General features: G+C 59.6%; 1 protein-coding gene across 2 annotated transcripts; it reads right to left on the bottom strand.

The window, feature by feature from the left end:
- Positions 1-27,126: 27,126 nt before the first annotated feature.
- Positions 27,127-56,600, bottom strand: IGFN1 (immunoglobulin like and fibronectin type III domain containing 1). Of its 2 annotated transcripts, none has more exons than XM_042229450.1 (24): positions 55,711-56,600; positions 54,425-54,461; positions 53,906-54,028; positions 52,730-52,869; positions 51,713-51,812; positions 50,116-50,160; positions 49,798-49,843; positions 49,161-49,338; positions 48,343-48,456; positions 46,439-46,607; positions 45,199-45,471; positions 38,406-44,495; positions 37,831-37,955; positions 37,118-37,259; positions 36,529-36,828; positions 35,730-36,029; positions 35,135-35,308; positions 34,287-34,415; positions 32,782-33,084; positions 31,838-31,926; positions 30,327-30,522; positions 29,231-29,539; positions 28,412-28,738; positions 27,127-27,666 (listed from the first exon to the last, which is right to left on the bottom strand). In XM_042229450.1, the coding sequence occupies exons 2-24, from the start codon at positions 54,429-54,431 to the stop codon at positions 27,413-27,415; spliced, it is 9,933 nt and encodes a 3,310-aa protein (XP_042085384.1). In that variant the 5' UTR covers positions 54,432-54,461; positions 55,711-56,600; the 3' UTR covers positions 27,127-27,412. The 2 variants fall into 2 exon arrangements, with proteins under 2 accessions (XP_042085384.1, XP_042085383.1); XM_042229449.1 differs by having other exon boundaries at positions 56,520-56,600.
- Between the last annotated feature and the right edge of the window lie 7,205 nt (positions 56,601-63,805).

Raw genomic sequence — 63,805 nt, 5'->3', positions numbered from 1 at the left:
CAGAGCCCCTAGACCATGAGACGGGACCCTGTGGTGTGAAGACATCGGATGGGTGCCAACCTGTGCGGCTGCCCACCTGTGAGGCTGCCCTGGGAAACAGACTCAAACCCCGAACGCCCTTGGTCACCTGGCCTGAGCTGTTGGCCTCCTGGCCAGCCCCAGGGGAGCCTGACGCGGTGAGGGTGTGAGACCCAAGGCTGGGGGACAGCGTGGCGTAAGACCTCGACCAGGGGAGGGGGCCCCGGCATGGTGCGGCCCCGTGGCCTGGCACCCCACACAGGCCCGCTGCTCCTGCCCAGCACCTGCCCACCGCCTGCCTCTCTCCCCTCTGCCAGCCGGCTTTGGTTTCACTCGTCCCCAGAAAAGAATGTGCTCCAAGGGCTCTGGGAAAATTAGCCAGGGAGTCACCTCCCCGGGAGGAATTTACGAGGCCAGCTACACCTCTGCGGGAAGTCAGTCTCCACACCCCGCCCCTGCCGCCCCCTCCCCAGGCCTGTGGCTTCATGCACCCCACTTAATGGGATGTCTTCAAGCAGCGAGGGGATGCGGCCGCAATTAAGCCCAACAGGGAAACACAATGGGGCCCTGTCTCCGAGGGGGCGGTCACCCCGAGAGCTTACACAGCCTCACGTGCCCTGGGAGGCATGATGCCTTCTTTTATGCGGGTAAACTGAGGCGTGTGTCTCGGAGGGGAACCAGAGCAGGGCTCCGGTTCAGTCACTGGTTCATGACACCGGCCAAGTCCTTGGTCCCGAAGGTCCATCCTCACGGTGGGATGGTCTACCAGCCTTCAACAGGAAGCGCAGTCCTTCTTTTTTCAGAAATCCCTACACAATTTGCTGGAACTGCTCAGAGATGTCAGATTGGGCTCGACCAGCTTAGTTTAATAAGCAATGGGACGTGGTGGGAGAAAGGAGGATGGGTTTCCAGGGGGAAAGAGCCCTGGCCTGGGGGTCCTTGCCCCCCAGCTGCCTGGCCAGGCCCCCGTGTGACTGTGGACAAGTCACTGCGTCTCTGGGCTTCAGTTTCCTGGCCTGTGGAATGAAGGAGCCTGGTGGGCTACAGTCCATGGGTAGCAGAGAATCGGACACAGCTGAGCCACTAACACTTTTGCACTTTCTGAGTCACTGGAGAAATACCACAAAGGTCTGAGTTTTTCTTCTTCTAGTCCCCTACCTGGATTATGCAAGTTTTCATCATTTAAATTTTCCCCTTCAGCTAAAAGAAACAGACATAACTTAGATTTGAGAATAATGGAGAAAGTGATATGGGTTGCAATAGACATATCTGTATATCGGTATAATCATTTCTACTTTGGAAACTGTTTACCATATAAGCTCTGCCCTAAGTCGGAGCTTCTCAAATCTGAACGTGCGCCGAACGCCCTGGGAGTCTCCTTATGACGCAGGTCTGGGGCACACCCGGGGCTCTGCATTTCTGACGGTGCGGGTGCTTAGACTGACGGCTCTCAGGACAGGCCGCCTGACGGGCTGCGGCCAACACTGTGGTCCCCTGGTCACCGCCCTCCCGGGGCGCTGCTTGAAGAAGAGACAGGTTCCTGGTGTGAGTGCTTGTTGGCTGCAACGTCCAGGGCACATGTGTGTGTCTTTAGAAGCCCGCGGCAGTGTGATCAGGACTCCTCCGTGTGGGAGACGAAGGCTTCCCTCAGCAGGGCCCTGTGGGTAACCCTGTGAAGTGGGGGCCACAGCATCCCCTGGTGGGCTTGTTATGAGGATTAAGCAGAGCAAGATGGCTCTGGGCAGGGCCACGGAGCAGGGGCCTGGCCGCCAGCCCCTCTCGAGCCCAGTCCCCTTTGTGGAGGGCACAGCCGGGGAGCTGCCGCAGCCGAAATCTCATCCTGGAGTCCAGTTGCCAGGTGATGGCCCCCGGGGTGCCCCGAAGTCCCAGCAGCTCCGCTATCCCTGGTGTCCTGGAGGCAGGGCCCCCTGAGTGCATCAAACCTCTTGGAAGCAATTGGGGAGCCTGCGAGGGGCCTGGGGAGGCGGGGGTGGGAGGGAGAGCGTTTCCCTTGGGAGACAGCCCTCTGCCTGGAGGTGCTCGGAGTTCACGATCAGTCTCCGTGGCAAAGCAGCCCCCGTGAGTGTGGGGGGCAAGCTCAGAGACCCCCAGCGGGGCGCCCCATTTCCCCACCCCGCCTTGCATCACCCTGCCCCCTCCGCGGGCCTGGAGTGGCCGCCGTGGTGGCCCTGTGGCCTCCTCCCCAGGCTGCCCGTGAAGATGCCCTCACCCGTGCGGTGAGATCTGCGAACTCTCTCAACAGAACGATTACCCTAATTGCTGTTTGTGCTGATTCTTGCTTCTCCCATCAGCTTGGGTCTGACAGTGGGACAGGCATTACTCACCCCACCGGCCGTGCAGAGCAGAGCCGGCTGCGGGCCAGAGACGGGCCCCTGCGGAGGGGCTCGGCACGGCCCGCCCGCCCAACCCGCCCAAATGCCCGCCCCGCGCTCGGGAGGGGCTCTCTGACCACACTCGGGTGTCTGTTTCTGGGTGCGGAGCTTTAGGTTTGCAGATGTGCGGTGTTTACATAATACAGCTAAATATGCAAAAAAAAAAAAAAAAAAAAGGTAAGCTGCCTTGTTGTCCAGACCCGACCCCAGGAAGGCATGAGCCCCTTTCTGATTCTGATGACGGTGCAGAACCTAAGCAGGAAATGAGCGCCCCACCACGGGAGGTCGAGGGAGGCCGGTTCTCAACAATCCCTCCTTGTCCCTCAGTCTCTGGTGAGTGATGAACTCAGCATCGAAACTCCGCGTCACGGCTGCTCCTGCCGCCCCAGGATCGCCCGAGGGCACCTTCCTGGTGGTGGGTAGTGGGGTCTGCCCTTGCCCTGGGTTTGCAGGCCCCACGCCGCATCAAGGCGAGGCCCTGGGGCTGCTCCTGGGGGCACAGCGCCGTCTCCCACCCCAGCCCTCCTGGCCCTGAAGAGGCCCAGCCCTGGTCGTGACACACACTCCGTCCCAACCTGGGTGTGCCCCCGCAGCCTCCTCGGACCTGCCAGTCAGCACTCTCAGCCCCGCCTGCAGCTTGGGGAGGAGGGGCAGGGGAGGCCCTGGAGGCATGGGGGGAGGGGGGATGGGGAAGGGGTGGAGGGATGGGGGAGGGGAGGAGGGGGAGGGGGTGGTTGGGGGAGGCAGGTGCCCAGGACCGCCTCCTCTCCAGACTCCCCATCTACTGCCCTGTCCCGGGTGGACGGGGCCCCAAGGGGACCGCTGGGCTTTCCTAAGGGGCCTGTACAGGATGCGGGGAAGGGAAGGAGGCTCCTGCATGGGGACTGCCACCAGTCCCTGGGCATCCCCACCCTTAATGGAAGGCTTCTTCCCTCCTCCAGCCTAGAGCCGGCTAGCGGGAGAGGAAGGCAGGCCCCTCACGCCTCTGGCGGACCCCAGGTCTCGGGAGGGCCGTCCTCTTCCTCCTGTTGGTCAGGAGCATCTCTGCATCATCCTCCTCTACGTGGGCAGGAAGCCTCCTGCGTCCGTCCAATCACAGGGGACCTGAAGGGAGAAGGAGAGACAGCCAGAGCCCGGGAGGGGAGGAGGGGGGACCCGCCGCCGCCTCCCACAGAACCCGGGGGGCAGGAGGGGGCCTGGCGCCCAGAGGACTGCTGGTGTCTGGGCTGCTCTGCCCCGCGCTGCCTTCTCTGGGCAGGAGAGCTTGGCACAGACACGGACTGGGGGGCGTTTGGAGATGGCGGCGGGGCAGCAGAGCCTGGGGCCCCCCTGGGTCGCACGTGGGTTGGGGCTCTTGGAGCGTCCTGCTCCTGCTTGTGGGACGATGACCCCCTCCTCAATCCCCAGGGGTCCCAGAGCCTGTTCACTGGTGGTGGGCTGGTCCAAGCAGAGGAAGCCTGAAAGTGGGGCATGGGTGCTCTGGGTGCTGGGGACCCACCTGTCAACCTCACTGCCTGGCAGGCAGAGAACCGGGGTGCAGGGACCAAGGGTGAGGCAGGCCCAGGGGAGAGAGGGGAGGAGGGAAGGGATCCCCAGCCCCTGATTCCGGGGCGTGGCCTGGCCCTCCTGTTTGAGCCCTGTGATAACTGAGAACGGGCTGTTCTGTCAGGGGAGGGGCTGGATCCACGGGGAACAACACAGCTGTGACAGAGCCCCTGCAAACGGGTGACCCCACTTGATCCGGCTCACCCGACCACAGCCCTCCGGCTGCCAGCTGGTGCCCACTTGCTCCCAGATAGCTCCTGTAGACGCTTCTCCGTGGATGAAACTGTGGACAGTGAGTCACGCTGGACCCAGGGGTGGGTGGTCACAGTGCCAGGGGGTCTGTAGTGATGGGGAGGAACCAGATGCCTGCTGGGCCCTCCCCTCTCGAGAGCCTCTGTCCTAAGGGAACAGCCCTGGCGGGGGTGCCAAGGGGTGGAGGAGCATTAGTCTCCCTGCCCTGGGGCTCCCTGGAGCTGCTGACCCCAGGCTTCTCCCAGAGGTCCCTGGCTGCCCACAAGGAGGTCTTGCACCAGAGGGAAGAGTGAATCTCCTGGGCACGGCCCTGGCCTTGGGAAGACGGGTTCCACACACTCCTCGAGCTGGTGACATCTCGCCCACCAGGCCTCTGTTCTGGCCCGTGATCTTATTTTTTTAATATAACAATCTAACTTTATTTTATTTATTGTTTTATTTTTTGGCTGCACTGTGCAGCATGCAAGATCTTAGTTCCTCAAACAGGGATCGAACACAGGCCCCCTGCATTGGAGACTCGGAGCCCTAAGCCCTGGACCACCAGGGAAGTCCTGGCCAGTGGTCTTTAAACTAGAGAGCATGGGAACCATCTGAGTGCCCCTTTTAAAAGGCACACTTTAGGAAGCCACCCAAGTCTGGGGTGAGGCTGAGGAAACTGAGTTTTTAAAGAACATTTAAAGATCCAGCTAATTTAAAAACTGCGATTAAATAACATGAGATTGAGTGATTCACGTGCTCAGTTCAGCGGCATTAAGGGCGTCACACTGTCCGACCACCACCGCCATCCATCTCCAGCACTGTCTCATCTTCCCAAACAGAAGCGCTGCACCTCCACCTCTTAAAAACAACTCCCCACCCCACACGCCCAACCCCCGGCACCGCTCTTCTGCTTCGTCTATGAGCTTGACTATTCCAGGTCGTGTAAGTGGAATAACACAACATTCTCCTGCTCAGCTCAGCTCAGTTCAGTCGCTCAGTCATGTCCGACTCTGACCCCATGGAGTGCAGCACGCCGGGCCTCCCTGTTCATCACCAACTCCTGGGGCTTGCTCAAGCTCATGTCCATCGAGTCGGTGATGCCATCCAACCATCTCATCCTCTGTCGTCCCCTTCTCCTCCTGCTCCCAATGCCTCCCAGCATCAGAGTCTTTTCCAATGAGTCAGTTCTTCCCATCAGGTGGCCAAAGTATAGGAGTTTCAGCTTTAGCATCAGTCCTTCCAATGAACATCCAGGACTGATCTCCTTTAGAATGGACTGGTTGGATCTCCTTGTAGTTCAACGGACTCTCAAGAGTCTTCTCTAAAACCACAGTTCAAAAGCATCAGTTCTTCAATGCTCAGCTTTCTTTATGGTCCAGCTCTCACATCCATACATGACCACAGGAAAACCATAGCCTTGACGAGATGGACCTTTGTCGACAAAGTGTTGCTTCTGCTTTTTAATATGCTGTCTAGGTTGGTCATAGCTTTTCTTCCAAGGAGCAAGTGTCTTTTAATTTCATGGCTGCAGTCACCATCTGCAGTGATTTTGGAGCCCCCCCAAAATAAAGTTTCTCACTTTTTCCATTGTTTCCACATCTATTTGCCATGAAGTGATGGGACTGAATGCCATGTTAGTTTTTTGAATGTTAACTTTTCAGCCAGCTTTTTCACTCTCCTCTTTCACTTTCATCAAGAGGCTCTTTAGTTCTTCTTTGCTTTCTGCCATAAGGGTGGTGTCATCTGCATATCTGAGGTTATTGATATTTCTCCCAGCGATCTTGATTTCAGTTTTTACTTCATCCAGCCCGGCATTTCCCATGATATACTCTGCATATAAGTTAAATAAGCAGGGTGACAATATACAGGAACTAGTCTGTTCCATGTCCGGTTCTAACTGTTGCTTCCTGACCTGCATACAGGTTTCTCAGGAGGCAGGTCAGGTGGTCTGGTATTCTCATCTCTTGAAGAATTTTCCACAGTTTGTTGTGATTCACACAGTCAAAGGCTTTGGCATAGTCAATAAAGCAGAAGTAGATGTCTTTCCGGAACTCTCTTGCTTTTCCGATGATCCAGCGGATGTAGGCAGTTTGATCTCTGGTTCCTCTGCCTTTTCTAAATCCAGCCTGAGCGTCTGGAGGCTCGTGGTCCACGTGCTGCTCTGTCTGGCTTGTCTCACTGAGCCTAATGCCTTCCAGGTTCACCCGTGTGTAGCAGGTGTCAGAATCCCCTTCCTTTTCAGAGCCGAGTAACGCTCTCTGTGCCGTGGGCTGCGCTGCACTATGCTGCTGGTCCGCCGGTGCACGCTCGTCTGGCTCGTGTGGGCCACGCTGCTGTGAATGTGTGCGCACATGCCTGCTCAAGCCCCTGCTTTCGGTTCTTTCAGGGACAGACCCACACTGTCGCTTCTGTCTCTGACTCTTCACCCTTTCTCTCCATGACTTAGGACACCTTCTTGACTTCTGTCTTCCCAGCTCCATCCTATTTCCCGTGCCTTTTCTAGCTCTACCCACCCTTCCCAGAGGCCAGCTTGGGAGGCAGTGGTGAGAGGCAGGCTTTGGGGGCACAGGGTGGTTCGTGTTCCTGTCTGGGAAGGGCACTTGTCTATGTCCTTGGACTAGTCACCTAACTTCTTTGAACTTGTGTTCTCGTCTCTGAAAAGAAGCCATCCAACAACGTGCAGGATAGCTTGAGAGGGTTCAGTGGGAAGGTAAACACAGCGCCGGCACAGAGTAGGGATGTAATAAACGACGGTGGTGCTGGAGCTGTTCAAGAAAAAACTACCCAGCAGGGTGGATGTGAGGTGTGGGAGCTTCTCGAGCACACTCTGCACCCAGAGAAGGTGGGAAAACAAAACCTCCTCCCCAGAAGATATAAACTCAGGGTTTTGGGTTTTTTTTTTTCCGCTCCTGTGAAATTAGCATCAGGCAGATTCTTGGAATTGAGCAAGTTATGTTTTTGGAGTAACCTCAACTTCTCTTGTGTAATTTAAGCACATTTTCTCATTTTTATCTTTCCTAAGCTCCCAGAACTGCTGTGGAGAGTCCCCTGTGACTACAGAGATGTCTCTTGGGGCTTGAGAACCTGGTGCGGCCCCCACCCGGCTCGCGGGAGCCCGAGCTCAGCAGCGTCCTCTGCGGCCCGGCCCTCAGGGAGCAGAGCCCAGGGATCACGGCTCTTGTCTGGGGCGCCCAAGGCAGGAGGGCGAGATTTACATGGATGAGGCAATCCGGGGAACAATACAAGACAGGTGTGATTCATCCGCTTTATATCACAGCTAATAGAGGGTGCGGACGGGGCCGCCGTGTCAGCAGAAGCAACGTGGAAAAGAAATAGCACAGCAACTCTGCAAATCTGCCGTGGTGGAGGGAGGGGGAGGGAGCGCGGGGCGGGGGGGGGGGGGGGGGGGGGGCGAGGGAGGGAGCGCGGGCATGGGGGGAGCGGAGCGGGGCGGGGCGGGGCGGGGCGGGGCCAGGGAGGAGCCTGCCAGAGACCCCAAGAGTCGGCTTGGAAGAAAACCTAAGCCAGCCGGAGCAGCAGCAGACTCCTCCCCCGCGCTTCCTCTCTCAGAGAAGGCGCCACCGCCGTGTTCCAAGACTGGATGATCAGACTGAAAAAGATGGCAAGAGATCGCAGGGTTAGGAAGACAGACTGAGAGGCAGTTACAAACCCGATACATGATTTGGGAAGCACCACAAACAAACCTGGGAATAGAACGGCTCGAAGGAGAGGCTTGAAACGATCCCAATCAATGCAAAGAAAAGCAGTCTTCAGAGAGACAAAAATAAATGCAGATCAGTTAATGCAAGAGTAATATCCCTAAAGTGGACAATCACACAAACGAAATAGAAAACATATTTGAGGGCACTGTACAGAAAAGTTTACCTTAAAGGAAAGCTGATTTACCAGCAGAAAGGGCACCAGGAAAAACCCCAGGGAGAGATAGACAATGGCTGACAGAGGGGTAACCTGCTTAGGTTCCTTTCACTTCAGTTCAGTTCAGTCGCTCAGGCGTGTCCGACTCCTTGTGACCCTATGAATCACAGCATGCCAGGCCTCGCGGTCCATCACCAACTCCTGGAGTCCACCCAAACCCATGTCCATTGAGTCGCTGATGCCATCCAGCCATCTGATCCTCTGTCGTCCCCTTCTCCTCCTGCCCCCAATCCCTCCCAGCATCAGAGTCTTTTCCAATGAGTCAACCCTTCGCATGAGGTAGCCAAAGTACTGGAGTTTCAGCTTTAGCATCAGTCCTTCCAATGAACACTCAGGACTGATTTTCTTTAAGATGGACTGGTTGGATCTCCTTGCAGTCCAAGGGACTCTCAAGAGTCTTCTCCAACACCATAGTTCAAAAGCATCAATTCTTCGGCACTCAGCTTTCTTCATAGTCCAACTCTCACATCCATACATGACCACAGGGAAAACCATAGCCTTGACTAGACGGACCTTTGTCCGGCAAAGTAATGTCTCTGCTTTTCAACATGCTGTCTAGGTTGGTCATGACTTTCCTTCCAAGGAGAAAGCGTCTTTTAATTTCATGGCTGCAGTCACCATCTGCAGTGATTTTGGAGCCTCCAAAAATAAAGTCTGACACTATTTCCACTATTTTCCCATCTATTTCCCATGGAATGATGAGACCAGACGCCATGATCTTAGTTTTCTGAATGTTGAGCTTTAAGCCAACTTTTTCACTCTCTTCTTTCACTTTCATCAAGAGGCTTTTTAGTTCCTCTTCACTTTCTGCCATAAGGGTGGTGTCATCTGCATATCTAAGGTGATTGATATTTCTCCTGGCAATCTTGAGTCCAGCTTGTGCTTCTTCCAGCCCAGCGTTTCTCATGATGTACTCTGCATATAAGTTAAATAAGCAGAGTGACAATATACAGTCTTGATGTACTCCTTTTCCTATTTGGAACCAGTCTGTTTTTCCATGTCCAGTTCTAACTGCTGCTTCCTGACCTGCATATAGGTTTCTCAAGAGGCAGGTCAGGTGGTCTGGTATTCCCATCCCTTTCAGAATTTTTCAGTTTATTGTCATCCACACAATCAAAGGCTTTGGCATAGTCAATAAAGCAGAAATAGATGTTTTTCTGGAACTTTCTTGGTTTTTCCATGATCCAGCAGATGTTGGCAATTGGATCTCTGGTTCCTCTGCCTTTTCTAAAACCAGCCTGAACATCTGGAAGTTCACAGTTCACATATTGCTGAAGCCTGGCTTGGAGAATTTTGAGCATTACTTTACTAGCATGTGAGATGAGTGCAATTGTGCAGTAGTTTGAGCATTCTTTGGCATTGCCTTTCTTTGGGATTGGAATAAGAACTGACCTTTTCCAGTCCTGTGGCCACTGCTGAGTTTTCCAAATTTACTGGCATATTGAGTGCAGCACTTTCACAGCATCATCTTTCAGGATTTGAAACAGCTCAACTGGAATTCCATCACCTCCACTAGCTTTGTTCATAGTGATGCTTTCTAAGGCCCACTTGACTTCACATTCCAGGATGTCTGGCTCTAGATGAGTGATCACACCATGGTGATTATCTGGGTCTTGAAGATCTTTTCTGTATAGTTCTTCTGTGTATTCTTGCCACCTCTTCTTAATGTCTTCTGCTTCTGTTAGGTCCAGACCATTTCTGTCCTTTATCGAGCCCATCTTTGCATGAAATGTTCCCTTGGTATCTCTAATTTTCTTGAAGAGATCTCTAGCCTTTCCCATTCTGTTCTTTTCCTCTATTTCTTTGCATTGATAGCTAAAGAAGGCTTTCTTATCTCTTCTTGCTATTCTCTGGAACTCTGCATTCAGATGCTTAAATCTTTCCTTTTCTCCTTTGCTTTTCGCTTCTCTTCTTTTCACAGCTATTTGTAAGGCCTCCCCAGACAGCCATTTTGCTTTTTTGCATTTCTTTTCCATGGGGATTGTCCTGATCCCTGTCTCCTGTACAATGTCACGAACCTCATTCCATAGTTCATCAGGCATTCTTATCTATCTGATCTAGTCCCTTAAATCTATTTCTCACTTCCACTATATAATCATAAGGGATTTGATTTAGGTCATACCTGAATGATCTAGTGGTTTTCCCTACTTTCTTCAATTTAAGTTTGAATTTGGCAATAAGGAGTTCATGATCTGAGCCACAGTCAGCTTCTGGTCTTGTTTTTGCTGACTGTATAGAGCTTCTCCATCTTTGGCTGCAAAGAATATAATCAGTCTGATTTCAGTGTTGACCATCTGGTGATGACCATGTGTAGAGTCTTCTCTTGTGTTGTTGGAAGAGGGTGTTTGCTATGACCAGCGTGTTCTCTTGGCAAAACTCTATTAGCCTTTGCCCTGCTTCATTCCGTATTCCAAAGCCAAATTTGCCTGTTACTCCAGGTGTTTCTTGACTTCCTACTTTTGCATTCCAGTCCCCTAAATGAAAAGGACATCTTTTTTGGGTGTTAGTTCTAAAAGGTCTTGTAGGTGTTCATAGAGCCATTCGACTTCAGCTTCTTCAGCATTAGTGGTCGGGGCATAGACTTGGATTACTGTGATATTGAGTGGTTTGCCTTGGAAACAAACAGAGATCATTCTGTCATTTTGAGATTGCATCCAAGTACTGCATTTCGGACTCTTTTGTTGACCATGACGGCTACTCCATTTCTTCTGAGGGATTCCTGCCCGCAGTAGTAGATATAATGGTCATCTGAGTTGAATTCACCCATTCCATCCCATCTTAGTTCACTGATTCCTAGAATGTCGACGTTCACTCTTGCCATCTCCTGTTTGACCACTTCCAATTTGCCTTGATTCCTGGACCTGACATTCCAGGTTCCTATGCAATATTGCTCTTTACAGCATCGGACCTTGCTTCTATCACCAGTCACATCCACAGCTGGGTATTGTTTTTGCTTTGGCTCCATCCCTTCATTCTTTCTGGAGTTATTTCTCCACTGATCTCCAGTAGCATATTGGGCACCTAATGACCTGGGGAGTTCCTCTTTCAGTATCCTATCATTTTGCCTTTTCCTACTGTTCATGGGGTTCTCAAGGTAAGAATACTGAAGTGGTTTGCCATTCCCTTCTCCAGTGGACCACATTCTGTCAGACCTCTCCACCATGACCCGCCCGTCTTGGGTGGCCCCACAGGACATGGCTTAGTTTCATTGAGTTAGACAAGGCTGTGGTCCATGTGATCAGACTGACTAGTTTTCTGTGAGTATGGTTTCAGTGTGTCTGCCCTCTGATGCCCTCTTGCAACACCTACCCTCTTACTTGGGTTTCTCTTACCTTGGGTGTGGGGTATCTCTTCACGGCTGCTCCAGCAAAGCACAGCTGCTGCTCCTTACCTTGGACGAGGGGCATCTCCTCACGGCCAGCCCTCCTGACCTTGAACATGGAGTAGCTCCTCTCAGCCCTCCTGCGCCCGCGCAGCTGCTGCTCCTTGGATGTGTGGTAACTCCTCTCGGCCGCCGCCCCTGCTTAGGTTACCAAACTTCAAATCATGAAGAAGTTTTCAGGTGCCCAGGCAGAAAAATACCAAATCAATACAAGAGGGAAAGTTGGGGTAGCATCAGACTTCTCCATGTTCAACAGCAGGAGACCACGAAGAAATGCCCTCAGCACTCGGAGGGAAAAAAAGTGTGGTCAAAGTCTAAAGGCAGCAGACGGGCCTTCAGATGTGTGAGCCTGTCTTGAAAATACTATCCGAAGAGGAAAGGCAGAAAACTGGGAGTAATTCAAGCTAAGGAACCCAGACAAGAAGACCTGGTGGCGAGCAGTGCGTCCATTCACGCTCAGAGCAGAATAGGAGCGTGTGGAACTCCCAGCAAAATGAGAGCCCTGCAAAAGAGCAGAGGTGGGGTGTGCGAGAAGCGGAGGGACGGGGTGCAGGGGGTTGGCATGCTGTCTATAGTGACATGGCTGGATGGTTGGATGGCTTCAGCAGCTCAGTGGACATGAGTCTGAGCAAGCTCTGGGAGTTGGTGATGGACAGGGAGGCCTGGCATGCTGCAGTCCATGGGGTCCCAAAGAGTCGGACACGACTGAGTGACTGAACTGACTGACTGACTCCAATGAAAGCTTAATGCAGAAACACCAACAGCTATATAGCCTTTTGAGATGGTTTCAAAAAATAATTTACTTCCTTGTCTATAGAGGGATCCTACAGGTACAGATATCTCTTGTGGTTCTGAAGCATTTATCGAAGGTCAAATAACGCCTCCAGCTTCCTTTTTCTATCATATCTAAGCGCAAAATAAACAGCCTTCTCATATTTTCCAAGTGTGTAACACGACTCCATTCTTACCCTGTTATTTCTGTTTGCCAATCACCTGCCTACCATTTCAGTTGTATTTAGGGTTAGAGATCTGTCAACACTGACATTCAGCAAATGTTTATGCTGGTTATTTGGGGGCGGTGGCATCTAGGGTGGTTTGCGACTTTCTCCTTTGGGGACTTATGTGCCGTTTGGATTTTTATGATAAGCATGTACCATGTTAACCAAAAAGATCAAAATCACTACTCAGAAACACTGAAGAGAATGTTATAGTGAGTGTAGCCAACACCAACCAGCCTGGAGCACGGGGGCTCCGTGGCCTGTCCTGGGCTCAGCCCACCTCCAATCACGGGCCAGTGGACACGGGAGGAGGCTTCTGGGGGCAGATGAGTCTCGCTGGACCTTGGCGGGCAGGCTTGGAGCCTCTGTCTTGCCAGGCGTTCCAAGGATCTAACCTTCCTGGGTCTGCGAGGTAGATAGGTAGATGGTGTCACCCCATCTTATGGGTGGGGAAACTGAGGCCAGAAAGAGAGAGAGCAGGGGCAGGGCATGGCAGAGCCCAGACCACGGGCGCACAGCACAGGCTGGACAGGAGCCTGGTGCAGAAAGCTGACAACAGAGCTCAGAGCGGGGGTCCGGACAGCAGTTGAGCGGGACCCCGAGGGCGGGTGTCCCGGGCGGGGGGAGGGAGGTCGCTCACAGAGGCGCTGAGGGCGGACCTGGGGGCACAGTGGGGACGTCCTCTGACTAGAGAAAGAGGCTGCATGAGGAGGGGGCGGCGGTGAGGGCCGACCCACCCCCTGCAGACCTGGGCTGCCTGCAGCAGTGGGCAGTGAGGGGCTAGGCGGCACGACCCAGTGGGGACCCCCAGGCCCAGAGAGGAGGGGCCAGGGAGACTGAAGCCCCAGTGCAGCAAAGTCTCTGTGTGACCGCGGCCACACCCAGCTCTCAACCTTGCCACCCTCCAGGAGGCCAGGAGGGCTCCGTCGCCTCCAGAGTCATCAGTTACGCAGCGAGTGGCAGGACTGGCTGCTGCTTCCTCGTCCTCCCCAGCCCAGGGCCTGGGACCTGCAGCTCAGGACTGGGCTTTGGACCCCCTGTCTGGCCACGTCTGACCGTCTGGGAGGTGGTCACCACCTAGATAGCAGAGGGGCCACCTCCCAGAGGTCTGGCCCCCGAGTCCAGCCTGCCGCTGGGTGGCCTTGGCCCAGCGGGTCAGCCTTCTCACCATCCAGGCCCAGACCCGCGCAGGGCCCAGGACACCTACCAAGAACATCAGTCCTGCCCCTCCTCATGTGGACCTCTGAAACTCCCCCCTCCCTCCCCGCAGATGGAATTCCCAAACCCCACTCCACCCTCCAGGACTCAGAAACCACCCCACAGGACAAGCTGGGAGTAAACAGTGCAGGCTTTGAAGTCCCATAAACTTTATCTGAATCACAGCTCTGCCACTCACCACCTTTGACCCAGGCTGAGTGCACTAACCTCTCAGAGCCCTGGGCTCCTCAGACGTAAGATGGAGATGATATTATCCACATGTGTCTCTGTCACAGGTAAGGGGCCTGCACACAGCAGAGGCCCCTCCTGCCGGCCCCGCCTCCGAGCCACAGCCACAGCTTCCTTCCCACCTGATCCCACTCAGCTAACGGCCTTGGGCAGGCTGGGCCTTGTCTCCAGCAGCAGGCAGCCGAGGACAATGGTCGACCCTCTCGGGCCTGGGGGAGGGCAGGGCAGGCTGTGGGCTGGACACCCGGTGATCACGGCTGCCCAGTGTGATGATACCCCACATGCAATTTAAGTCTTTGAGCAGCTGCACTTAAAGAAGTGAAAAGAAGCAAGTGAAATTAATTTTAATAATATTTTTATTTAACACAATATACCCAAAATATTAGGGCTTCCCTGGTGGCTCAGCTGGTAAAGAATCCGTCTGCAATGTAGGAGACCCTGGTTTGATTCCTGGGTCGGGAAGATCTGCTGGAGAAGGGATAGGCTACCCACTCCAGTATTCTTGGGCTTCCCTTGTGGCTCAGCTGGTAAAGAATCCGCCTGTAATGTCGGAGACCTGGGTTCGATTCCTGGGTTGGGAAGAGCCCCTGGAGAAGGGAAAGGCTACCCACTCCAGTATTCTGGCCAGGAGAATTCCATGGACCGTATAGTCCATGGGGTCGCAAAGAGTCGGACACGACTGAATGACTCTCACTTTCGTCCAAAATATTATCACTTCAGTATGTAATCAATACAAAAATTGTTCTAATATTTTTACATTCTTTTTCTCCTATGAAGTATTTCTTCAGACTGGCCCCAAGGTTTCTCCCCACTTCACCCCACACATCAGTGACAGCCTGGGAGGGGTGTGAGTCCCAGGGTGGACCCACTCTCCCAGCTCCACCTCAGAGGGGAGCAGACACCCGGGCCCAGGCTTGGCGCTTCCCTGGAAGGAGCCAGAACCCCTGCCCCTGGGGAGGCCTGAGAGGCCCTGGCCTCCTGCCTGGTCTTGCCCACCGGGCGGCCGGTCGGGCTTGGGATCCTGGGGGGGTGGGGCATAACCACACCTCATGGTGACACCCCCTCACTTCAGCCAGCACGCATTGCCCACCTCAATCCTGGCACGTCTGTGGGTGGTTGTTGGGTGATGGGAACTCCCAGCCCAGCAGAGACACCCACTGGGCGCACTCTCCCTTGTGCCCACTCCTCACCTCGACCTGGCCCCCTCCCCGGGGCAGCTGTGGGTCCTGGCAGGGCCCCCTCTTCATCTGTACAACTGGCAGGGACAGCCCTTATAGGGCATGAGAAACATACAAGGTGGCCGGTAAAGACCCAGGGCACACAGACGTCCTTGCTGAGTGCCTGGTCACTTCCTCCGGCCCCTCCTTCTAGGATACTGCCCCATGAGGGCCTCCTACCAGCCCCCTTCACAGTGAAGGGGTGTCCCCAGTGACCTGACCGCACCCTTCTCTGGACCAGGCCCGGTGCCAGGCCCTCAAAGTGGGTCTCTCAGAGCCCACAGAGCCCCCGGGTCCCTGGACCTGGGCGCAGAGCAGGGCTGCTCCTGGTGGCTCCCACTCTGTATCTCCTTTTGGTATTAAGGTTTCAAATACTGTTATTTGAATATCCATTTGCTCATCTGGCTGTGCCGGGTCTCGGCTGCAGCACGGGGGATATTTCATTGCAGTGTCTGGAATCTCTAGCTGTGGCTGTGGGTTCTAGTTCCCTGACCAGGGATCAAACCTGGGGCCCCTGCACTGGGAGTGTGGAGTCTTAGCCACTGGACCACCTGGGGGGGGGGGTCCCCAAGTACTGATATTTGGAAGGAGACTTCTGGGGCCCCTAAATGTGTAAGTCTCACATTTACAGCCTCTCGCCTGATGGACTGGGACACGGAGGCGCCATCACACATAGCGAGATGCCAGCTGGGCGCTGAGGCTGAGGCTCTCATGACTATGGTGGGGGGGGGCGGGATGGGGGGGGGCAGGTCTGCAGCAGGGGGCTGCCAACACCTGCAGGCCCCACTGCCCTTCCCCAGGCCAGGGTGGGGGCCGGCCTCCCCGGCAGCTCAGACTCACCCTCGTCTGTCAACACCCAAGGGGCAGAGCGCCAGCCTCAAGCGCCCAGCTTCCTGGGGCCCCAGCGGGCACCACACTTGGGCAAGCGGAGAGCTCAGAGGCACGAGTGGACTCAGCCTGGACCCTGCTAGCTCAGCGAAGTCACCAAATCGGGCTGGGGGCACCCAGGGGCCCTCCACTGAGGACACTCTGAGGGGCCCTGTGTCCAGGAGGGCAAGGCCGTCGAGTAAAGGCTTTGCACACACAAACTGGCACCTGGAGCAGCGGGGGGAGGGGGAGACAGGCCAGCGCGGGCAGTGGGGATGTAGGGGCCGGGGCCACGGGAGGGTCCCCGCCCGACGCTGCTGAGTGACTGCCCATCAGGCCCCGCCCCGCACGGCTGCGCTGCGTTAGGAGCTTCCAGGCCTCACCCGCCCCGGCGCAGGCCGCAAGTTCTTGCCTCCTTCCGGTCCTCAGCTCCTCTGCGGGGCGGGCAGGGTCCTGCTGAGTCCCAGGAGGCTCTGCCAGCCCGCGGCCTCATCTCCCTGCGTCTCCTGCCCGCCGCCCTCCTCCCTCGGCCAGGGCCGGTACACCGACGGCCGGGAGGCGGGGGGGGGGGGGGGGCCGTCGCGGTCCTCGCGGAGAAGGGCTGGGAGCGCGCAGATCACAGGGCGTGAGCTGCCGGCGGCTTGGGGCGGCAGGCTGGGAGCCGCGTCTCAGCGCTTGGGAAGCGGGGTGCAAGCTCGGGCAGCTCCCCTGACGCAGGCGGGGAGGGGGGCAGGAGCCGCGCCGGGCCCGGGGCGGGGAGGCCCTCCGGCCGGCGTCCTGCGCACTCAGTGCACGTTTCCTGGGAGTCCGGAGCCCACACCCTGGGCCTGGCCTCCTGGTGGGGCCGGGCGGCCTTGCCTACATCTGGAAGAGGAGGCTCCCGGGTGGCAGCTCCCTGGGCGAGGCCGGGCCTCGGGGCCGGGCGGGTCCACTAGCCGCAGTGCCCAGGGATCGACAGAGCCGCACCCCCGCCGCCTGGAACAGTGGGAGCGCCTCATCCCCCCTCCCGGGACCAAACCCACTCCCGCCTCCCCGCCATGATATGGTCCGACCGGCCCTGGCCCTATGGAAGCAGGAGCAAGCCTGGCTTCCACAACTGCGGGGGGAGACCAGCCGCGTCCTGCCGGAGAAAGAAGAGGAGTTCCGCAGGCGCCCGCCCAGGGGCTGACAGGGAGCTTGGCGGTGCCTGAGATGCTGTCGGGATGCGCCAACACGGACCAACTCCCTAATCATTTAAACACAAAAGACACCTCTCAGGAAGTTTGAAAACGGAAAGCTCGGCAGCACGGGGAAAACCCAGGAACGGTGGGAGGAGCTCGCCTGCCCCCATCCCTCCTGCCCTGCGGCCCTAACCCCCGCCCCCGGCCCCGCGGGTCACAAGCACACACGGTCATTCCAGCCCGCTGTCCTGGGACAGCTGCAGCAGTGGGACAGGACAACGGACGGCGGTGGCTCTCAGCGCCGGCTACAGGCTCCCTGAGTCCACGGCCCTGTGGGCGCCTGCCTGAGCTGTGAGCGGGGCTCAGCCTCAGGGGCGGCGCGGGCTGGGCTCCCATCCAACAGGGACTCCCACGTCCCCCAGCAGCTGGCCCTGAGCTAGGAGGGCATCCCGGCTCCCCCAGGAGGAGGGTGTGAGGGGCAGACAACACAGAGGAGAGCCCCGCAGAGGATGGCCAGGGGTGGGGTGCAGGCTGGCCCGGCTCCACCCTGGCCGTAGGTCTGGGGCTTTGCTAGGCAGGGCGGTCACCCCCAAGGAAGGTTGGTGCTGGCCGGCCACAGACCCAGGTGGGTGAGAAGGTCGCTGCCGTGGGAGATACTGAAAAGAAGAGCTCGCCTGCCCAGGGGTCACCCTCCCGGGGCCTGTGCCCAGCCTGCCCCCACATCACGGTCATCATGTCCCAGGAGACAGCAAAGCAGGCCGTCCTCGGCCACGCCCTCCTCCGGCCACGCCCTCCTCGGCCACGCCCTCCTCCGGCCACGCCCTCCTCCGGGCACGCCCTCCTCGGCCACGCCCTCCTCCGGCCACGCCCTCCTCCGGGCACGCCCTCCTCCGGGCACGCCCTCCTCCGGGCACCCACCCGCCTGCTCCTGGCTGGACAGGAGGGGCCCCCACCGCCAGGTAGGGTGTCCCGTGTGAGCTTCTGCCCATGCCTGCCGTGGTGTCCTCTGCCAGCGCCCTGTCCACTCTCCTTGGCCAAGGCCATGCTCTGTCCTCGACGGGCCAGTCTGCAGTCCTGCCTGGGCCGCTGAGCCAGGCCCTGGGGGCTCCACGCTCGCAAGGCCCCTGGCAGCACTCCCTGACCCTCAGAGGGACCCCGGCTCGCGGCCCGGGGAAAAGGGACGGGTCTGCCTGTCTTCCTGAGTCCCGGGGGGAAGGTGCTGAGGACATCTAAGCGGGTCCGGGCGGCAGTGCCAGAGAGAAGGTGGCATCTGGCTGGGTCCTGCTGGCCCTGCCCACCGCCCACCCCCACAGGCCGTGAAGGACACCCAGACCTCAGGGGCCTGCCTCCCGACCACCCCTGGGAAGCCCCTCCTGGTGACACCCGGTGCCCGAGCCCCGACACTGAAGACCCCAGGCTAAGGATGGCGGAGGGTGGGGGGTGGGGGCTGGGGGAGACACCCCTCCGCCACGCTGGGGACAGAGCTCCTGGTGCAGCATGAAGGTCTCCCAGAGGACCCCGAGGAGGGAGAGGGAGGACCTGCTGGAGCCCACCCTGTGGTTCCGGCTCCAGACGCCTGCTCCGCCCCACGCAGCCCCCTTCACTGAAGGGACGGTTTGCTGGGCCCGCTGCAAAGCCTGTGGCGCCACCTGGTGGTTACCTCTGCGATGGCAGGCCGCCAGGCCCGGGACTCGGGAGGGTGCTAGTGTTCTTGCCTGGAGAATCCCAGGGACAGGGGAGCCTGGTGTGCTGCCGTCTATGGGGTTGCACAGAGTCGGACACGACTGAAGTGACTTAGCTTAGGGTTAGGTATGGACCTAACAGAAGCAGAAGATATTAAGAAGAGGTGGCAAGAATACACAGAAAAACTATATAAAAAAGATCTTCATGATCCAGATAACCACGATTGTGTGATCACTCACTTATAGCCAGACATCCTGGAATGAAAAGTCAAGTGGGCCTTAGGAAGCATCACTACGAACAAAGCTAGTGGAGGTGATGGAATTCCAGTTGAGCTATTTCAAATCCTAAAAGATAATGCTGTGAAAGTGCTGCACTCAATATGCCAGCAAATTTGGAAAACTCAGCAGTGACCACAGGACTGGAAAAGTCAGTTCTTATTCCAATCCCAAAGAAAGGCAAGGCCAAAGAATGCTCAGACTACCACACAACTGCACTCATCTCACACGCTAGTAAAGTAATACTCAAAATGCTCCAAGCCAAGCTTCAATAGTATGTGAACCGTGAGCTTCCAGATGTTCAAGCTGGATTTAGAAAAGGCAGAGGAACCAGAGATCAAATTGCCAACATTCGCTGGATCATCGAAAAAGCAAGAGAATATTACAGAAACATCTATTTCTGCTTTATTGACTATGCCAAAGCCTTTGACTATGTGATTCACAACAAACTGGAAAATTCTTCAAGAGATGGGAATACCAGACCACCTGACTTGCCTCCTGAGAAATCTATGTGCAGATCAGGAAGCAACAGTTAGAACTGGACATGGAACAACAGACTGGTTCCAAATTGGGAAAGGAGTATGTCAAGGCTGTATATTGTCACCCTGCTTATTTAACTTACATGCAGAGTACATCACGAGAAACGCTGGGCTGGAAGAAGCGCAAGCTGGAATCAAGATTGCCAGGAGAAATATCAATAACCTCAGATAAGCAGGTGACACCACCTTTCTGACAGAAAGCGAAGAAGAACTTTCATTAAAAAAAAAAAAAAAGCCTCTTGATGAAAGTGAAAGAGAGTGAAAAAGTTGGCTTAAAACTCAAGATTCAGAAAACGAAGCTCATGGCATCCGGTCCCATCAGTTCAATGGCAACTAGATGGGGAAACAGTGGAAACAGTGACAGACTTTATTTTGGGGCTCCAAAATCACTGCAGATAGTGACTGCAGCCATGAAATTAAAAGATGCTTGTTCCTTTGAAGAAAAGCTATGACCAGCCTAGACAGCATATTAAAAAGCTGAGATGTTACTTTGCCGACAAAGGTCCATCCAGTCAAAGCTATGGTTTTTCCAGTAGTCATGAATAGATGTGAGAGTTGGACCATAAAGAAAGCTGAGCACCAAAGAATTGATGCTTTCGAACTATGGTGCTGGAGAAGACTCTTGAGAGTCCCTTGGACTGCTAGGAGATCCAACCAGTCCATCCTAAAGGACATCAGTCCTGAATATTCATTGGAAGGACTGATGCTGAAGCTGAAACTCCAATCCTTTGGCCACCTGATGCAAAGAAGTGACTCATTGGAAAAGATCCTGATGCTAGGAAAGATTGAAGGTGGGAGAAGAGGATGACAGAGGATGAGATGGTTGTATGACATCACTGACTCGATGGACATGAGTTTTAGTAAACTCCAGGAGTTAGTGATGGACAGAGAGGCCTGGCGTGCTGCAGTCCATGGGGTCCCAAAGAGTCGGACATGACTGAGCAACTGAACTGAACTGAGGGGTTCCCCAGTGCCCCACCAGCCCCTCCCCCTCCAAGCCCTGCCCTGCCCACACCCTCCCCACTCCTGGCCCCCACGCTGCCAGACCCCACTGCCCACTTGCTTCTTCCTCCTCCTCCTCCAGCCGCTCCTGGCTCACAGCCTGGCCCCCTGGTGTGAGCACAGGGTGGGAGGTCTGGGGGGGGTCTGGGGGAGGGTCTGTGATCACCTCCACCGTGCCAATCAAAGCCTGGGCTGAAGGACAGTGAGTAACTTGCTCAAGGCCACATTTCCGGTAAACGACAGTGCTGGGATGGGAGGACACGCGCAGGACGCCCAGAGCTCCCTGGTGGGGTGGGGGGGCGCGGCGTAGGGGCCCAGCGGAGCCCCAGGAGCCTGCAGCCTGGGACAGGCCCTCCCCGGGCGGTTGGGAGGACAGTGAAGAGAACACTAAACTGGGAGTTAGAATTTAAGCTAGCCCTGCCCTAACTGGCTGTGGGGCTCTGAGCAAGGCCGTCTCCCTCTCTGGGCCTTGCTGGTCCTACAGGAAGTCCCGCCAGATGATTTCCATGGGCTGGGGTCCCGGCCTTAGCTTCTTGGGTGCCCGAGTGCATTCATCCAATGTCTGGAATGGGCCTCAGGCTGCAGGTGAGGGTGGTAACCCCTCCCCCTTCCACTGCAGGGAGCAGGGGAGCCAGGCCTCTGGTCCCCTCTGTCCCAGCAGCTGGGGTGAAGGAGGCCGGTCCAGGAGCCGGGGATGACACCATCGAGTTCCGGCAGGGCTCAGAGTGCATTCCCGCTCAGGACCCCGGAGGCAGGCAGGACCACCGTGCCAGCCAGTCTGGGGGAAGTCCGAAACTCAGGTGGCTGGGTGAGCTGCCCAAGGTCCCCTGGTGGGCAGCCAGATGTCCTCTGCCTGCCACGCCCCGGGACCACTGCTTGGGGATGTCACTCTCTCCTTCACCCCACCTCCCCGGGGTCCTGTCACTGCAGCTGCGGAGCCTGGGAGAGCTGCCGCCCTGGCCTCTCTGCCTCTGAGGTTCATGGACCACGATGCCCAGGCTCGGCTCCAACCTCCTGGGCCTCCCACAGCCCTTTCCCCTGGGGCTGGAGTATCTCCCAGAGGCTGGTGGCCAGGGACTGGACAGGACACTCCAGGCGGGAGCCTGATGCCTGGGCCTGGTCTAGCCCTGGGCCAAGCAGCCCGTTATGGGCCTGGAGAAGCTGCACCAGGTCTCAGGAGAGACCACAACCAGTACGTTGGTCACCCTGTGGCCAGAGCTGTGTCCCCTGAAGCTCGGTCAGCTCCTACTCCAGGAGGGCCAGGCCACACACGGCCCTCTAACCCAAGACAGTGGGTCTCTTTCCTGTTGAGAAATGCCAAACTCCTGCCATTTATTATCACAGCCAACATCACAACATTATTACTATCAGTGCTAATATTAGTGGTGGGCCCTCAGAGTAATTTTGACATGTATTGAAGTTTGGGAACTACCCTCACCGGGGAATGGGACATAATGTACGAGCCCCAGCGAACTGAAAATGTGAAGCCTCTTGTTTAAAAATGATTATGAATTTCAAGATAGCAACAGCAGAACCTTAAGCCAAGTGAGAGCCCGTGCAAGTGTGGGCTCTCCCAGCCACAACCGGAGCTGTCCCTAAACTCATTCTAAGACCCAGGAGTCCCATCTTCCACCCCCACACCACCCCGTGGGCTCACCACTGTTCTCAGCAGGAGGTTCCAAGGACTCCAGAAAGGCGGAAGTGAGAGTTGCTCGGTCGTGTCCCACTCTGCGACCCCGTGGGCCATACAGTTCATGGAACTCTCCAGGCCAGAATACTGGGTGGGTAGCCTCTCCTGTCTCCAGGGGATCTTCCCAACCCAGGGATGGAACCAAGGTCTCCTGCATTGCGTGTGGATTATTTACCAGCCAAGCCGCAGAGGAAGCCCAAGAATACTGGAGTGGGTATCCTACCCCTTCTCCAGGGGATCTTCCCGACCCAGGGATGGAACCCAGATGGTAGCCCCAAGTCACATTTCATTGTCATTGGTTGGCTGCTGCCACGTTTTCGCAGCCAATGAGAGAGGGAGGCGTGGGCGTGTCCGGGAGGAGGGGCGGGGCTAAGGGGCACTGGGAGCTGGCGAGGCTAGCGCCTGGGCTGCGAGGGCAGGTGTCGCCGCAGGTGGGCTCACAGGAAGAAAGTTACCATTGTTTGGTTCTCTTTTTCATTTCCTCTCACCACTGCAGACGTCCCCCAGCAATCCTATCTTATCTTCTATGACTCAATGCAGATGTGCTTTGGAAATTATGTACAAATAAAAGGCAGTATCATGTAGCTTAAGAGACGGACATGGGAAACATCTCCCCCGCTTTAAAATTTGGAACCGAAGACACGAAACTCAGTTGAATAAATCTGCAATGTTTGTGACCTGAATTCGTGCATTCAATACCACTCTTTTGAGTAAGATATTTTACATTTAAAAACTTCTTAAAATGAATTGGGAGAGGAAGGGGAGAAATGAGAGGGGTTTTTGTGTATGTGTGTTCAGAGAAAGAGAGGAATTCTATTCAAGTGTTTTATGCAACAGTTACACACGAGTGTAAAAAAAGTATTTTTTTCTGTTTTAAAGAATGACTAACAGAAAATTTCACGATACTTGCACAAATGAAAGAAAAAGATCTTGGTAGGTTCCCTAAAGGCCTCCCCTTGGCCAAGCTGCAATTGTTTCCTTTTCCTCTAGCTCTGCACCCCCACCCCGAGGGTAACCACTGGCTGACACCTGTGTGGATTAATCACCTATATCTCTTTATAGCTGTGCCACGTGTGTGCACATCTTTAAACAGCAGCCTGTTTAGTGTGCCTGGCATTGACCCAGACATAAATGGATGGACACAAGTGTGTATGCATGCATCATTCGTTTCTTGCTATCAAGTTGCTTTTGAGGTAAATCCATGTTGATTAGTAAAAGTTTTTCCAGTGACCGGATGGAAAAGTTGGACCATGAAGAAGGCCGAACACTCAAGAACTGATGCTTTTGAACTGTGGTGCTGCAGAAGACTCTTGAGAGTCCCTTGGACTGCAAGGAGATCAAACCAGTCCATCCTAAAGAACATCAACCCTGAATATTCATCGGAAGGACTGATGCTGAAGCTGAAGCTCCAATACTTTGGCACCTGATGCGAAGACCAACTCAATGGAAAAGACCCTGATGCTGGGGAAGATTGAAGGCAGGAGGAGAAGGGGGCGACAGAGGATGAGTGGCTGGATGACATCACCGACTCGATGGACGTGAGTTTGAGCACTCTGGAAGATAGTGAAGGACAGGGAAGCCCTTCATGCTGCAGTCCATGGAGGTGAAAAGAACTGGACCACAGCTTAGAGGCTGAACAACAGCGTCCTGTTTCTCTTCCCGTCCATACTCTACCGATGTGGATACTGGGTTGTTTCCAGCCTGTGGCTCTTGTAACAGTCACAGTGCCGCCATGAAATCTTTTCCGGGAGGCATGCATATGGAACATTTCTGGTCTAGACTATACACCTGGGGGTGGAACTGCTGGGTCAGGAGGTATCCTTCCTGGGATGGTCAGTTTTATGTGTGAGTTGGCTGGGATCAGGGAGGCCCTGATGGCTGGTGAAACATGGCTTCTGGTGTGTCTGTGAGGTTGTTTCCAGAAGACATCGCCATTGAAATCTGCAAACACTGCAGACAGTTCTCATCGGGGAGGTCTGAACAGAACAGGGAGGTGGAGGTGGGTGAGTCAGCTCTGTGTCCGAGCTGGGCCTCCACCTTCTGCTCTCAGTCATCCAGGGTGCAGGCTCCTGGGCTTTTGCAGTCACACCAGGATGTACACTGTTGACTCCCGGGGTCCAGCTCCTGGGAATTCCAGTCTGGGCTGGAACTCACCCGGCTCCCCTGGGCCTCCACAATGAGCCTCCCCAATCCCGCAGGGTAAGCCTCTTTCTGTCCATCCATATGTAACCTCCTGGTTCTGTTTCTCTGGAGACCCTCACCCATGTGATTGCCACGCTTCACCCGCTCAGGTAACGGTGGACTTTCTCTACCAGCTGTGGGCCAGAGTCCAACAGTCACCAGAACTGGGGCAGGCCATTCATTTTAGCCAGTCGGATAAAGGTGATGTGTTATACAACTGTGATTTAAATATTACAAATTAGGGTTTAGAGTTTAGGGTTTCACATGAGGTTGAACATTTTTCCATGTATTTCTGAGCCTATAATTGTGTTACCTCTTCTTGGGAAGGTCTGTTTGTGTCTTCTGTTCATTTTCCTCTTGAAATGTTTATCTTTTTCGCATTGATTTGAAGGAGTCTTTTAAAAAATAATTATATTTATTCATTTTCAGCTTGGCTGGGTCTCCATTGCTATACGGGCTCCTCGGGGGCTTTTCTCTAGTTGCTCACTGTGGGGCTTCTCACTGTGGTTGGTTCTCTTGTTGCTGAGCACGGGCTCTCGGGTGCGAGGGTTTCCGTAATTGTGGCTTCTGCGCTCTAGAGTGCAGGCTCAGGAGCTGCGATGCACAAGCTTTGTTGCTCCACAGGTGTTTCCCAGCCCAGGGATTGAACCCACGTCTCCTGCATTGGCAGGCGGGTTCTTTACCACTGAGTCACCTGGGAAGCCCCTGAAGGGGTCTTTATAGCCACGAATCACGGACAGTCTCTCTGATGTGACTGGGCAGCAGATCTCTAGTCCATTCTGTGGCTTATTCTTTCATGTTCTTTGTTCACTTTTGATAAAATGTGTTTAATTTTCATACATACAAATTATTTTTTTTCTTTTATGGCTTTGCTTTTGGAATCTTAACAAAAACCTTCCCTACCTCGAAGTAATATTTGCCTATTCTAGCATTTCCTAAGATTTAGCTTTGCTGCTTACACATACATTTTTCATACACCTGGAATTCATTTCCATGTTTAGACTAAGGCAGGGACTCAGTCTCAGTTGGTAGACCAGTTGTCCGGGAACAGACAGTAAACACCTCATCCCTTCCTGCTGATCTGTAACACCCACTGTGTCATGAATCAAGTTACCAAACAGGACTGGATTTATTCTTCCTGATCTTCCGTGTAATTTGTGTGAAATGTCCTGTTGGAATTTTTATTGAAATGCATTGAATCTATAAATGCATTTGGGGACAGCTGATCGATGTCTTTGTGATATTACCTTCCTGGCCAGTGATGTAGTCTGTCCATTTACTCATGCCATTTAAAATTTCCTTCAGGAGAGCTTTATAGTTTCTTCACTGTGCACATTAGACCTGCTCCTAGGTATTCTACTTGCTGCTGTTCTGAATGATGGCTTCCCTGGGGGCTCAGTGGAAAAGAATCTGCCTGCCAGCACAGGAGACACAGGAGACCCGGGTTTGATCCCTGGGTCGAGAAGATCCCCTGCAGAAGGAGATGGCAAACCACTCCAATATTCTTGCCTGAGAAATCCCATGAACAAAGGAGCCTGGCAGGCTATAGTCCATGGGTGAGAGAGTTGGATGTGACTTAGCAACTGAACCACAAGAACTGTCCTTGTGGTTCTGGCATCAGATTAGACTAATCTTATTTAATAAGGTGAAAAAACCCTTCTTTTTCTAGTCTCTGGGGAAGATTGTTAAGATTGAAAATGTTCCTGAAACATTCCCACCTATCAGACTTCTGGGCTCTTCTTTGCGGGAAAATGCTTAGCAACCAACTGAATTTCTTCAACGGTATAGGACTACTCAGGCTTTCTGTCTCTCCTTGAGTCTATTTTAGTCAATGGTTTTATCTAGGAATTCACACGTTGTTGAAATTTTCAAATGTCTAAACGTCATGTTAAAAAGCACCTTTTGTCTCCACTGAACCCGTGATGTGCTCTCGTCTTCATTCCTAATGTTTACATTTGCTATTGCTTGTTTCACTTGATTAAATCATAACAGAAGTTTGTCAGTATTTAACCATTTCAAAAAGACAGTCTTTGAATTTGATTTTCCTGTTGAAAAACGTGTGCTTTAATTCACTGGTTCCTTCTAAGTTATTCAAAGCTTAAAAAAAAATTGCTCTATTTTTCAAAAAGTTGTTTCATTTATTAGGGAATTCCCTGGCTGTCCGGTGGTTAGGACCCTCGCTCTCACTGCCAAGAGGCCCGAATTCCATCCCTGGTTGGGGAACTAGGATCCCCAGGATTTGCACAGGATTTGGTCAGACAGAGGTGGGCCGGAGACACAGGCTGGGGCTCAGGGAGGTCTCTCCACCACACAGACCCTGAGGACAGGCTCAGCTTTCACAGCCTTGGAACTAACTGCAGAAGAGCCCAGTTCCAATCAAACTCTTCCCTCCAGCCAGAAACCCGCCCTCCCCCCACTCATCACACCCCCATCACCCACCACCCCCCACCCCCCAAACCCCCCACTGCCCCCACCCCCTATCACCCTGGAGGCTGGTACAGAGACTCCGCACAGGAAATCAATCTCTCCCCAGTATGCAGACCCCAAATTCATTTGCAGAGGGTTTGTCTGTGTTAGCCAGCGTTTTAATGAAGAAACAGCATACAGAAAGCGTCTCCCCCTAGGGTGCATGCATACACACACACACACACACACACATGCCATCCAGCCCCGGCCCCGCCCAGGTCCTCTGACCCCTCGCTTTCCCCTCACCATGGGCACACGGACCCAGCTCTTCCCGCCCTCCCTCTAACAGCCCAGCCCAGGTATGGACTTAGGCTCCATCCTGCAGACAGACCCCTGCCTTCTGATCCCCAAGCGGGAGCCTTGTGGCCGTGCTGTCCAGCGACTCAGCTCAAGGCTGGGAGTCTGAACGCCTGCTTCTTCTGTGTCTTCCCCGAAGCCTCCACACCCCCCTGAAGGAGCTTCCCCCTCGCTCGCCTCCCCCTGAGGCTCTGGGCATGGCCAGCATCCTCCACCCCCTTGGATGGGCTCCCCAGGCGGGTGTGGTGTGAGGAGTGGAGCTTCAGGGATCCGCGGTCATCCGGAGGCTGAGGGGCCGGGCAGGGCCATTCCAGGGTGCGGCGGGGCTCATCGCTGGGCTCTGCAAAACACAGAGGACCAGGGTGCCGGGCTTGTCCCAAGGTGAACACAACCCCACAGGGGGCCAGGCCTGGGGGCTCTGCTATGGGGTCACAGCCACCAGATGCTCTCTGAGTTTGGGCCAGGTTCTTCTTCCCCGGCCCCTAGGGTCCCCAGACACTAGCGTGCACATGAGCCAGGAACTTCAAAATGTTCCTCCCCAGGGTTGAAAGGGTCATCACTGCACAAAAGTCAACTCTGAATAATTCAGAATGTTAGGAGTTACTTTTCCTTCTTGCTTTTCAAAATATAAGATGTTATCAGGGCAAAATGTTTTCTATTAACACATATTATTTGTCTTACTGAAAAGGAGACTATTGACAAGAGAGCCTCGTGGCCTGGGGGCACTACGTGTCCGTCGCTGGGCATGTTCACAAAGGCGGGTAGCAGCTTTCTCTCATTCAAAACAGGGGCAAGGGCAAGGCTGTTCTGGGACACTTAGGTGGGTGGCATGCAGCCCTCAAACCAAGAGCTGCTCACCTGTGATCTTGCCCACTGCATCTTACAGGTGAGCAAACCAGGGCCCCAGGAAGACCAGAGGCAGACGTTAAGTAAGGGAGTTCACAGAGAACCAGGCTGCGAACCTGCCCTCCTGGCCCCAGCCCACCCTCCCAGGGGACTCCCTGAAGACAGCTGGGGCTGCCCCCTGGCTCTCCCCTGGCCCCTCCTCCCCACAGCCAGCGCAAGCCCCAGCCGGGCAGCCTCACCCACGACGATGAGCGTGGCGGTGCTGACCGCCTGGCCCAGCGTGTTCTCGGCCACCGCCTTGTACTGGCCGCCGTCCGTGGCAGAGACGCTGGGGATGACTAGGGAGCACACACCCATCACGTCGGTGGTGTACGCGGCAGGGTGGTTGGCCAGGCTCTGGTCGTTCTTGAACCAGGAGACGTGCGGGCGTGGCTGGCCCTGCACGGCGCAGGTCATGCAGCACTCGCTGCCCAGGGGCAGCAGGTGGGGGCGCAGGCCCACCAGGAAGCGCGGCTTCTGGCTCAGGTCAGGCTCCCGGTAGCTCGGGGCCCTCGCCGCGACCTTGTCTGTGGCGGAAAGCGAAGGTCAGAGAGCCGGAAGGGTGGTGGGGAGCCGGGGGTGAGAAGCTCCTGGTGGATTTTTTCCCCCTGTACTACAAGCTAACACACGTACTGTGGGCAAATTGGAACATACACGAAATCAAAAGAAGAAATGAAAACTGAGCAGGACCTAAACCTACGGATGACCACAGCTAGCATCTGATGTGGAACCTTCAGACGCTTTTCCATTTTAGAAAATCGTGAAAAGGTACATCTGATTTTAGCGCCTGATTTTTCGGGCGACTACTTTGAAGTTTCGAATCTATCTATCTGGCCGCAAAGGACTATTCTCAGAGAAGCACTGACCTCTGTCTACTGCATCGCCCGCCTCTGACTTGAGAAGCCCCAGGGCCCCGCAGGCACCGGGCCCTCGCGGTCTCCCCGCAGAGGCGGAGCCTGAGGACAGGGACGGGGACCCGCCTCCAACCCCGCCCCTGGCGCCCTGGACGCCGAGCTCACCAGGCGGCTGGCGCGGGACGACCCAGGGCTGGCGCGTGTCCGAGGGCTCGCTGGCGCCCAGCTCGTTCTTGGCCACCACGCGGAAGTGGTACTCGTGGCCCGGGAGGACGCCCACCAGGGTGAAGCGGCAGTTGTGCAGGCGCTCGGCCGCCGGACGCCAGGGCGCGTGGGCCGAGGTGCGCATCAGCACCGCGTAATGCAGCGGCGCGGCGCCCGCCTCCGCCTCGTCCGGGGAGGGCTCCCACTCGATGGCCACGGAGCCCAGCGTGCCCTCCCGCAGCACGATGGGCCCTGGCGCCCGCGGGCGCGCTGTGGGGACAGAGCGCGAAGGCTGGGGCTCGCGTGCGCCTGACTGGGCCGGGGGCCCGTGGCGAGCCCTGCCCGGGGCTCCAGTCCTGCCCAGGTTCCCATATCCTGCCAGGGCCTAAGTCCTGGCCCAAGTCCCCGAGTCCTGCCCGACCTGAGTCCCTGAGAACTGCCCCGCCTCCCCGTGTCCCGCCCCAGGGCCTGAGTCCTGCCTAAGTCCCCAAGTTCTACCCTGGGTCCCCGAATCCTGCCTGGGTTCCCAAGTCCTTCCCAGGGCCCCTCTTCTTCCAAGGCCCTGGAAGACACCGTCTCCCCAGGCAGGGGAACCGGAGAGAACTGGGCCAGCCCCGCAGTTACTGCTGGAGGGCTGAACGCCTCTGAAGAGGCTCATTTGGATCCACCTCGTCAGTGACACAGCACGCGGGAACAGAGTGGGGCTTCCTAAGGCCAAGTTACAGAGCCCCCACTGTCGGCTGGTGGCTAGTTCTGGGTTTGAGAAAACCCCTCGGGGCCGGGCCGGGGGACCACCTTCATCCCAGGTGAGGACCACAGACAGTTCTTCCCAGCGCTCCTTGGGCCGATGGGATGGCAGTGACTGTCCCTGCTCACTGACCCAGAGGAAGGACAGCCGGGTCCTGAAGACTGTGCTCAACTGTCCCCAGGCACCCGGAGCAGGAGGACGGTGAAGCCCCGCTCCCTCGGCCCCTCCTGCTCTCTCCCTCTGGGTGGGCGCGCAGCGAGGGTCTGAGAGTGGCCCGTCTGAGTCCAGCCCAGGGCAGGCCAGCCTCACCTGTCACCCTGAGGCGGAAGCTGTAGGTGGCCTCCTCCCCGCGCAGGCTCCTCAGCACCACAGTGTAGACGCCACTGTCGTCGAGGCTGGCCGACGGGACCAGGAGCTGGGTGAGGCCGTCCTTGACGGTGACCACACTCCGCTTAGGCAAGGGCAAGCCATCCTTCAGCCAGGTCACCTCCGGGATGGGCGCGGCCTGGACACGGAGGAGAGGGGGCGAGAGGGGAGTTTGGTGGGAGGGACGGCTTTGCGCTGGGCTGGTGTGTGGGTTCGAGGAGAGGCCCTGGGGCGGAGCTGGCCCGGGAGAGGCTGGTGGACAGGTGGGCACAGTGGGGTTGAGGGGAAATGAGCGGGTGAGGGAGAGGCAGAGTGGCCGAGGGGGTAAGGGCCTTGCACGCCTCACACGTGCAGACACCTGGGCTTCGTTTTATGAGCCATGAGCTGCTGTTGTGAGGTTTGACCAGGAAAGCGTGATTGGCTCTGGGTTCACTGGACGAGGGGGCGCAAGGGCAGGGGGGAGTGGGGAGCACTCGTGGGAGGGGAGGACTCATGGGAGGAGTGTGCTGACCAGCTGGTGCTCAGGCCCAAAAGGCCAGTGGCTCGGGGGTCCCTGCAGGGGTCCAGCAGGGAGAGGATGGAGGCCTGACCCTGCCTGATGGCCGGGCCCCCTCTCTCAGCACTGGGCGTGAGTCACCTGGGGACACGAACAGTGACCGACCTCACGGGCTTGTCTGAGAACCCGAGAAATGACTGATAGACGGGAAGCTCAGAGCAGACACCCAGTGCGTCTTCCACGTTTTGACATCATTACCACTGTGATCATCGTGGTCTTAGTTAAGAACACGTGATTTAGAGATAGGCTGGGGTTTGAATCTGGCTCTGCCACCTGTGAGCTTCCTACACAGATGATGATGGTTTTAACAACAGCAATAGCAACAGTAATAATGATAGGTGATTCATCCTGGGTACTTGCCACTTGCCCAGCACTGTTTATGTGCTTTCAATTACGGATTCCTTGAATCCTCAGAACAACTCTTTGAGATGTTACTACTGTTAAACACGTTTGACAGAGGATGTGGGCACAGACGTTGAGATATGTGTCCAAAGTCGGTCAGTGCAGGCTGGGGTCAGAATTTGAATCCAGGCCACCCGGGCTTCTAACCACTCTGGCTGCTCAACCACGTGCCCACAGACAGGTGCTGCTGCTGGAGGTCGTCCTGAGTCAGAGGCAGGCTGCGTGCTCACACAACACTTTCTGAAGTCAAGGACCCCCTTCCCAGACCAAGGTGATGTGGGGTGGGCTTAGAGACGCAGTCCCGGGAGCCACCACCAGAGGGGCTTGCAGATGGGGGCGGAGCGAGAGCCGGGGCTCAGCACAGGGCTGTCTGCGGGACCCCCACACTCCTCTCCGCCACCGGACTTCCAGCACGAGCCCAGGTCCCCAACGAGCAGGGAAGAGAGGAGACCCTCAGGGCTGACACTGTCCCCCGAAGCTCAATACGTGTGCTCACCTCAAAGTAGATGGGCACACGGACCGTGTCCCCAGCTCTGACCGTCAGCAAGTCCTTCATGCCGGCATCTGTGCGGAACTTGGGGCGGACTGGAACACACGGGGTGGCCTGTCAGCTCCCTCTGCACTTGGGCCCCAGCCCTGGTCACGGCCGGGCGGGGCTGCAGGGGGACGCTGGGCTGCCCTGGGACGCCGAGACCCTGTGGGACATGGGATGGGGGCCCCTGCAGGACCTGGAGAGGGGGCTGGAGGGGATTCCTGCAGGGGAGCTGTGCTGGGCAGCCTCGGGGTCAGGCCTGCATGGAAACACTCCTGTGTCTTGTGATGAGACAACGACCCACTTGAGGCAGGAAGTGGCGGGAGAGCCCTGGAGTGGGGGCAGGGCCAGGACAAGGCTCTGGGCTCTGGACACAGACTCGGGGAGCTCTTCTCTGTGCGTCCCCCTTATCGTCACATGGACACCTGGGCTCCACTGGGACAGCCCAGTTTCAGCTTGGGCCAAAGACAGGCCAGCTGCTCCAGCAATGAAAGCCCCCCTGGGAAGAGACGGTCCTGCTTCCAAGGAACAGGGCCTGGGGGCCCTCTGCTCTGATGGGAGCCGGGCAGGAGCTGAGCGGCACTGGACCCTCTTGAGCCACACTCGGGAAGCAGCAAAGAGTGCTGGAGCGAGCCTGGGCCTTGGGGTCGGTCACCCAGGCTCTGCTGAGCGCCAGCAGCCAGGCCCAGGGCAGCGCACCCCTGACCCCTGACCTTGGTGTCCTCATCCGAAATCTGGGGAGAGTGCTGAGCTGGTAGGACTTGGCATGAGCCGTGATGAAAATGCATTTCCGCAAGGCCTCCCTCGCCCAGCGCCCTGCCCCTGCTAGGCGCCCAGGATGTGGCCCTTTTCTGAACTGGGGAGAGGCCCCGGGAAGGGCCTGGCCTGGAGGAGGGAAGGGGCCTCACCCGAGGCGGGCGCGGCTTCCACCGCCGAGCCCAGGGCAGTGGGCTGGCCAGGGCCCCCGTCGTTCACGGCCGTCACCCGCAGCAGGTAGCTCTCCCGGGGCCGCAGCCCCTTGGCCGTGTAGGTGGTGCCCTGCACCGTGCCCGCGTGGCACGGGCTCCACTTCAGGCTGGTCGAGGCTCGCAGCTCCACCATGTAGCCCTGCGGTTCGTCCCCGTCCTGGGTGTCGGGCTGAGCCCAGCTCAGGGTGATGCTGGTGTGTGACGTGTCCGTGACCTGGAGATCCCTCACGGGCCCCGGGGGTCCTGGGCGGGTACCACGGGGCGTCAGGAGTGGCATCACCGCTCCTGAGGGAAGCCCCCCTCAGTGGACCCTCCCTGGGTGGGCAGCCGGGGGTTCCTTTCTCTTAAGCTCTTTGCTGAAGCTCCTGCCTGGGCCCAAACCCTGACTGTCCTGGGCTCTTCCTGCATCTGCACCGCCGCCGCCGACCCCAGCTCTCCTCCTCCAGGAAGCCTCCCCCGACTCCTTCCACCCACTCCCCAGCCTGCCAACCCCCTTCCCCTAACTCCACCCGTCATTCCCAAAGCTGCTGTGTTCTTTGATGCGTCCTTGGGTCCCAGGATCCCTAAAGGCTAGAATTCTGCGTCTTTCTGTTCTGAGCTTTGAGCTCCTGGTCGAGACTGCCTCGGTGCCTGGTCCACACTCTGTGCTTTTTACCTGTAAAACGGGGCCCATCTGCCCGTGAGCTTTTCATAGCAAAGCTGTGATGTGTATAAAGGGCTTTGTGGGCTGCACAGTGGCCCAGGGCTCTGGCCTCCCAGCCTGGGGCACCACTTGGGGGTAGCCCCCCAGACTCCTTGAGTCTGTCCAAGCCCCATAGCCACCCTGCTCAGGGCCCGGCTGACACGGAAGGACGCCTCCGGCCGATCCATAGCGGCCAGGAGCTTGCTGCATGCCTGGGGCTTGTCAGCAGTGGGCCGTTGAGGTTAACAGCTCAGGGGAGGTGCACAGGGCAGCCATGTGCTGTGGAGAGATGCTTTGATGGGTGTTTTGTGGGAAAGGTATTCTGTGCTCGAATTTGGAAAATGCGGATCAAACAAAGCGGGGCAGCTTTCTCTCCTGGTGTCCCGGCTGCCTGCCGTGGGCACTGGGACCACAGGTAGGGCAGTTCCGCTCTAGACCGGGAGTTTCCCAAGCCCATACGTGCTTCCTGGGACCATGCCAGCGCCCGGTAGGTGATGAGCGAATGGAAAATTGGCGGTGAGCCTCCTCTGAGACCCCCCACCCCCCAGGGATGATGCCTCCTCACGGGAGAGAGTGGGAGCTTGCAGCAGTCGAGCCAGGGAGAGGCTGACCCAGGAACGTTCCGGGTGGGACTCTGCCAACCCCCACCTCTGGCCTGGGTCTGTCTCAGTGACGGCTCCCTAAATCATTCCTCACCCTCAAGGCCTTTCCACCTTCATTCCGCCCCTGACCCCGGCCCCCCGGGGGTCGGTACCCCACTTACTCATGGGGTCGCGGGCGAAGACAGCCTCCGACGGGGGTCCAGGCTCTCCCCGGCCGGAGGGGGCCACGGCCGTGACCCGGAACTCGTACTGCCAGCCTTGCCGCAGGTCCCCCACCGTCCACTTCTTCTCTGTGGGAGGCCCCTGCACATCAGTCCTGCCCAACCGGGCTGGCCTGGCCCTACATCTCTGCACGTCCTGCTGCCCCACCGGGAGGCCCGGTCCCCTCAAAGCGGAGGGCACTGTGCAGGGTCTCAGGGTCCCTGTGCGGTTCTGCCCCTGCCTCGCAGGGCAGCCTGGGGCAGGGGCCTTCAGCACTCAGCACCGCCCCCTCCACCTTGCAGGGCAGCCCAGGGCAGGCACCCCCAGCGCTTGGCGCCCCCGCGCCTTAGACCTGCTGTCCCACCTTGATTAAAGGGAGCCTGTCAGTGGTGGAGCCCAAGGTTCCCTCTTTTCAGAGACACGGAGGCTGAGCCCCAAGGAGCACGGCCTGCCGGGCATTCTGAGCCCCTGTGTCCTTGGGCCCGGGCATGGGCTTTTCTAAGTTCATCTGGGCCCAGAAAGCAGTTTCTCAGAATCGACTCCGTAGGGCAGGCGTGCGAACTGCTGCAGCCGAAGGCCCAGGGCCCCTCCTCCGCAAGGGAAGCTCACAGTGTGATGTGCGTGCACCCAGCCCAGAGAGGGGCCCCTGCTCTCCCGAGCGAGCGAAGCCCAGCCCAGCACGGCCAGGCGAATGGAGAAGAAGCAGTCAAGTCATCTGGCTTGATGCTGCCCCAACAAAAGACCCGGGCCGGGGGTCCAGCGAGGCTCTGGAGGCCAGGACGGTGCCCACCACCCCCAGGCCGCTCACCGGGCACTGGATCCTGGTTCACAGCCACCCAGGTGTTGCTTCCCTTCTTGCGCTTCTCGATCAGGTAGCCGAGGATGTGGGCGCTGCCGGGGCCCCGGGGCGCCGTCCAGGACAGAGTGACGCCCTGGCTGGAGGCCGATAGGATGGACGGCGGGGGCGGGGGCCCAGGCCGAGCTGTGGGGGGAGGAGGTGCTGGTTGGCCATGGCTGGGAGAGGCCCCAACTCCTGGGGGGCGCCTGGAGGAGGAGCGGGCCCTGGGGGAGGCCACTTGCAGCCCCTTCTGGGGGCAGCCAGGGTGGGAGTCAGCCCACAGTGGAGGCAGGAGTGACGGAAATAGGGAGGTACCGTGCCCTGGGGGAAAAGAGCCAGCCCTGAGCCCCTCCACCCCGAGCCCCTGGGAGGTGCCCCAGAAGGAGGAGCCTTGGAGAGCGGCTTTGCCGTCCACCCCGCCCCACAGAGCCACAGCTGGACAAGACCCCTGCGTCCTGCCCACTGATCCAGCCTCCAGGTCCCAGAGAAGCCTGGAGACCTCCCAGCCTCTGGGCACGGTGTGGAGCCCAGCAGTGTCCCTGCCCCGGTCCTCCCGTCCACTCACCCTCAGGTGCCACCAGCACCTCCTCAGACTCCAGGGCCTCCCCGGGCCCCTCCGCAGTCACGGCCCGCACGCGGTAGGCATACTTCTTGCCCTGCTCCGTGTGGGCGTCCGTGAAGGTGGTGCTGTCTGAGCGGGTCTCGCCCACCTTCAGCCACGCGCTCCGGCCGGCCTGCCGCCGCTCCACCTCGTAGTGCTGCAGGGCCCGGCCGCCGTCGTCCTTCGGGGGCCGCCAGCGCAGGTGGACTCCAGCCCCATGGCCGTCCTGCACCTCCAGGGGGCCCTGCGGGGGCTGGGGCTTGTCTGGGGACCCCCAAGAGGAGCAGGAAGAGAGGGGGAGTCAGGGGGGCCGCACTCCCCCCTCAGTGGACGCGCTTGCCTGCAGTGGAAGGCCTAGGCGGGCTTCACCTCGAGGGGCCCTGCTCTCCACCCCTGACACGCACAGCCCTCAGGAATGACACGGAAGGCACCCGCCTGCAGGGGCTCTGGTCACAGGCAGTGCCCCCGGTAGCTGTGGGCTACAGAGCGGAGCCTCCCTGCCTGGGCTCTCCACGTGGACCACGAGGAGCCCAATTGACGTGACTCCAGGCAGGGGCCACCACCCACCCCATGACACCCCCAGGAGATACTTGGCCAGTCTCCCCCGAGGAGCCCCCCTGGTTTGTCTAAGCTGCATCTTCCAATCAGCGTGAGGAAGGCACGTCCAACTTGGGCAGGTTTGGTCATGGGCAGTGCACACACGGGGGTCAGTGTTGTGGGGGGCTAGGCGGGGCCCAGGATGGGGTGAGGGCCAGGCTGGCACCTAGGACTTGCAGGGTGAGCTCGGCCTGCGTGGAGCCGCCCTTGCTCCTCAGGGTGACGCCGTACTGGCCTCGGTCCTGCCTGCTGGCGCTGGGGAGGCACAGCCGCGTGAAGCCGTCCCCCACGGCCACCTGGGCGCCACGGCCACTGCCGCCGGCCACCTCCTCCCCATCCTTCCTCCAGGTGGCCTGGACCGGGAGGCAGCTCTGGAAGGGGACCTTCATGGTCACTGGCTTCCCAGCCTTGACCACCAACGGCTCCCTCAGCTGCGCGGCGACGTCCGGAGTGATGACTGGGGGGTCTGGGGGGCACAGGGCACGAGAGTCAGAGCTGCGGGAGGAGGGGCCCCAGGGGTCTGCATAGCACAGGGCCCGGGAGTCAGGGGTGGGGGTCCCTGCGGGCCAGACCTCCCCGAGGACATGCTCACGAGGAGGGGGAGTGTTCGGGCTGTTCGTTACAACAGCATCAACCTCTCGATGGAGAGCGAGACGGGACGTGGGCCACAGGCCAGGGACACATCCAAACTCTCAGCCCTGGCGTGCATCACTGGCTGAGAGCTGGCTGGCTGGGAGGGCGGGGCCGGGCCTCACCGTGGACGGTCAGCGTGGCCTCGCTCTGCTGGCCGCCGGCTGCAAAGCTGTACCTCCCGGCCCGCGTCCCATCCGCCTGGGTGATGACGAGCCTGTGCGCCAGCCCGTCCTGCTCGAAAGCGACTCCGTCCTGGGCGCTGAGCTGAGAACGGGGCCACAGAAGGTGGGTCACCCACCCCGTGCAGCCCCTCCCGAAGCTGGCCAGGGCCTGTTACTGCAGCTGCGAGAGGGAACGCCCATTCGTGCTAGGCAGGAGCCAGGCCCCCCATTTAGCGTCTCAGCTGTCCAACGACCCATGAAGTGGGCAGCGCTACTGGGCCAGAAATCAGCTGAGGACAAAGCTGAGCTCCAGAGTCCTGGGCCTACCCCCACTGAGGTGTTAGTAGAGGGGTGGGGGCTGCTCAGGGAGTCCAGAGCCCCAAGTACAGACTCCACCAGGTGCTGGGACAAGAAGGCAGGTTGGATGGTAGCAGGAGGGCCAGGGGCCTGTCCAGGGGGCACTGGGTGGAGTACACGTCCACTCAAAGAGTCAGCCCTTTCCAAACACACAAAGTTATTGGCCATGTAAACTTCTCCCAGAGTTGGCGCTGTTACAGCAAAGAGTGAAATCTCCTTCTTGCAAAGCCGCTGCTGTCTGCGCCCCTCTGCTTCGCTCAGCCCTCCCCCGCAGGCTGGTTGGCAAAGCGGGGGTCAGCAGGGCTGGGGGACAGTACCTTGACTCCGTCCTTAAACCAGGCTCCGGGGCCCAGGTTGCGTGTGAGGGTGCAGGAGAGCACGGCGGCCTCCCCACGCTCCACCTCTGTGTCAGCCAGGCCCTGGGAGAAGTGGCCAGCAGGGCCTGGAGGGACACAGCGGGGAGGGGGGCTGGGTGCCCAGGGATCGCCTCGCCCAGCTTCCTGCTGCACCCTGGGGGCCACACATCCACCAGCAAGGCCAGACCACCCCGTGTTCTCCGCAGGGCTCAGGCTGGTACAGGGGGTCTGGGGGCCCAGGGAGATGAAGGGCCCAAGGTCACCCAAGGGGACGTCTGGGTGACCCACCAAGTCCAGTGCCTTGGACGCAGGGGTCAAGACAGACACCAGGAGGGCTCTCAGCCCTGAGAAGCCTGCGCCCCACCCGCTCAGGGAGGAAAAGTAGCTTCCTGATTGGAGAAAAGGTCCCTGGAAGCAGGGCTCACGGACGGCAGCAAAGTCCTGGGCCCAGAGGTGGCCTGGGGGCAGCCCCGCCCCAGTGTCCAGGGAGACCCCTGCCCCCACCCCCAGGGCCAGGACAACGGAGAGGCACCTACCTCGGGCGTCCTCAGAGAAGCCGCCAGTGCCAGGCTTGCGTCTGGATCTGGGGCTCAGGGTGGCGTCCCTCTTCCGGCCGTAGGCATCTGACCCGCCGTCTCTGCCAGCTCTGCCGCTGCCCAGGTGGCTGAGGGGCTCCCCAGGGTACCCCGTGTCCTCTCCGCCAGGCGGCTGCCCCAGGTCTCTGGCCTCGTCCGCCCCCCCTCGCTTTGCTGCTCCAGGATCAACCCTGGACCAGGTCTGAGTCCTGCTCCTGTACGGGCCCAGCCTCCTCTCTGCCACGCCGGCCTCATCCACTGCCTCATACTCTGCCAGGGCCTCTGGGCCGTGGGCCCTGTCATCCTCAGCGTCCAGGGAGCCCCTTCCTCTCCTGTGTTCTGCGCCCAGCGGAGCACCAGGCCCCTGACCCCACGACTCATCGCCAGGCTCTTTTCTGCCATAGCGACCATCCAAGCCATCCCGGGCTCCCTGTCGTCCCGAACCCCCGGGCTTTCGGGAGGAGCCATCCCACCCACCAGCAGAAGTCCCCTTTCTGGGGACACTTGAGTCCCCTGGGCCGCTAGCCCTGCTCCTTCCCAGATCTGAAGCTTTGCTATCCCAGAAGCCTGGGCTTTGCCCTCCACCAGCCTCCTCTCCATCTGGAGCCCCCTCCCAGCCCCAGGAGCCTTCTGGCTTTTCTTGGGTCCCCCTGCGAATGACATCTTCCCCCTGGAGGGAGCTCGAAGCCCAGGGGCCTGGGGGCTGGTCCCAGGCTCCAGAGCTGTCCTGGCCAGACCCCCAGTCTTCCCTGCCTGGGCCCCACACGTGTCTTTCCCCACGCCCACCGGCGGGCCCTGATGTGGATCTGCCCCTTTCTGCGGGCAACTGGCTGCCATCCAGACCCTGGCCTGTGCCCACAGGGGCCCCTCGTCCGGCCCCCGCCCTCTTGCCACCCAGCTGTGCAGCCCCGGCACCCTGAGGGGCCAGTGCTCCCGGGGCAGATGCTGGACCCCTGCCTGCCGCCCCTGGACCTGATTTCCAGGAGTCCTGGTCACGAGTGGATTCCTGAGCAGCTGACTCTGCCCAGGTCTCGCCCTGCAATGCCCCCCGACCATCAGGGACCCCAGAAGCCCCGCCCTCCCCACTGGGAGCCCCTCTTTCCCCGGGGTACCCCGGGAGCCCAGAGCCATCTCGCTGCCCTGTGATACCTGACTTCCCTTCAGAACTCACAGCCCCCCATGCCTCAGGGGTGCCTGTGCGTCCAGAGCCCCTCAAACCACTCTCGGAACCCCACCCATCTGAAAGCATCGATGGGCCTCCCGGAACCCCCAGCATCCCTGGGCCCCTGGGGCCGTCCCCATGAGCTACACCATCCACGGTACCCGGACGTCCGGCTATGCCAGAGCCCAGCCCTGCACCTGTGCCTCCCACCAGCCCCGTCCCTCTGCCCCCCTCTGGACCATCCTTGGGGCTCGTGCCACTGTAAGGCCCCTCTGAGGCCGCCCAGTATCCCGAGCCATGCCCCATGATCTCCTGGCCTCTGCGTCCACCGTCCTCTCCCACCCCAGCCAGTGAGCCTACTCCTCGAAATCCCCCTGAACCATCCCTGAAGCCCACCTCATCCTCTGGCCCCATTGCCACAGGTCCTTTTGAGTCTCCCCTGTAACCTCCCTTACTCCCTGACACCATTCCCCTAGCCCCTGCCCCCATTCCTCCAGAACCCCCTAAACCATCCCGATAACCAGCCTTAGCCCCTGAATCAACACCCCCAGAACCCCCAAAACCATCCCCATAACCAACCTTAGCCCCTGAGTCAACTCCCCCAGAACCCCCTAAACCAGCCTTAGCCTCTGACCCCATTCCTCCAGAACCCCCTAAACCATCCCTATAACCAGCCTTAGCCCCTGAATCAACTCCCCCAGAACCCCCTAAACCATCCTGATAACCAGCCTTAGCCCCTGAGTCAACTCCCTCAAAACCCCCAAAACCATCCTCTGCCCCCATTCCCCCAGAACCCCCTAAACCATCCCCATAACCAGCCTTAGCGCCTGCCCCCATTCCCCCAGAACCCCCTAAACCATCCCCATAACCAGCCTTACCTCCTGAATCAACACCCCTGGAACCCCCTAAACCATCCCCATAACCAGCCTTAGCGCCTGCCCCCATTCCTCCAGAACCCCCTAAACCATCCCCATAACCAGCCTTAGCCTCTGAATCAACTCCCCCAGAACCCCCTAAGCCATCCTGATAACCAGCCTTAGCCCCTGAATCAACTCCCCCAGAACCCCCTAAACCATCCCCATAACCAGCCTTAGTTCCTGAATCAACAGCCCCAGAACCCCCTAAACCATCCCTATAACCAGCCTTAGCCCCTGCCCCCATTCCTCCAGAACCCCCTAAACCATCCCCATAACCAGCCTTACCTCCTGAATCAACACCCCTGGAACCCCCTAAACCATCCCCATAACCAGCCTTAGCGCCTGCCCCCATTCCTCCAGAACCCCCTAAACCATCCCCATAACCAGCCTTAGCCTCTGAATCAACTCCCCCAGAACGCCCTAAACCATCCCGATAACTAGCCTTAGTGCCTGAATCAACAGCCCCAGAACCCCCTAAACCATCCCTATAACCAGCCTTACCTCCTGAATCAACACCCCTGGAACCCCCTAAACCATCCCCATAACCAGCCTTAGCGCCTGCCCCCATTCCTCCAGAACCCCCTAAACCATCCCCATAACCAGCCTTAGCCCCTGAATCAACTCTCCCAGAACCCCCTAAACCATCCCCATAACCAGCCGTAGCGCCTGCCCCCATTCCTCCAGAACCCCCTAAACCATCCCCATAACCAGCCTTAGCCCCTGAGTCAACTCCCCCAGAACCCCCTAAACCATCCCTATAACCAGCCTTAGCGCCTGCCCCCATTCCTCCAGAACCCCCTAAACCATCCCCATAACCAGCCTTAGCTCCTGAATCTACTCCCCCAGAACCCCCTAAACCATCCCCATAACCAGCCTTAGCCTCTGAGTCAACTCCCCCAGAACCCCCTAAACCATCCCCATAACCAGCCTTAGTCCCTGAGTCAACTCCCCCAGAACCCCCTAAACCATCCCTATAACCAGCCTTAGCTCCTGAATCTACTCCCCCAGAACCCCCTAAACCATCCCCATAACCAGCCTTAGCTCCTGAATCAACACCCCCAGAACCCCCTAAACCATCCCTATAACCAGCTTTAGCGCCTGCCCCCATTCCTCCAGAACCCCCTAAACCACCCCTATAACCAGCCTTAGCTCCTGAATCTACTCCCCCAGAACCCCCTAAACCATCCCCATAACCAGCCTTAGCCTCTGAGTCAACTCCCCCAGAACCCCCTAAACCATCCCTATAACCAGCTTTAGTGCCCGCCCCCATTCCTCCAGAACCCCCTAAACCACCCCTATAACCAGCCTTAGCCCCTGCCCCCATTCCTCCAGAACCCCCTAAACCATCCCTATAACCAGCCTTAGCTCCTGAATCTACTCCCCCAGAACCCCCTAAACCATCCCCATAACCAGCCTTAGTCCCTGAGTCAACTCCCCCAGAACCCCCTAAACCATCCCTATAACCAGCCTTAGCCCCTGAATCAAAGCCCCCAGAACCCCCTAAACCGTCTCCATAACCAGCCTTAGCCCCTGCCCCCATTCCTCCAGAACCCCCTAAACCTTCTCTATAGCCTGCCTCACCCCATGACCCTGACTCCCCAGAACCCCCCAAACCACCCCTGTGACCTGCCTTAGCCCCTGCCCCTATTCCTCCAGGGCCCCCCACACCATCTCTGAAGGCCGCCTCCCCGACTAGCTCTACCCCACCAGGCCCAAGACCCCTGGACCCTCCTCCATAAGCTGACCCGCCTCCTATCGACTGAGGCCCTAGAGCGCCTGACCCATTCCCACAGCCCAGCGGTTCACCGGACACATCAGCCCACCGGCCCTCAACGGCCACCCCAGCGTGAGATGCTACCACCTGGGGGCCCCCGTGAGTGCCCCCGGGACCAGCCCCAGCTCCAGAGACCCCCACACCGAGGCCTCTGGCTCCACCCCTGTCATGCACTTGGCCTGCCCCTCGCAGAGACCTGGACACCCCAGAGCCGTCTTCACCCGCTCCTTCTCCAGAAGCCCCCAGGCCCCCCAGGGCTCTGCAGCTCCCATCATCTCCAGTCTGACCCCAAGGCCCCACTCCCCGCCAGTCCCCCGGCTCTGCCCCTGCGCGTCCCTCCCCAACAGTCTCTGCTGCAGCTGAGGCCCCCAGGCCACCTCTCCCCACTGACCCCGCTGTCCCAGGCTGGCCCAGGCCGCCAGGAAGATGCTTGCCCCCAGGGCCGCTGTCTCCCCAGCCTCTGGAGGTGCCCCCAGCCTCTGCACACACCCCGCTCCCGCCCATGGGGCCCCCGTCTGGGCTGCCCGAGCCATCCTTGAGGCTTGCAGGTCCCTCAGACGCCCTTCCTGCAGGACCACGACCATCTCTGCCTCCAGACCACATGCCCCCGGGCACCTCTGAGCCCCAGCTGCCAGCAGCCCTGTCCCAAGACTCCGCTCCTCCCGGGCCCCTAGCATGGCTGAATCCTGCGGCTCCTGGCCCACCTAAGCCATCACTGAAACCAGCTCTATAGGCCGGGCCTGCTCCCCCGGGGTACCCGGAGCCCTCACCCAGCCCAGACTCCATCCCCCCTGGGCCTCCGAGGCCACCCACGTGGCCCACCCCACCTCTGGGTGCTTTCTCTCTGGAGCTCTGGGACCCATCCCAGAGACCTGGCTCAGACCCCATGGCCCCTGAGCCTCTCAACCCGTCTGTGTCTTCCACGGTCCCACCAGGGCCTGAAGACTCACTGAGCCTGTGGCTTCTGGCATCAGACCCGGTCAGCCCCGCCGCCTGGGGGCCACCCTCACCCCCTTGCTCCCCACCGGACACTAGCACTCCAGGCCTGCCGTGGGACCCGGTTTTGCTGGGGTCAGACCCAGTCTCATCCCAAGGGCCTGGGCCCACAGCCTTGCCTGGAGCCCTCCGACCGGCGGTCCAGGCCCGGGGATCCCGGGCCCCACTGGAGCTGCGGCCCACCTCACCCAAGGACCCCACTGACTCTGGGCCCTCCCCTGCCCTGAGCCCCCGTGGGCCGCCTCCCCAGCCCCTGGGACCCCCTGGGCCTCCGTCATCTGCCTCTGTCCCGGTTTTGGCCTCAGGAGCCCCACGCCCCTGGAGGAAGCTTTCACCCCCAGATACAGGTGGCTCCTGGAGGTGCCGGCCTGCAGACGCCCCTGAGCCCCAGGAGCCCCTTGCATCCCCGTGGTCAGCAGCACTCCCTTTCTCAGAGTCCTGGGACTCAGGGCCCCCGCCTGCCGTGGAGCCAGAGCCCCATCCTCCTATAGGCTCCAGCGCTCCGGGATCCCCTGCCCCGTGGCCGCCTCCAGCGCCCCCTGGGCCAGCCCTGTGGCCCCACCCTGGGCCTGCCATGCCTCTCCCCACCCCACCGCTCAGGCCGTGCCCTCCCCTCAGCCCACCCAGGCTCTCCCCCTGCAGAATCTCTGACCCTTGCCCTTCTAAGCCAGCCCCCGCAGGACCAGCCTGGGCTCCCCACGGGGCCCGCTCCCCCAGCCCTCCAGCCTTAGGCTGCCAGGACCCCGCCTCCCAGGCTCCCGTTGGCTCTGCACTGTCTCTGCGGCGACCTCGCTGTTGGCCTCCCGTGAGTCCCAGCCCGGATTCCAAGCCTCCTCCTAAGCCCCCCGGAAGGCTCCAGTCCCCTTCTCTCCCTCCGTGGAGCTGGTCGACCCCAAGACCCGGGACTCTGCCTCCCTCCTCTTCCAGAAAGCCCTCTCTGGCCTGTCCAGGGCCCCAGGCTGCATGAGCTGCCTCCTCGTCCCCCGTCGAGGAGTGACCAGGCCCTCCCAGCCTGCCCCTGTCCGGGCTGGCTGTAGCCCCAGAGGCCAGCCCAGCTCTCTGGAGGAAGCTCCCTGTGGGGCCCCCCTCTCTGGATCTGTCCCCCTCCCCATGGGCGCTCCTGAAATCTTCTGGGCTCTGGCCTTCTTGTGCCTGCCTCTGGTGGTCAGCGTCTGCAGTCAGAAGGCTCTTATCCTTCCCAGCTTTGGTAAGAGGTCACGCCCCCGGAGAGAGAGAAGAGAAAAGCCCTGTTAAATCAGGCCGAGGCGCCTCTCAGACCCCAGCGGTTTCCCCAGTTGCCTGACCCTCAGTTTCCCCAACAGAGAAGCAAGCCAGCCATCTCCGGAGGAAGCCAGGCGGGCCAGCTCACTGGTGGCTCACCCCATCACCGCCTCCCCGGTCCTGTACCCGAGGCCCCAGCCCACCCTTCTCGGTGGTTCAGGAGGACTTTGGGAGAAAATACAAAAGCCAAAAGCCATTTGCCACCGGCAGCTGCCTCGCTGTTTTTTCTTCCCCTTTGAATCAACTTGTTCTATTGCCTGTCTTATGAATGTCAACTTTAGTTTCCTGGGGTCACCTTGAATCCAGAACCCTAAGGGGGTTTAAGGATGTTCTCTGGCCTGACCCAGGGGCTCCTCACCTGTAGTGGACCTAGCTCACTATCCTCAGCCCTGGCCAGGACCCCAGGGCCACCTTGGATCTGTGCCCAGTGGAGCAGACGCCACTAGGGAGGGTGGGCTTGCTGTGGAGGGCCCGCACTGCAGGCGTGGAGAATGGCTCTTGGGGGCCTTCCCGTCCTCTGGGGACAAGGGGTCCCCAGTGCAGAGCGCTGAGAGGGGAGCCCTGGCCCCTGAGCCTCGGGGCCTGCCTTGGCCGAGGCGGGGAGAGCCCGGGGTCCCTGCTCACCTTCCACCACCAGCCAGGCACTGGAGGCGTGGAGCTTGGTGCCCAGAGAGTAGAGGCCCATGTCGGAGAAGCGGACCCCTCGCACCAGCAGCCGGTGGGTCCGCCCGTCCGGGGACACGAACAGCTCGTACTTGTCACTGAGGTGGAGAGGCTGGTGCTGGAACCTCCAGGCAGCGCTGGGGCAGGGGCTGGACAGGGTGCACTCGAAGACAGCGTCCCCCTGCTCCTCGCAGCGGACGTCGGCCAGCGGGACCACCACGCGGGGCGGGATGGCTGCGGGCAGATGCGGGGCATGAGCCGACGCGGGGCACCGGGAGCCCGGGGCGCCCGGGGCAGGCCGGCTGGGCCACAGCTGCCTGCCTCACTTCGGACAGGTCACCCCTCACCCCAGGTGTCAGATTCTCCACATAAAGTGAGGAGTTATAATTAGGCTGTGAACAGTGAGACGCGGCTGTGAGATTCTGGAATTCTAAATCTGAGCCTTCTCTCCGGGGGCAGGTAGGTTCAGGAAGGAGACGGACAGGCTGAGTACGGAGCCTTATACCTGTCGTCCGACCGATCCTCACGACCACCTCCAAGGCAGGTGTTGCCATTACCCTCTATGAGGTCTGAAAATTGAGGCTTTACAAGCTAAATGGCTCCTGCAGCTAAGAGGTGGTCCAGCCAGAATTCACAGGCAGGCCTGGCTGAGCCCAGGGTCCCTGCCCCCTTCCCTGTCCACCGCGCCGGGCCAGCTGGAGGTCTCATCCTGTCAGCCTGACTCAGCCTCATCCTCCGTGGTTCATCTGCAGAAAGCTTCCCCCACCCTAAGTGTCAGCCCCCTCCAATGCCCCTGAGCTGCCAGCTGCTGGGAGGGGGGTGGTGTGGTGGAAAGGGACAGAGTTTGATGATGGAGAGAAGTACCATTCCTGGGGGGGGGGGAGGCAGGGAGGGGAGGGGTGAGACAGAGGGGCTTCTTGCCGGGGGTCCTGGGGGGCCATGCCTCAGAAGGGAGGCTGTGGAACTGGGCAGCTCTGGCCTGAGAGGGAGTGGATGCTGAGGACGGACCGTGAGCGAGGGCGAGAGCCCGCGTCCGAAACCCTCAGCGCCCAGCCCAGCACCAAGAGAACACGGACCGCAGCTTTTGAAAAGGGATCGTCAACATTTAACCGTCGGGCACGGGATCCTCTCCTGGACCATCCAGCAGCCCCGCTGGGAGGTGTGCGTGTGCCCACCCAGACGCTCAGGGCAGACCACTCACCGCTGGCCTCCAGCTCCGTGGAAAAGACGTGGGCATCCTCCACCCGGACCTGGTAAATGCCGGCGTCCTCTGGTTGCAGGTCCTGAATTTGGAACTGGTAGTGCTTCCCCAGACGCCGCAGACAGTGCTTGGTTTGGTTGTCGAAGCCACAGGGGACCATCTTGCCATCCTGGGGCCAGGGAAGGGAAAGGGGGGCGCAAGGCCTCCGTGGGACCACGGCTCCTCCTGCCCCCATCCTGCTTGCCGACGACCAGCCGTGCTCCCCACTGGCCTCGGCACCAAACGACGTGGGACCACGAGGGGTGGGGCAGAGAGGGGTGGGGAGGAGGCCCGGAGCGTGTGGCGGAGGGAAATACAGGCTCTAGGAATATCCGTGGCTCTGAGTAAACGATCTGCCGGCATTATGCAAGAGACACCCGAGAGAGCGCTGAGTCGGCAGGTGGGCTGGCGGAGCGGACCTCCTTCCCGAGCAGGGCAGGGAGGCAGCACGGTGGCTGGTCCCCCGCGCTCTCATTCATGAGGAACCAGAGTACTACCGGCGGCCCGTGCACACGCCCACTTCAGCCAAGCCCTGGACAGACTGGCTCCTTGCTGGTCATCCTGACCCACCACAGCGCGCCTGGCGATTTTCTGACTTTGGTGCGAAAGCGATGCACGTTCAGTAGAAATGCTGCTTGGAATTCTGATCTTTCCCAGGCTAGCGACAGGCAGTGCAGCCCCATGGCCGGGTCACAAAGGTGACCCACCCAGACACTTAGAACGGCCCTGTACTAGGCCATCGTCTGTTTTTCACTTTGGGTACAGGCATGCCTGCTCAGTCGTTCAGGCATGTTCCACTCTTTGCGACCCCATGGACTGTAGCCCACCAGGCTCCTCTCTCCGTGGGATTCTCTAGGCAAGAATACTGGAGTGGGTTGTCATTTCCTTCTCCAGGGGATCTTCCTGACCCAGGGATCGAATCCAGGTCTCCCACATTGCAGGCAGACGCTTTACCATCTAAGCCACCAGGGAAGACCATTATCAGCTATGCTGCTGCTGCTAAGTCGCTTCAGTCGTGTCCGACTCTGTGCGACCCCGTAGACAGCAGCCCACCAGGCTCCCCCGTCCCTGGGATTCTCCAGGCAAGAACACTGGAGTGGGGTGCCATTTCCTTCTCCAATGCATGAAGGTGAAAAGTGAAAGTGAAGTCACTCAGTCGTGTCTGACTCTTAGCGACCCCATGGACTGCAGCCCACCAGGCTCCTCCATCCATGGGATTTTCCAGGCAAGAGTACTGGAGTGGGGTGCCTCTGATTATCAGCTATACTCCAATATAAAATAATTTTTTTTAAGCACTACATGGGGGACCAGGGAGTCTCTGTAGGGCGGAGTTAGCCATGTGGATGGCGGGGAAGGCCATGGTGGACAGAGGGACAGAGGAAGGAGGTGAGGCTGGTGAGAGGTGGGGAAGGGTGCACAGGAGGAGGGAGCTGGGGGGAGGGCGCACACACGCTCATTTGTCAGCGAGATGCCCCGAGAGACTGGCCGGTCCTGCATTATGCTGGTGCCACAAATGAGGCAGCCAGCACAGAGAGGCAAGCGTCCTGCCTGAGGTCACACAGCCGGCAAGTGTGACCCCCAGCCCACCCCCTCTAGATCCCTGCCCCACCCCCACCTGGGTCACTCCTCGTGGGGCCCATGCAGAGGTGTGTCTGGAAGAGAGCTCAGAGGCGAGGGGTGCACTTCTAAGAACCCTCTTCTGACCCAGTGCCCTGGCTGGACACCCTGGACCTGACCACAGCAAAGCCGGAAGGGGCTCCACGGGGCGCAGGGCCCACCGCCCGTGTCCTCACCATCCCTCGCACAGATCCTCCCCAGGCCAGCAGCAGCCCTGCCAGGCCCCCTCCGTGATGCCCCACGCTCACCTTGTACAGGTAAATCTTGCTCTCAGGACTCTTGAGGTCCAGCTCCAGGCCAAAGGTTGCGATCCCCTCCTTGTTGACTCGGACATGTCTCAGGTTGGCGATGGTGTTGAGGTACTAGGCGAGATGAACCCGTCGGGGGCCCTCTGAGTGCGCTCCTCGGGGCTCTGGGTCCCCAGGCCCCAGCCCCCCCGCAGCCCCCGAGCCCGCGTGTGCTGGGTTACAAGGGGGAGGCGGGGTCCTGCATCAAGGCTGTCTGCTCAGCAGGAAAGCTGGGCCCCTGGATGGAAGGTTGGATGAATTGCCTTCAAGCTGAAAACACTGTTCTCAAGGTGATGCAAGCAAGGGGCTTTGTGTTTCCAGAAGAGGGAGCAGACTTCTACTAGGGCTATATTAGACCCAGGGAAAACTTCCCGGCTCTCTTTCAGTTTGTAAGCGGCCGAAGCCGTCTCCCCGGAAGCCTTTCGAAATAAGACAGACCCCTAGCGTCGGGTGATGGTGTGCTGACGGCAGTGGGTGGACCTCAAGCCTTTGCGGAGTTCAGTGCTTTAAGCACATCCTCTGACCACCGCTCAGTAAGGGCCTGCAACACCCACTTTACAAGGAAGGGAACCAAGACCCAGAAGCCCTAACTTCTCCAAGGCCCCAGATTTCAGCGAGTGTCCGAGCCAGGCTTCAAAGCCAGGACGCAGGTCCTTAAGCTGACGCCACGTGGGGACGGGTCGGGGGCAGCCCCTCCGCGGCTGGCGCTCCAGACGTGAGCTCCCCCGACCCCACCCCCCCGGCGCCCCCACCGGCAGGGGCCGCGGGGCGGGCGGTACCGGCGCCAGCTTCTCCTCGCGCTCCTTGCTCATCCGCTGCAGCCGCCGCAGCATCCAGCGGAAGTCCACGATGCCGTACTTGAGGCAGATCTGCTCGTAGTCCTTCCTGTCCGCCGTCATCAGCAGCTGCCACACCTGTTCCATGTCCACCTTCTTCTTGGGGGCGGGAGGCGGGTCCCTGGGGAGCGGGGTGGGCAGGTCAGAGGCCGCGGGGCCCCCAGGGGCTGGTCACCCACCGGGCCGGCGCCCTGAGCGGGTGAGCGCTGCGCTGGCCTCCTGGAGGAAGAGGCCGCGGAGACTGCCCGCCGGCGGCACTGGAGGGGCCCAGAGGCGGCCGCTCCAGCTCCCAGGAGAAACTCTCTCCTAACGACTGTCTTGCGGCTTTCAGACCAGGGTGTCTGAGGGGACATTATTCTGTGGCTCGAGTGGAGCACATTTTACAAACAACCCAGAGAGCGGAGATGATTTACTCAAGGACACAGAGCTTAGCACTGGTGCCTAGGGGCAGCGCTCCCAGCAAGCCCACGGCCAGCAGAAGCCCCGCTTGCCTGCCGGCGCTGGGGGGAGCGGCCAGCGCTCCCGGCTGGCAGCAGGGGCGGGGCCTCCAGACCCCCCACCAGGACAGGCCCAGGCCCACCTCTTTTTCAACATCTTGCGGAAGTCCACCAGCTCCTTCCTGAAGTCTAGAAAAGGAAGAGGAAGGAGCCCCAGCCTCAGGTGGGGCTCCGCGGGGCTCACACAGGCTTCTCTGTAGGAACCCCGGGGGGCGGGGGGAAGGGGGCTGGAAAGGGTTCGGGGTTCGTGACAGACCACCGGGCTTTGGAAAGGAGCCCCCTCCTGTGGGCTGGTGATGTCCTGTGAAGCACCCCGAGGGCTTGACCAGGTGCGGGGAGCTGGCAGGGAGTAGCCCCTCCCCAAAAAACCCTAAGGAGGTTTGGGACAACTTTCCACCTACCCTCCTGGGGCTCCTTGGGCCTCTTCCGATTCTTCCGAAAGCCAACTAGACCATCAGGAAGAGAGGAGGCGGTTAATGTGGGCAGGCGGGGAGAGAAAGGAGAAACCCTGGTGGGCTTCGAGAACCAGCGGAGCCCACCCCCAGTCCTCTCTAAGGTTGGTGGCCACCCAGGAAGAGGAAGAACACGGCCGAGGGTCGGGCTGTCTCCCGCTCAGAGCGTGACCCAGGGAAGCAGCTTGTTCCCCATATCCTTCAGGGCGGCCCACTCACATGTCGACAGGGCTGGGGGTGGCGTGAATGTGGGGGGGAGCCGCTGGTGACTGCACACTGAAGGGCATCTAAGGGGCAGCTGTCCTCCCCCTCCACCTGAGAGCTGCCATTTCAGGGCCCCGGCCTGGGGGCATCAAATACGCCCCCCGGGGAGGCCGGAGGGCAGGCCTCTCGCCTTCCCCGCTGCCCTCGAAACCGGGGATGGCCAGGAGGCATGACCTGGGCAGTGGACGTTGAGAGAGCAGGAACACACGAAATAAACGAGTGTTTAAATAATAATCTCTCCTCAAAACCCTAGCTTGCTGCAGGTTTCCCATCTGAGTTTTGCACTGGTTACCTTAACAAGACAAGTTACCTATGCCTCTGTCTCCAGGGGAGAAGTTCTCTAACTCAGTTTTCCTAAAACCTTAAAACTTTTACTGAAGAACAAAGAATTTACACTGTACAGGACAATATGAATTTCATGCTTCTTTCCTTGGAAGTACTATTTTCACAGTTGTAAGATTCTTCTTTATTGAAGTATAGTTGATCTACAATAATATATTAGCTTTTGTTTCTTGATAAAAGGACCAGATGTCCCAGGGCCACTCCTTCCCGGCTTCCTGCCTGCACGTGGGTTAGCTGGGTCTATAGCAGCCAGCCTGCGAGGTCGGGGTGGCACACCGCGGGAAGCGTCTGGCTCCCTCCAGCAGCCCTGAGCTCTGCCGGAGCCTGGATGCCACCCTGGGACTTGTCATTGTGGGCCTGGGAAAGTGGCTCTGCTTCTTGAGCCACACCGAGGAGGGTTTTCTGTTACTCATGCACAAAAGCATAACCAACTGAGAGATGAGATCCACTTTCCAAGACACGTTTACTTTCGATTCCTTGCTGACAATTAATTTGAAATTTCGGAAACGAGCAAACCAAAGCAAAGCATATCTGAGGTAGGATCTGGCCTCTGTGTTACCCGTCCCCCCCATCTCACCCCACTCGACGCAGACTTGTGCAAAGCAGCAGAGGCCAGGAGAGGAAACCGAAGCCCCCTGAGCAAGTTAGCAGAAGACTGGACTAGAAACCAACTTTCAGACCCCGACCTCACGCCTCAGGGCCGAGAGGATGTCACCCAGAACAGCTGCAGGGCTGCCTGCGGGCGTGAGCCTCCCCAACCAGGGGCAGAGGCTGCAGGCAGCGGATGAAGCCTGGGGCCCCGCACCTGGCGGGGCTGCGGCCTCCATGGCCCCCCACACCCCCCCAGCCTTGAGGCCTGACCCCCTTAGGACTCTCCCACACCCTGAGCTCCAGTGGGGCAGGAGGGAGGGGGGCAGAGGCGGGGGGCGGGCAGGCCCACCTTCGATGACCGTGAGCCTCGCTGAGCACGTGGCCTCTCCATAGGCATTCACGGCAGTGCAGCGGTACACGTCCGTGTCCTCGCCGGTCAGCTTACTGATCTGCAGAGAGGCCGAGGGCAGGGGAACAGGGCTAGCCCCCCTTCCTCCAGTCACTGGACATAACTACGTCATAAAGATGAACAAGGCAAGCTCTTGTCTTCATGGACCTCACCGTGTTCATCAGGAAAGCAGACCCCGAGACCAAACCTAGGTCAGGGCTGCGGTGGGCAGAGGGTGGCTTCCCGGAGTCCAGCGGATCCGGGACTAACTACCGTCTCTGGTGTGTGCTGCAGGCCCCTTACCTAAGCTTCCTGGACCTTAGCTTATTTACTTATAAAATGAGGATAATAATAGAACATATAGAACCCTGGTCAGTGAGCTAGGATCTTGCAAGCTGTGCAGTGTGGCAAATAATATGAATAAAATAAATAAATAAACAAAAAAAATTGGCAGTTTCCTGGGAGTCCAGTGGTTAAAACGCCAAGCTCCCAATGCAGGGCGTGTGGGTTTGAACCCTGGTCAGGGAATTAAGATACTGCGTGCTGCGCAGCGTGGCCGAAATAATAATACCCCAAAGCGGCGAGTGGTCAGGATTAAAATATACAGTCTAGGTCAGACGATTAGCCCGGGAGCAGCTCGTAGTAGCTGTTCTGTGATGTGTAACTGTAAATATTACTGATACTGACCTATATCAACTGAGTGCTCACTGCAGGTCAGGCCTGGAGGAGGTTTATTAGCTAAACCTTCAATTTTCATAAAAGCCCCATGAAGGAGGCGCTATCATCACCCCAATTCACAGAGGAAGAGAGAGAGAATAAGGTGACTTTTCAAGGCTGGGGTGGTAACCCAGGCAGCTTGCTTCCAGGGCTTAAAGGAAGCTCCAGCTCTCTGTCAGCAGAGGTTGGCCGGCCTGCTGGTCTATCTTGGCTCTGGGAGGAGAAGCGAGGACCCCAGCCCGGGAGGACCGCAGTCCCTACCTGCAGCACGTGCTCCCTGCTGCCCGTGCTGGACGAGACCTGGTACTTGCTGGAGCTGCTGAGGTCCCCTTTGGAGCAGTGCCAGCGCACCCTGGGCCTGGGCTCCCCGCAGACCACAGCCCGGAAGGTGGCGGTCTTCCCTGCAACCGAAGAGGCGGGCGGGCAGTTTGACAGGTTGGGGGAGGACAGACGGGATTTTAATGCATGCTCTCTGTGTTGCTCTGGGCACTTCAGCTGCTCATTCCAAGAGGGGTGCCTGCCCTGGGTCCTGGGGACCCGAGGTCCCCAGGCAGGAGCGCAGTTTCAGGCACCCCAAGGACGCCCTCCCCCCGTCTGTGTGTGCCCCTGAGGGCCAGGGTGGGGCAGGGGCCTGAAGGACTCTCCGAGGACTCGGAAGGGGGAGTCCTGTGTGGGTCCTGTGTCCACTCTCTGGGGGGAGGACCATGACCTTGGAAAAGCCTGGTGGTGGTGCTCGAAGGGTCCGGTCCTGAAACCCGAGGTTCCAGCCTCGGGAAAGAGCCCAGCTCCGTCCCTGCCTGGAAGCCGGTGGGGCGGGGGGTGGGAGGGGGGTGCTTCCTGCCCTCAGGCCCCCAGCCCCGCTGGGAGTGTCTCAGCAGAGAACAGTTTGGAGTAAAGATGCAAGTCCCCCCCCTCCCCCATGAGAGACGCAGTTTCTTGTGACAGCGTTGTTGGAGACAGAATCAGATCTAGTCGGGGAGGGGGCGTTATTTTCCTTAGGCGAGAACAAGGGGCCCTGAACCCCGCTGGGGGCCCGTGCTGGGGAAAGGGTGCCCGCTCACCCCTCCCCACGGCCCGTTCCCTCTGCTTCCCGGGCTCCATTCTCTGCGGGCTGTGGGCCCTGGGGCTGCTGTAGGGCAGCTCCATTTCACTTCGTTTCGAGGGTGCCTCTGCAGAGCTGCTTGTGGGCCGGGAGAGGGAGGGTCCCAGGGCCGCCTCATGAGCCCCTGCTCCCCGGCTCACTACACCCCCACCCTCCTTCCCAGATGCCTGTCCCGGGGTAGGCCTGCACCCCTTTACCTCCCTTCTCCTCAGGCCCCGTGCCCTGCGGGGACCCGGCACCCCCAGGTGTAGGGTGAAGTGGCGGACACCGGTTGGGGGCTGGGCTGGAGCAGGCCCGGGGTCCCCCGTCCGCTCCAGTCCCCTCCCGGGCCTCACCCTCCTGCAGCGCCAAGGCGATGGGCCTCTGCACGAAGTCGGGTGTGCTGCAGCCTTTGGGCACCTCCTCCACCAGCTGCCAGATGTTCACGCCCGGCGTGGAGGACTTCTTGAGGGACTTCCCTGGATGAGGTGACGGGAAGGGAGGTGGGCCTCAGCTTAGACCTGTCGCCGGAGGGGCAGCTGGCTTCTCAGCTCCTCTGGGGAGAAGGGCTTCGGGGTTTTCTAGCGGGTGTGGCGGTGGTCTTCCCATGTGTGAGTGCCGCCCCAGGGGAGTGGCCATGGGTGCCCTGGGGAGACCCCAGGAGGGTCCCAGGAGAGGGGGGTGGGGAAGGGAGAGTGGAGAAGGGCTTCTGGTGGGAATCGGGGCCCATGAGGGGGCTCTGCACCCCGGATTCAGGAAAACAAGTTCAAACCCAAATCCGGAACTAACAAGGCACATGCTCTTTGCCCTGCCCCCCGCCCTCTCCTGGTGGGCGCCATGTGGGGTGAGCAGAGTGGAGGGCGCGCTTCTCCCACCTGCCATGGTTCCGGCTCCTCTTCGGCGCTAACTGATCTGAGAACAGAAGGGGGGTTGCTGAGAAAGGTCCAGGCTGGTCACCCCGTCCTTCCCATACTTCGGCACCCCGGCCGGCCGGGAGCTCCTCTCCCCCACTCGCTGACCCAGCATGGCCCACCTCCTGGAGACCAGGGAGGGTAGGGCACTGCCCGCTTGGAATCTCATCCAGGGAAAGGAAACCGTGGGTGAGCTACAAGCTGTGCTGGAGATCTGGCCTGCTGGTGGGGCCCCAGGCCCAGAGGACGCTCAGAGGGCGGCATACAGCCATCCCCAAGTCAGGAAGGCTAACTCCAGACCTCAGGGTCTCCCAGCTGTTTCCTCCCTGGCCCCTTGACTGGGGATGAGAACTCTCCAGCGGCATCCCCTGGGACTTTGGGCCCCTCCACCAGCCCGGAGATTTTCGAGCAGGGCCCGCAGCCCTCCAGCTCCCACCCCACCCAATCTGGAATCCAGATCACCAGGCCTGTGGGCAAGGATCTCTAGGCTGCCCGTAAGGTCTTCTAGCCCAGGACATCCAGATCTCCATAAATCCATCCACCCCCTCCAAAGCCAGTGAGTTATAATGTCAGGTGGGCAAGAGTGCCTCCCAGACCCCCTCCACCACCAGCAGCACCCCTCTGACTCCCGCTCAACGGCATCCAACCGCCATCCATTGAGGCTGACGGGGCGGGCCGCCAGGAGAGGGCAGGGGGCCTGGGGCTGGGCTGGGCTGAGAGTAGTAAGGAGAGCTGTGAGTCGAGCAGGAAAGGGGTGTCTTGAAAGAACTTCCCAGCAGTCCCACCCCTGGTGCGGTTGGCCCGTGGCCAAGGGCTCCATTTTGGAGATTCCGTTTCCTGCCCAAAGAGCCCTCAGCATAGAATCACGTGACAGGGCACATTCCGTCCTCCAAGCAAGGAGCCTCCGTTTCACAACTGCCCACCCGCTGGCACCCCGGCCCCGGGGCGTCCCCCCCAGCCCAGCCACTGCCCCAGCGCGCTGGAATGCCGCAGTGCGCCAGCCGCGTTCTGGGGCGGTCACGGGCCACAGCGGCTGTTCCGCGGGGAGTCGCCGGGCAGGGCGAGGGGGACGGCGGGGAACCCAGCTGGCCGTGGCGGGGGTGAGGGTGGGGGGCTCTGTCCCACCCACGCCCAGGACCACCACCCCTAGCCTGCCCACCGCCTCCACCCTGGCGCAGCGAGCGCGGACCTCTTAGTCAGCATCTTCACCCTGTGTCTCCATCACCCTCGAGCGGCTCTCGGTTACTTACTCAGCGGTTCGTCACATGCCAAGAAGTATAATCCTCCCGCGTCTGTCCCTCCAGCCTCCCGCCTCCAGACCCCAGCTGAGACGGGAGAGCGACTGAGCCCCCACGGGCACCCTGGGGCCCACTTTGACCAGCTCGCCTTTCCGACCTCTGCCTCTTCAGGAGTAAGCCAGATCAGGGACAAGGTCAGAGGCGAAGGGCGAGAGATCCGTTTGGTTGGAGACCAGAGGGTCGTGGTCCTCATGGAGGGGAGGAGGCATTGGGGAGGAGACGCTCTGCTCCAAGCTTTCTCCCACTTTGGAGAAGAATTTTAACTCTCTGCACCAAACGGCAGCTTGAGTCCCTGCAAATGTCTCCCGGTCTCCCCCAGGCCCTCAGCCCTCCGCCTCCACCCCAGCTTCATCCAGCCCTCCTGCTTCCTGCTGCCTCCAGCTTCTCAACGCGTAGGAGTCAGGGCAGGGAGAGACACCCGGGGCTCTTCTCCCTGTTTGACCGTGTTATTAATCAAGATGTGCCGAGTTCCAGACCGGAGGTCCTTATTCTGGACAGCTGCTCAGAGTATTTAAGCTGGTCGGCGTTGCCAGCTGAGCAGTGCCGGGAGAGTCTGAGCCTGGAGCAGAACTGCCCCGACAGACTCGCCGCAGCTCCGTCCTCCAAGTGTCCCCAGCCATCGGAGGGGATGCACCGCCCAGGGGGCTCCTGGGTTCCTGCCCCCTGCCTGCCCTTCCTGAGCAGAGAAGGGCAGCGGGATCCCAGCCTCGCCCTCTCTGCCCCCGCCCCGGTGGGCAGCCAGGTGTGCAGGGCCCACTGACCTGGGTGCACAGCCGGCCTCCGGCCTCCCAGCCGCTCCCGCCTCCCCGCAGCCAGCTGCTGCCGGAGGCTCTGAATGGACTGCCGGTGGCCCGGTGGCGCCGGGACAGATGTAGGTCACGGCAGACTCCCGCTGCCCCCGCCCCTCCCACTCAGCCCGCCTCCCTCCTCCTCCTCCTCCAGCCTGGGCTTGGCAGGGCAGGGCCCCCCGGGGTTCCCGCCCTCGCCTCCCGGGAGGTCAGAGATGGAAGGCCCTGTGACATGGACTCATCCAACTCCTCGCGGAGCATTAACCTCTCACATTGGCTTGGTCAAGTCCGCCCCGCGTGGCCTCGCTTATATGATCCTCTTAGCGGGCGCCTTCTCATCATCCAGGGCCTTAATCTTTCCACTAAGCTGACCCCTGGGGACCCTTGACACCGTAAGGCACGCAGACACCCAAAGCCACTGCCCTCGGGAATCGGCATCTGAAGTGGCACCAAACAAGCCCAGCCTTGGGGAGCGAGTCTCAGCCCCTGACAGATCAGAGGGTGTAACCCCTGAGGGGGCCAGGGGCAGGGTGAGACCCCGGGAGCCTACAGCCAGGAGGCCTCCCAGGAGGCGGTGCGCTTCCTGAGGTGGGAGAGCTGGCCCTGCCAGCCGGGCTGGGGGCTGAGGCCCGCAGGGCAGACTCCTGGGTGTTGGGACATGCAGATGGAAGGCAGGCATCGGGGTGGGGGGCTGATAATAGGTTCCTTTAGGATGGGGGGGCGGGTGGGCCCAGAAGGAGCCGGGGCACAGGGCCGTCCCGTCTGCTTGGGGGCAACACCCGTTTGCTCCTTCAGGACAGGGAACCGGTTTGTCTCCTCCAGTAAGCAAGGCTTGATTGCAGATCTGGACACAGTGGAAGGCAGAGGGGCCAAGGTTCCTCTCAGGGGAGGGCACGGCGGTCACACACACCCCAGCACACCGCGGACCCGGGGCTCGCCCGTGTGTGTGCTCGGGGGCAGGTGTCTGATCTCTCACACTCAGGGTGTGTGTGTGTGTGCATGGGGACGCACACACGGGTTGTGTGTTTCCTGCCTGTTTCTAACTCTGGGTATCAGAAGTTGGTGCTTTATTTATTCAACAAATAGGTGTTGAATGCCCCACCCACGCCTGGGACCCTGGGTCTAGCGCTGTGGTGGGCTCTGGGGAAACAGGTGAGTGGAGACGGGGTGCTCCTCATGTCGGTCTAACGGGCAGACAGATGCCATCTAGCCGGTGACAAAGTGCCCTGCCTGCTCCAGAGGGACCCCGAGCAGGTCGGGAGCCAGGAAAGACCAGGGGGGTGGGCGTGGACAGGCGAGCTTTGGAGGCCGTGGCGAGACGTGATCTGTATCCTGGCGGGGGACAGGATCCGTTTGCAGTTTTCAAGCAGCCCGCTCTGCCGCAGGGCAGACAAGGGGCTGGAGGCAGCTGGGAGTCAGAGGCAGGAGCCCGGCTCCCAGGAGGGGGTCCGGTTGCCCCAAGTGCTCTGCCTCGTGGGGCCCTGCGGCCCTTCTCCAGGGGCTCCTGGACTGCAGTGCTGGGTCGTCTGGGCTAGCGCGGGTAGCTCGTAGTCTCCCCAGAGCCTGAGGCGGCCCCCAGGCCTGCTGGGACAAGCCGGTCTGCTCTGCACTGGCTGCAGCTGAAATGTCAGGACTCTGATGAGTCGGGCCCACGGCTCTCACGCGTCCTCTACCCTCTGTCCTGCGTCCTATGCCCTCTGTCAAAGGAACGTGATGTGCAGCCAAGTCAGCCACGCACACCGTGAAGGTGAGAGTTCCCTGCATCACCCGTCCGGGGCCAGGCAGTGGCGTGGGCCTCTGTGATGGCGCAGGGTGAGAAAAGCGCACAAATGTGGTCGCCGAGCCCCCAGCCCAGCCCTCCGTGGTATTTGCTGGCCACCACGCTCGCTGACGTCGGTGTTCTGACTGTCCTCCAGGACCCTTCCCAGTGAGCCAGGGAATCTCACACCCTCGCCGAGCATGGCCTTCCCAGCCCTCCTGAGGGATGGAGGCGCAAGCCTGCGGGGCCCTTGATTAGCGGAAGGCTCCCCCCAGCCCCAGAAGCGCTCTGGGCGGGGGCTGTGCTGTTCTTTCTCCCTCGGTGACTCTGGGTGAAGACACGGCCCAGCTCTCTACTGCTCTCCTGTCGCCACAGGGTGCAGAGCTCAGGCCCCCACGGGACCCCTCTTGCTCCCCATGGCTTGGGGCGAGTGGGATGATCTCCGGAACCTTCTGGAGTCCTGTGACCTGCTTCCTGAGTGGGTTCCTGGGGTGAGGCCCATGGATCTGGAGGCCGGGTGACTTCCTCTGACGCCAGGGAGCACTTGAACTCAGAGGCCAGGGCCTCTGTGCGGGCTGGGTTAGGACCATCTCTGCCGGCCGGGGGTGCAAGCGAATGTGCTGGACAGGCTTCTGACTGACGACCTGTACACACGTGCCCCCATGCACATATCACAGTGACACCAGAAGACAGGACTCTGCAGAAAGGGAAAGGCCACACGCAGCCCTGCGGAGACGGCCCCAGAATCTGGGCCATGGATGGGCCGGGGTCGGACCTAGGACTCCACTCTACTGCTCCGTCCCTGGGGAGGCACAGCTGAGAGCTCGTGGGCGTACACCCCTGCCCCGCCTCCCTCCAGCCCCCAGCTGCTCTCCGGACCCGTCCATACCCACCCCCAGCACGCAGCTGTCTGTGCCCCTCCCCGACCCCCCCAGTTCCAGCCCGCCACCGGTCAAGCTCAGTTCACGTCTTTCTCACCTCCTGCTTGTGACGAACCCCTGTGGCCTTCCAGGAATGAAGCCCTCGGCCCCGAGGACAATTTCATGCTTAAAAGGCAGCTTTCAGCATCGGAGACGTGAGCCTGGGCCCACGCTGTCATGCGAAAGGGCCTGCAGACCCGAGGCCACAGGCGGGCAGAGCCCCCGCTCTGGCTTCCAGGCCTCGGCGCGCCCCGTCTCCTGGGGCAGGTGGGGCCTCCCAGGGCTCGGGGCCGGACAGAACCTTCCAGAGCCTCCAGCAGCAACAAGACGAGCTCCCTTCTGGTGGGACACTCGAGTCTTTGACGACTCGATCTGCACCGTCTTTCTTTACGTGAACACGGCCGCCGCACAATAGCTACTCTGAGCCTCTCCAGGGCCTGACATTTGCTCCATCATGAAACGTTCCCCACGACAAGCCAGCTTTCCCCAGAGTCATCCCTGTCCTGTTTGCTGGGTGCCTTGTGTTTTCCGGCCCTGCTGCTTGCCTTTTTACAGCTGGAGATGGAACCCCTTAATGCCCTTCCTCCATCCCCCACCTGCACCCCCATCACCCGTCTGCTCATCCCTGTTCAGAGACGCACTGAGATGCAGGGGAGGGCGACCCACCTCGAGGCAGCCTATGAATGGCCAGGGTGGCAGCCGATATCGGGGGAGGGGAAGTCCCCGATGACCAGCCCAGACAGTGGCTCCGTGGAGGCGGCTGTTGGGTCAGCAGCGGGAGGGTGACCGGCTCCTGCTCACGGACGCACGCTCACCACACAGGTGAGCCTGCGTGTTGCCCAGCACGTCATGGGGCTGACTGTGTACAGAGCACACACTCACTGCCCCCAGCCGCTGCTGGGTGCTCACCCCGGAGCAACGTCTGCCCTCGTGACGGCCCCGAAGGTGGACTCACCGCATCGGCTCACGGAGAAGGAAGCCGGCCCGAGAGCCGTCACCCAGGGGTCCCTCGAGCAGTCACTGCTCATGAGTGATCCAGGCTGGGGCAGCGAGGGTGGGCTGATCCTGTTACAGCTCAGCCTCCTCCCCCTGACGTTCTGACTTTGAAAAATTAGACAAAAGTCAACATTTTCAAATTTAAAATAATAATAATAAAGAAGTCGACATTTTCAGCCTCCGTGCTGTATTCTTTGCTTGCAAACCTCATTGAAAGGCACACCAGAGTGTCTCAGAAGTTGAGAAGGGCCCACCTGTTTGCAATTTTTGAGCCTTCTGGTATTTTTTTCAAGGAAGAAATGATAAAACAGGGCTAAAACATGAGCAGTGACCTGAAACTGCTATAGCGTTGTTTGTTAATCAGCTGTGCGCTCAGTTGCCCAGTCGTGTCCGACTCTGTGACCCCGTGGGCTCCTCTGTGGGATTGTCCCAGGAAGAGTACTGGAGTAGCTGCCGTTTCCTCCTCCAGGGGATCTTCCTCACTCGGGAACTGAGCTCGTGTCCTCTATGTCTCCTGCATTGCAGGCAGACTCTTTACCACTGAGCCAACAGGGAAATCCCATTAATTAGCTATACCCCAATGCAAACTTAAAAATATATAAAATATGAGCAGCATATTTTAAGCATTTACATTTGAGCACTCAACACCTGTAGCCCAGAGACACACATGCCAGGCACCGTCGTGGCTCCAACCACAGATGACCACCGGCTAGCCCTCGGGGCCCTGCCAGCTGTGCAACGTGGGTGTGAACACCACCTGTGCACGAAGATGTAAAACGTGTCCTTGTCTTTCGCTCCCGTCAGTGTCTTCTCTGACCACAGGAATGACCAGCTGGAGATCGTGGGGGCCCTGCCCTGGGAGCCTGGAGGCCGCCCGGCTCAGTCTCCTGACTTAGACGCTGGGGCCCCTTGGAGCCCCAAGCTGTGCAGAAGCCTGTTTGCCCTGAATCTGAGCTCCTGGAGGTGACCAAGTTTTCTCCACCCACCCACCGTCACTCTCCCCTACTCCCGACCCGCATGCTTGTCGGCTCCAGCTCGGGCACGCCGGCCTCTTGACCCCCGCGTTCACCCTCCCTCCTGTCCGCAGGACGACGCCCCCCCCCCTCCCTCCCATGACCCCAACGCAGAGCGTCCTGTCCCTGTGACCCCACGGGCTCGCCTGCGCTCCTGTCTCAGGCCTGTCTCCCTCTGAGCCAGGGGACCCAGGGCCCATGATGCCTGCCTCCGCTCTGCACCCAGGGTGGTTTCTCCCACACACAGAGCCCCCCGGGCTGGCGGGTGGTCAGAAGCCTCTCTACCCTGTGCCCTGCCCGCCCCGCAAGGACGTGTCCCCTCTGGGCAAAGGAGAGCTCCGCCTGTCCTGGGAGAGCCTCTGGGCTGGAAGGGCCTGCTCCAGCAGGCCCACCCCCACTGGCAGTCGTAGTGATTTCTGCGCCTGCCAGAAAGTTGGTATTTGTTTTGGAGTGGGTGAGGAGCCGCGAGAGGTTGCCAGGCAGAGAAGTGACAGGGCTGTGTTTTAGGAAGACCTCTTGGGTGTCAAGTGTTGGCTAAATTGAGTGGAGAAACGCTGAAGTCAGGACCTGTCTCCCCAGTAGACTGGCACTCCCAGGGGAGGGGCTATGTCTCCCACATCAGCCCAGGGCTTCCAAGGACAGGGATGGAGACCCCCACCCCTATGCCTAAGCCCAAGACACCCCCAGGGAGAGCTTGACGCTGTGGGCTGCTTGACCTGAGGGAAATTGAGCCACTGGGCCACGGCTGCCCCCAGACCCCCACACCCATTGCCCAGCTGGGGCCAGGACCCCTGGAGGGCACAGTCTGAGGCCGCCCGCCTCCGGTCCCAAGGGCAGCAGGGCTGCCTCTCGGGGTCGGCTGTGCTCCGTCTGGCACCAGCTCCCTGAATTCCCAGCAGCCCGGCCGCACGCAGCTGGTGCTAAAGATCAGGCTGAAACCCCATCCCCGATCGGCGGCGTGGCCGGGGGGCGCCGTGCCCAAGCAGGACGCCATGGGCAGGGTCCAGCCCAGGGCTGGGCAGGAAGCTAGGCTGCGGCCAGCTGGGGACTCGGGTCCTCAGGGGCCCAGCCATGGAGGAGACGTGGCTGTCAGCGCCCTGCTGAGAAACCCACGGATGAGACCCCCCCCCCCCCCAGGGGCCTGGAGCGGAGCCTGCCTGCCCTGGGGTGGAGGGCTGGCTCCTTTCTGGCACCATCTCTCCTTCCTCCTCAGAGAGCTTCCGTCCAACCGGGAGGCTGCAGCTGCACGGCCAGGCCACAGGAAACGGCGTCTGTCGCCGCCCCAGGCAGCACTGGCGGCCACAGTAGTGGTGCGGACCCGCAGGTTCTGAGCCTCCCCAGCGGGCGGCTGAGCGGCCTGGGCCCCGTGGTGTCACTAATCACTGCGCCTGCCTTTCCGGTCCCCCTGGGGCGGTGGGCAGCCTCTACCCCCCTCCTCGAGGCTCCGACTGTCCGAGGCCACTCCGCTGACCGATCCTTGTGTTTACTGACCCTCTCCCCAGTTCACAATGTAACCCCCACCCCACTGGGAGAGACTGTCTTCTTTTCTAAGTTGAGAGTGTGCTTGGCCCTCACTGGTTGAGGGAATGACCACCTCCCACCCCCACCCAGAGGGTCTTTAGGGTGCAGACACTTCCGGTCACCACTGCTTGGCTTCAGGCGGGCACATGGGGACCGCTGGGAAGGATGACGCCTGAAAGGCAGGGAAGCAGGAGCCTCGTCTGCGCTCTGGGCAGGAAACCTGGGGGGAGGGGGGAGCCTCCAAATGGAGCGGGGCCGCTAGGCATCACACAGGTGCTTCAGCAGCAGTTGTTAGAAGAGCACTTGGTCACAGCCTCAGCGTGGGGCCTGGCAGCTGGGGGGCGGGGCGTAGGATTAGTCGAGGGACCTTCCTTCCCCCACCCTCGCTGCATCGTCCCCAAGCCATCCACTCCCCTGAGTCTGGGTGGAGAGGAAAGTGAAGTGAAAGTCAACGTCGCTCAGTCGTGTCCCACTGTTTGTGACCCCACAGACTGTAGCCCCCCAGGCTCCTCTGTCCATGGGGTTCTCCAGGCCAGAAAACTGGAGTGGGTAGCCGTCCCCTTCTCCAGCGGATCTTCCCAACCCAGGAATCGAACTGGGGTCTCCTGCATTGCAGGCGGATTCTTTACCAGCTGAGCCACCAGGGAAGCCCTGGGTGGAGAGGGAGGCTTGGTTAACGTCCGAAGACCCAGAGGGAAACACAGTCCACAGGCAAACCCCGCTTCCCTTTATCGATCAGGGGCTCAGCTCCCCAACCCGAATCAGACGCTCAAAGTGTTGGAACTCCAGCAAAGAGTTACATGTTCTCAAACACAGATACCAGAGCAGCAGTAGGCGGTAACCCCCGGGTACAGGAGGACCCAGGTCACGACGTAAGGATGAGACTCGCACTTTATGAGGGCCGTCCAGTGAGACACAGGCACGGTCTCAGGCAGCGGAGGCGCCAGCCTGAGAGGCCTCGGTGCTTTAGACACACGTCACCTCCCTAACCTCCGCCAAATGTTTCTACTGCAATTGGTCCCCATGCGTTAACTTCTCAAACCTGGCTCC

The sequence above is a fragment of the Ovis aries genome, chromosome 12 (genome assembly GCF_016772045.2).
Source record: "Ovis aries strain OAR_USU_Benz2616 breed Rambouillet chromosome 12, ARS-UI_Ramb_v3.0, whole genome shotgun sequence".
In the NCBI taxonomy this organism is placed as follows: domain Eukaryota; kingdom Metazoa; phylum Chordata; class Mammalia; order Artiodactyla; family Bovidae; genus Ovis; species Ovis aries.
Note: the sequence above shows the minus strand (reverse complement) of the source record. Positions and strands in the feature narration are given on the sequence as shown.

Coding starts and splice junctions, on each gene's coding strand:
- IGFN1 (XM_042229450.1), bottom strand. Junction 46,608..48,342: donor GCAAGATTTACCTGTACAAG/GTGAGCGTGGGG, acceptor CCCTGGCCCCAG/GATGGCAAGATGGTCCCCTG. Junction 36,030..36,528: donor GCTCACCCTGCAAGTCCTAG/GTGCCAGCCTGG, acceptor GGGGGTCCCCAG/ACAAGCCCCAGCCCCCGCAG.